Below are 72,089 nucleotides of genomic sequence, written 5' to 3'. Positions count from 1 at the left end.
TTGAGAAATTTTATTTATTCATAAGGATCATTTTTGGATTTGAAATCTTCAGTTTGTAGTTTCAAAAATATGCTGAGTTTTTTTTAAGAGACATATTTTATGATTTTCAGTTCACCTCATGGGATATTGTATTTGTCACGCATATTTTCTTCCTTACATCATTAGACTATTAAAATATTATAAACATATTTTGAACTAAAAAATAGTAATAAAATCGTTGAATTAATAAATTTTTATATTACTTAGTTGTTTTTAATATAAATTTATAATTTAATACTTATACTATACTTCTATTTCTACCGAGACTAAGACATGTAGACAACTTTTTTTAAAATATAATATATTGTGTAAAAAAATATAATATATTAATTACAATAATATATATGGATACATGTTAGAATATAATTAACGACATTAAATTTTTAAAGTAAGGCAAAATCATAATATTATGATTAAAAACTTTATATGCACGTTAAATAGGTGTTTTCTTCAAAATTTGTTAGTTAAGTATGGTATTTTTGTTGATATCTACACATTTATGTAAAATTATATGTAATAATTTGTGTATATCACATATTAATAAGTGAAAAATAATACAAAAATATTATCACAATTATTTGTTATAGATATATGACTAAGCATAAAAAATTACTTGATATAAATATACAAATAAGAGTTAGAAAAATATTAGTTAATAATATACATCTAAACAAGGAAAATATATTTGGCATTAACAATGTATCAAATATTTGTTACAAATTACTTAAATAAATGCATCAGACCAAACAAAAATAATCTTTACATACCATAAAAATCGTACTATGATCCAAATATTTTTTTACACAAAATTTATACAATTTAAATATTATTTATTAAATATGTGTTATTGATGTAAATACTGAAATATATATATATATATATATATATATATATATATATATAGATATATATATAAATATATATATATATATATATATATATATATATTATAAATAAAAATATTACTATTAATCCAAATAATTTTATAAATAATGATAAAACAACCATACTTTTTATATATGTAAAAAATGTATTATTCATCCAAATATTTTTATAAACAATTTTATTTTTATAAACGAAAAATGATTCACTATTGGTTTAAATACTTTTATAATAATACCAAAAACAAAAATAAAATTTATATACGGGACAATATCCGCTATTTTATTATAATGTTAATATACAAAAAAAAGGTTTACTATTGATCCAAATAAATGTTTTATAATGTTTATAACAAACATAATATATTTTATCATATAATAATTATTTTTGAGAAAATCGAATAAATTCATCATTTCACCTAATAAAAGACTCAACTTTAAACAACAATTCTATTTCCAATAAAAATTCTATTTTATGGTAACAAATTAATTGTTATAAATAATGGTTTCTCTAATTATTATATTGACAAATCTATTATTCTTAATTAATTGTCTTTTAAAATCAATTAATATATATGTTGAACATCTCCATTGATTTTATGATCACCAATATATGATTAATATGTATGTTGAACATCTAAAAATTCAAATTTAAATAAAATTACTTATTTATTTTAATTTAATTATTTATTACAATATTATACTATTAAAAATATTATAAATATATTTTGAACTAAAAAATAATAATAAACTTGCTGAACTAATATTTTTTATATTACTTAATTGTTTTAAATTTAAGTTTATAATTTAATACATATATTAGACTTCTATCTCTACCGGGACTAACACATGTTTACAGTTTAAAAAAATAAACTAATATATTGTATCAAAAAAATAAAATATATTAATTACCATATTAAAATTTAAATTTAAAAGAATGGCAATATTATAATATTATGATTAGAAGTTCTATATACACGTTAAATCGGTGTTTGCCTAAAACTTATATCAAATTGAAGTGTTAATGAAAGTGTAAAAAAAAAAAATCAATAAAATAGTAACATAAGAATAATAAAAGGAAAACAACAAAAAAAACAAATAATAGCGAACAAAATAAGCAATGGAGCAAAGGAGGTGCAGAATTGAAACAAGGGTGTGCAAAGCAATTGCCATGGGCCTAAATGTACATAAGCCCATCCAATACAAGATGGAATGTGATCCAACCATAACAAAAGTCAGCACATGTTAGCCTCACAATTCTCACGTGTTTAGATTCTTCCTCTCATGTTCAAAAGCATCCGCCAAAAATACAACAGCTCCTCCGCGGTCGAACTCATCTCTGGCAGCGGTGGAGCTCAAACCACAAACCCAAACCACCATTCTCTTCATCTCAACCTCAAGATTCTAAATCCATCAACACTTTTCTTAAAATCTCACTCTACGTCTCAAACCGAATTGAAATACACAAGAACCCTAACTACACAAACAAAAATTAAACGAAATTTATGTGTAATTAGGAGACCAAACCATGGTGGTTTGTCCATTGAATCATCAGACTAAATTGTTGCACTTCGGATTGGAAGAAAATAAACAAAAAGAATACCTACTAGAGCAAATCCCTTGTCGGGGACAATTAAAAAATTATGATCTTAGGTAATGTGTTATGCCGCGCCAGAGCTCATTGCTGGAAGCGGCGGAGCACAAACCACCATTCTCTCTTTCTCAACCTCCAGATTCTAAATCCATCAATAATTTTCTCAAATTCTCACTCTACATCTCAATCCAAATTCAAATACACAAGAACCCTAACTACACAAACCGAAATTAAATGACATTTATGTAGAGTTAGGAGTCCAAACCATGGGGGTTTGGCTCTTTAATCATCAAACTACATTGCTGCACTTCGGATTGGAATAAAAATGAGCAAAAAAACGGACCTACCAGAAAAAGTCCCTTGTTGGCGAGAAGAAAAAAACCAAATCTCAGGTAATATATTCTTCTTAGCTTCTTCCTCTTCTTACTCTGCCTCTAGTTGTAATTTATAGAATTTTAACAATAAATGAGGGTAAGAAATTATGGTGTGCGTAAAGTGGTGAAGGATTAGAAATTCGGAGTGATATGAGAAAACTCCAGTCCAAAGCAATTGGGATAGTTACTTTATTTATAGAGTGATGAATGAGAAGGTAGATTAGGTAATTTAATTGAAAGTCTGTTATGAACATTTGTAAGCTGTAAATGAATTTGAATTTGTGCGGCAGAACATGTCCTGCGATTGAACTCCTTGTGAATGTGACTGGTTTATGTTAACGGTTAAACTAATGTTGTTGTTATTGAACTTGCCGGTGCAGGCGTAACCGTTAACTGTAACCGGTTACCACCATGAAAGTTGGTTCTCTCGGATTCGAAATGAGGCCATGTGAAACAGGTGTAACCGATAACCACCACAAAAATAGGAATTCTGGAGTCATCTGATGCAGGTTATTGCAGCAGGCGTAACTAGTTACCTGCGCGAAAATTGGTGTTTCATGGAAGTTCAACAACTTTCTTCTACCATTTGATTTAAGCTATGTATGGTTAACATGTAGCATGCTATGGTGATGTAATATAATTAGGATCATGGATTGGCTCATGTAAAAATGAATTAGTGCTTATAATGAAATATGCTTATGTGTATTTATTTTTTCATTTCCAATCACTCATGTATGAATGCCTTTGTGAATGCAAGTTACGAAAATGAAAATGCAAAGGATTCTCTCACTTCAAGTTAAATTTCCAGTAAACTAAGTCAATGCAATGGAAAAGATTAACTTGAAGGCTCATGATTAAAGTAATGATATGGCATACAACAATGACAATTAACCATAAGTAACATGGGAAATGAAATTATATGAAATACAATTATGCTTAGGAGTCAAAACTTGGTGACTTGACTTTGGTCAACTGATTGACCAAAAGATCAATTTAGATAAAAAATTACTTTAGCCTTTTTGTCACTATTATTTAAGAAATTAAAATCAATATTTTTATTAATAAAAAAAGAAAATAGAAAACCTAACTATTAAAAACAAGAAATAAATATTTGCACATGATCAATTATGTTTTGAAATCTTAAAATAAATATAAAACTCAATTTTGTGATAGGTCATTTTCAATTTTTTTATAAAGGCAATAATATGTCATTTTCACGGTGTTGCAATGTATACATTTATTATCATCCTATATTAAAGCTTTACCAATGTTATATGCATGTTTCTAATTATATAAAGACATGATCGGAATACATGAACTACATTTTTATGCAAAGAAAGAATTGAAAAATATGACATCCTTGATTCCCTTTTCGATTTTCATTATTCTTTTTGAAATTGCAATGGTGGTTAATGTCATCAAAGGTGAGTCTCTAGTTCATGCATTATTTATATTTGGAGACTCCATTGTTGATGTTGGAAATAACAACTACTTAGCAACAGTTGTTAAAGCAAACTTATATCCTTATGGAAGAGACTTTGTGAATCACTCTCCAACCGAAAGATTTTCTAATGGAAAAGTTGCTTCAAATTATGCATGTAATTTTCTTTTCCTTCAAAATATCTAATTCATTGCATGCATATTTTAAATTATCACCATTCCAAAAACATTGCAGTTGAGCTCTTTGGATTTACCTCGTACCAACGGCACACCTTAACCTAATTACTAAAGGAGTCAACCTTTTGAATGGTGCGAACTTTGCGTCGTTAGCTACTGGTTACCACTACTCCACAGCAGCAAGATATGTAAATACATAAAGCCGCTCTCATTTTTCTTTACTTTGTGTTATATGAGATATATATAATGTTTTTGTGTATGTTTTTGGTGTGTAGAATGTACTTCCATTAAGCCAACAACTTGAAAACTACAAGAATTACCAGAAAGAACTGGCGAAAATAGTTGGACAATCAAATGCACTATCAATTATAGATGGTTCACTATATTTTGTTGTTGCCGGGTCTGGTGATTTTGTACTGAATTATTACACAAATGCATTTTTCCAAGCAATTTACACAACACCTTATCAATTCTCAAACAATCTTTTACAACTACTTTAATGTCATCCAGGTACGTCTCTCTTCAAATATATTGCCTTAGAATTTTTTTAAAGTTTTGTTTGGTACTTGAAGGAATAGGGAGGGGTTGTCTTTTAATCAAATAAGGGTGAAATGAATTTTTTTTAGGAATTTGAGAAAATTTTCTCATATGATGTTAAATCTCTCTAATTTGGAGGAACTCCAAATCTTTACTGCTACATAGTTTAGTGTTTCGATAAATTATTCAAAATCAACTAATTTATTGTTATTCAGTGTGATCCAATATCCTTTATGCTATTTATGGTGAAAGTACTGTTTGTACCATTTTGTTAATTGTTTCTGTTTTATAATTTTCACAGCTAATTGTGCCTAAGGAAAGAAATTAACATTGTTTCTCGATTATGATGAGACTCTTTCCCCGATTATTGACAATCCAGACAGTACTTACATGTCTGACAAAGTATCCTATATTTTTTGTAACCTTCTGCAATAGATGTTGCTACTATGGCATTCCTTTGGATTTGAAACCTTATGCGACAAATGTTGTTGCTGCTATTGTTTGAGAAATTTTATTTATTCATAAGGATCATTTTTGGATTTGAAATCTTCAGTTTATAGTTTCAAAAATATGCTGAGTTTTTTTTAAGAGACATATTTTATGATTTTCAGTTCACCTCATGGGATATTGTATTTGTCACGCATATTTTCTTCCTTACATCATTAGACTATTAAAATATTATAAACATATTTTGAACTAAAAAATAGTAATAAAATCGTTGAACTAATAAATTTTTATATTACTTAGTTGTTTTTAATATAAATTTATAATTTAATACTTATACTATACTTCTATTTCTACCGAGACTAAGACATGTAGACAACTTTTTTTAAAATATAATATATTGTGTAAAAAAATATAATATATTAATTACAATAATATATATGGATACATGTTAGAATATAATTAACGACATTAAATTTTTAAAGTAAGGCAAAATCATAATATTATGATTAAAAACTTTATATGCACGTTAAATCGGTGTTTTCTTCAAAATTTGTAAGTTAAGTATGGTATTTTTGTTGATATCTACACATTTATGTAAAATTATATGTAATAATTTGTGTATATCACATATTAATAAGTGAAAAATAATACAAAAATATTTATCACAATTATTTGTTATAGATATATGACTAAGCATAAAAAATTACTTGATATAAATATACAAATAAGAGTTAGAAAGATATTAGTTAATAATATACAACTAAACAAGGAAAATTTATTTGGCTTTAACAATGTATCAAATATTTGTTACAAATTACTTAAATAAATGCATCAGACCAAACAAAAATAATCTTTACATACCATAAAAATCGTACTATGATCCAAATATTTTTTTACATAAAATTTATACAATTTAAATATTAATTTATTAAATATGTGTTATTGATGTAAATACTGAATATATATATATATATATATATAATATATATATATATATATATATATATATATCTATATATATATATATAATATATATATATATATATATATATATATATATATATATATATATATATATATATATATATATATATATATATATATATATATATATAATATATATATATATATATATATATATATATATATATATATATATATATATGATTCAAATACGAGAAGATTATAAATAAAAATATTTACTATTAATCCAAATAATTTTATAAATAATGATAAAACAACCCTACTTTTTATATATGTAAAAATGTATTATTCATCCAAATATTTTTATAAACAATTTTATTTTTATAAACGAAAAATGATTCACTATTGGTTTAAATATTTTTATAATAATACCAAAAACAAAAATAAAATTTATATACGGGACAATATCCGCTATTTTATTATAATGTTAATATACAAAAAAAAGGTTTACTATTGATCCAAATAAATGTTTTATAATGTTTATAACAAACATAATATATTTTATCATATAATAATTATTTTTGAGAATATCGAATAAATTCATCATTTCACCTAATAATAGACTCAACTTTAAACAACAATTCTATTTCCAATAAAAATTCTATTTTATGGTAACAAATTAATTGTTATAAATAAAGGTTTCTTTAATTATTATATTGACAAATCTATTATTCTGAATTAATTGTCTTTTAAAATCAATTAATATATATGTTGAACATCTCCATTGATTTTATGATCACCAATATATGATTAATATGTATGTTGAACATCTAAAAATTCAAATTTAAATAAAATTACTTATTTATTTTAATTTAATTATTTATTACAATATTAGACTATTAAAAATATTATAAATATATTTTGAACTAAAAAATAATAATAAACTTGCTGAACTAATATTTTTTATATTACTTAATTGTTTTAAATTTAAGTTTATAATTTAATACATTTATTAGACCTCTATCTCTACCGGGACTAACACATGTTTACTGTTTAAAAAAATAAACTAATATATTGTATCAAAAAAATATAATATATTAATTACCATATTAAAATTTAAATTTAAAAGAATGGCAATATTATAATATTATGATTAGAAGTTCTATATACACGTTAAATCGGTGTTTGCCTAAAAATTATATCAAATTGAAGTGTTAATGAAAGTGTAAAAGAATAAAATCAATAAAATAGTAACATAAGAATAATAAAAGGAAAACAACAAAAAAACAAATAATTGCGAACAAAATAAGCAATGGAGCAAAGGAGGTGCAGAATTGAAACAAGGGTGTGCAAAGCAATTGCCATGGGCCTAAATGTACATAAGCCCATCCAATACAAGATGGAATGTGATCCAACCATAACAAAAGTCAGCACATATTAGCCTCACAATTCTCACGTGTTTAGATTCTTCCTCTCATGTTCAAAAGCATCCGCCAAAAATACAACAGCTCCTCCGCGGTCGAACTCATCTCTGGCAACGGTGGAGCTCAAACCACAAACCCAAACCACCATTCTCTTCATCTCAACCTCAAGATTCTAAATCCATCCACACTTTTCTTAAATTCTCACTCTACATCTCAAACCAAATTGAAATACACAAGAACCCTAACTACACAAACAAAAATTAAACGAAATTTATGTGTAATTAGGAGACCAAACCATGGTGGTTTGTCCATTGAATCATCAGACTAAATTGTTGCACTTCGGATTGGAAGAAAAAAAGCAAAAAGAATACCTACTAGAGCAAGTCCCTTGTCGGGGACAAGAAAAAAATTATGATCTCAGGTAATGTGTTATGCCGCGCCAGAGCTCATTGCTGGAAGCGGCGGAGCACAAACCACCATTCTCTCTTTCTCAACCTCCAGATTGTAAATCCATCAATAATTTTCTCAAATTCTCACTCTACATCTCAATCCAAATTCAAATACACAAGAACCCTAACTACACAAACCGAAATTAAATGACATTTATGTAGAGTTAGGAGTCCAAAACATGGGGGTTTGGCTCTTTAATCATCAAACTACATTGCTGCACTTCGGATTGGAATAAAAAGAGCAAAAAACGGACCTACCAGAAAAGTCCCTTGTTGGCGAGAAGAAAAAAATCAAATCTCAGGTATGTAAAGACAAAGAGTCAGACAACATACGATCTCAAGTTTCGATGATGACAAAAGACCATCATGCACGTCTACAAACAAATGCAACACATTACCCATCATATCCTTTTCTACGCTTGTCTAAACCTATTATAATGTTTAAGAACATATGTGGACAAAGTGTGATCATGACGAAATGCATGAATATCACAAAACACAGATTTATGCAGATTTGAAGGCCTTGAGTCGACCATAAGGGTCAGCTCAAAGCTCACGGGTCAACGCAAAACTCAGCCAAACTGGAGACTGGTCAGCGCATGCGTCTTTGAGTCGACCATAAGGGTCGGCGCATAACTCACGGGTTAGCGCATAAAACCCTTGAGTCGACCAGAGGTCGGCGCATGGCATAATAATGCTAACCTTGGGTCAGCGCATGAAACCTTGGGTCGACCATAGGGGTCGGCGCATTTCCCACGGCTCAGCGCACGCCGACCTATGGTCGACCGCTGTGTAAACTCAGTTTTCTGAGTATTTTCCACTGTTTGAAATACTGTTATTTTTGGTTGGTTTGCCAGTTACTATATATAGTTGTCAAAACATTATTATCAACTAACATTTGTCAATTTGAGTTCAAGTGTTCAAGGAAACAAGAAAGAGTGAAAAAGGTGTCCAAGACTCATCATCTTCATCTTCAACGTTTCACAACACATCAACTACACACAATCATTTTTGATGTGGTTCGTGATTGATTAAAGGTGATAAGGTTCGAAGCTGTGATCGAAGAATTCAGTTCGGGTTGAAGCTTGTGGCAGGTTCTTTCTTGAATAAAACCGTTAGGGTTTTGTCCTCCAATACCGGTTTGTGTTTGGGGTTTTTTGGACGAATTGCTTCATCAATATTCAGCTGAGCGAAGGTGATTGAGAAGAGGAAGTCCTCATCAGTCTAGTAGCGGATTCGGTGATATTGAAGGGAAGGATTCGGGTTCGGTTCGTTGTGTTTAAGATCAGCCGGGCCGAGGGTTTGAAGAAAGGAAGATTCTTCAATAAAGGGGATGGAATCGGAAGTCTAGCAACAACGATCGAAGGTCTTGATTCATCTTGAATCAAGGAACAAGGATAGGAAGCATCATTCAACACATTGGAAGTTCTGTTGTTTACTTGCTTTGCAATCCTTGTATAAACGGTTAAATTTCACAGGTGATATCTAATTAAATCATCTCAATTCTAAGTTTAGAATTGAGGGCAGACGTACCCCGAAGCGAGGACGGAGGGGGAACTGCCTCATCAAATCTCTGTCTTCTTTAATTTTCTGCATAATCGTTTTTCAGCTTAAAAATTAAGTGATTTTAGTTTAAGCAATTTTACCAAACGTTGATATAAGTTGAGTAAGAGATTAAAACTGCTGTTTGAATACAAAGTACAAATAGTGTATTGTACTAGATAAATTTGAATTACTTACTCAACTCAAATATCTCTTGGAGTGTATGCACACCAAGTGTTTGTTAATTTGCATAAGCCAAAGTTGTCTTAAGTTTGCATCCAGTTTAATTTGGTATTTTGGATCATTGGAACTAGGCTTGCTAGTTAGTGAAATATATCATTGAGTGTGCAAATAGTGTAGTGATTTGTATTTCACTTTATCTCTAATCCATTAGCTTAACGCATATCCGGTTTTCCAATAACGGTTCGTTTTAGACTAAAATTTTCCTCGGCCGCTTCCGCACTTAAAACAAATTTTCAAAACCAATTTTCTTTTAAAATTGGCAGCGCCGACTCAAGTTTTTAATTGGGATCTATTCAACCCCCCTTCTAGATCCGTGCCATAGTCTAACAAGGTAATATATTCTTCTTAGCTTCTTCCTCTTCTTACTCTGCTTTTAGTTGTAATTTATAGAATTTTAACAATAAATGAGGGTAAGAAATTCTGGTGTGAGTAAAGTGGTGAAGGATTAGAAATTCGGAGTGATATGAGAAAACTCTAGTCCCAAGCAATTGGGATATTTACTTTATTTATAGAGTGATGAATGAGAAGGTAGATTAGGTAATTTAATTGAAAGTCTGTTATGAACATCTGTAAGCTGTAAATGAATTTGAATTTGTGCGGCTGAAATGTCCTGCGATTGAACTCCTTGTGAATGTGACTGGTTTATGTTAACGGTTAAACTAATGTTGTTGTTGTTATTGAACTTGCAGGTGCAGGCGTAACCGCTAACTGTAACCGGTTACCACCATGAAAGTTGGTTCTCTGGGATTCGAAATGAGGCCACGTGAAACAGGTGTAACCGATAACCACCATTAAAATAGGAATTCTGGATTCATGTGATGCAGGTTATTGCAGCAGGCCTAACTAGTTACCTGCGCGAAAATTGGTGTTTAATGGAAGTTCAACAACTTCCTTCTGCCATTTGATTTAAGCTATGTATGGTTAACATGTAGCATGCTATGGTGATGTAATATAATTAGGATTATGGATTGGCTCATGTAAAAATGAATTAGTGCTTATAATGAAATATGCTTATGTGTATTTATTTTTCCATTTCCAAACACTCATGTATGAATGCCTTTGTGAATGCAAGTTACAAAAATGAAAATGCAAAGGATTCTCACACTTCAAGTTAAATTTCCAGTAAACTAAGTCAATGCAATGGAAAAGATTAACTTGAAGGCTCGTGATTAAAGTAATGATATGGCATACAACAATGACAATTAACCATAAGTAACATGGGAAATGAAATTATATGAAATACAATTATGCTTAGGAGTCAAAACTTAGTGACTTGATTTTGGTCAACTGGTTGACCAAAAAGTCAATTTAGGTAAAAATTACTTTAGCCTTTCTGTCACTAATATTTAAGAAATTAAAATCAATATTTTATTTAATAAAAAAAGAAAATAGAAAACCTAACTATTAAAAACAAGAAAATAAATATTTGCACATGATCAATTAAGTTTTGAAATCTTAAAATAAATATAAAAGTCAATTTTGTGATAGGTCATTTTCAATTTTTTTATAAAGGCAATAATATGTCATTTTCAGGGTGTTGCAATGTATACATTTATTATCATCCTATATTAAAGCTTTACCAATGTTATATGCATGTTTCTAATTATATAAAGACATGATCGGATTACATGAACTACATTTTTATGCAAAGAAAGAATTGAAAAATATGACATCCTTGATTCCCTTTTCGATTTTCATTATTCTTTTTGAAATTGCAATGGTGGTTAATGTCATCAAAGGTGAGTCTCTAGTTCATGCATTATTTATCTTTGGAGACTCCATTGTTGATGTTGGAAATAACAACTACATAGCAACAACTGTTAAAGCAAACTTATATCCTTATGGAAGAGACTTTGTGAATCACTCTCCAACGGAAAGATTTTCTAATGGAAAAGTTGCTTCAAATTATGCATGTAATTTTCTTTTCCTTCAAAATATCTAATTCATTGCATGCATTTTTTAAATTATCACCATTCCAAAAAAATTGCAGCTGAGCTCTTTGGATTTACCTCGTACCAACGGCACACCTTAACCTAATTACTAAAGGAGTCAACCTTTTGAATGGTGCGAACTTTGCGTCGTTAGCTATTGGTTTCCACTACTCCACAGCAGCAAGATATGTAAATACATAAAGCCGCTCTCATTTTTCTTTACTTTGTGTTATATGAGATATATATAATATTTTTGTGTATGTTTTTGGTGTGTAGAATGTACTTCCATTAAGCCAACAACTAGAAAACTACAAGAATTACCAGAAAGAACTGGCGAAAATAGCTGGACAATCAAATGCACTATCAATTATAGATGGTTCACTATATTTTGTTGTTGCCGGGTCTGGTGATTTTGTACTAAATTATTACACAAATGCATTTCTCCAAACAATTTACACAACACCTTATCAATTCTCAAACAGTCTTTTACAACTACTTTAATGTCATCCAGGTACGTCTCTCTCACATATATTGCCTTAGATTTTTTTTAAAGTTTTGTTTGATACTTGAAGGAATAGGGAGGGGTTGTCTTTTAAACAAATAAGGGCGAAATGAATTTTTTTTAGGAATTTGAGAAAATTTTCTCATATGATGTTAAATCTCTCTAATTTGGAGGAACTCCAGATCTTTACTCGTACATAGTTTAGAGTTTCGATAAATTGTTCAAAATAAACTAATTTATTGCTATTCAGTATGATCCAATATCCTTTATGCAATTTATGGTGAAAGTACTGATTGTACCATTTTGTTAATTGTTTCTGTTTTATAATTTTCACAGCTAATTGTGCCTAAGGGAAGAAAATAACATTGTTTCTCGATTATGATGAGACTCTTTCCCCGATTGTTGACAATTCAGACCGTACTTACATGTCTGACAAAGTATCCTATATTTTGGTAACCTTCAGCAATAGATGTTGCTACTATGGCATTCCTTTGGATTTGAAACCTTCTGCGACAAATGTTGTTGCTGCTATTGTTTGAGAAATTTTATTTATTCATAAGAATCATTTTTGGATTTGAAATCTTCAGTTTTTAGTTTCAAAAATATGCTGAGTTTTTTTTAACAGACACATTTTATGATTTTCAGTTCAGCTCATGGGATATTGTACTTGTCACACATATTTTTTTCCTTACATCATTAGACTATTAAAATATTATAAACATATTTTGAACTAAAAAATAGTAATAAAATCGTTGAACTAATAAATTTTTATATTACTTAGTTGTTTTTAATATAAATTTATAATTTAATACTTATACTATACTTCTATTTCTACCAAGACTAAGACATGTAGACAACTTTTTTAAAAATATAATATATTGTGTAAAAAAATATAATATATTAATTACAATAATATATATGGATACATGTTAGAATATAATTAACGACATTAAATTTTTAAAGTAAGGCAAAATCATAATATTATGATTAAAAACTTTATCACAATTATTTGTTATAGATATATGACTAAGCATAAAAAATTATTTGATATAAATATACAACTAAGAATTAGAAAAATATTAGTTAATAATATACAACTAAACAGGGAAAATTTATTTGGCTTTAACAATGTATCAAATATTTGTTACAAATTACTTAAATAAATGCATCAGACCAAACAAAAATAATCTTTACATACCATAAAAATCGTACTATGATCCAAATATTTTTTTTTCATAAAATTTATACAATTTAAATATTAATTTATTAAATATGTGTTATTGATGTAAATACTGAATATATATATATATAAATATATATATATATATATATACATATATATATATATATATATATATATATATATATATATATATATATATGATTCAAATACGAGAAAATTATAATTAAAAATATTTACTATTAATCCAAATATTTTTATAAATAATGATAAAACAACCATACTTTTTATATATATAAAAAATGTATTATTCATCCAAATATTTTTATAAACAATTTTATTTTTATAAACGAAAAAAGATTCACTATTGGTTTAAATATTTTTATAATAATACCAAATAAATGTTTTATAATGTTTATAACAAACATAATATATTTTATCATGTATTAATTATTTTTGAGAATATTGAATAAATTCATCATTTCACCTAATAAAAGACTCAACTTTAAACAACAATTCTATTTCCAATAAAAATTCTATTTTATGGTAACAAATTAATTGTTATAAATAATGGTTTCTTTAATTATGATATTGACAAATTTATTATTCTTAATTAATTGTCTTTTAAAATGAATTAATATATATGTTGAACATCTCCATTGATTTTATGATCACCAATATATGATTAATATGTATGTTGAACATCTAAAAATTCAAATTTAAATAAAATTACTTATTTATTTTAATTTAATTATTTATTACAATATTAGACTATTAAAAATATTATAAATATATCTTGAACTAAAAAATAATAATAAACTTGCTGAACTAATATTTTTTATATTGCTTAATTGTTTTAAATTTAAGTTTATAATTTAATACATATATTAGACTTCTATCTCTACCAGGACTAACACATGTTTACGGTTTAAAAAAATAAACTAATATATTGTATCAAAAAATATAATATATTAATTACCATAATAAAATTTAAATTTAAAAGAATGGCAATATTATAATATTATGATTAGAAGTTCTATATACACGTTAAATCGGTGTTTGCCTAAAAATTATATCAAATTGAAGTGTTAATGAAAGTGTAAAAAAATAAAATCAATAAAATGGTAACATAAGAATAATAAAAGGAAAACAAAAAAAAACAAATAATAGCAAATAAAATAAGCAATGGAGCAAAGGAGGTGCAGAATTGAAACATGGGTGTGCAAAGCAATTGCCATGGGCCTAAATGTACTTAAGCCCATCCAATACCAGATGGAATGTGATCCAACCATAACAAAAGTCAGCACATGTTAGCCTCACAATTCTCACGTGTTTAGATTCTTCCTCTCATGTTCAAAAGCATCCGCCAAAAATACAACAGCTCCTCCGCGGTCGAACTCATCTCTGGCAACGGTGGAGTTCAAACCACAAACCCAAACCACCATTCTCTTTATCTCAACCTCAAGATTCTAAATCCATCAACACTTTTCTTAAATTCTCACTCTACATCTCAAACCGAATTGAAATACACAAGAACCCTAACTACACAAACAAAAATTAAACGAAATTTATGTGTAATTAAGAGACCAAACCATGGTGGTTTGTCCATTGAATCATCAGACTAAATTGTTGCACTTCGGATTGGAAGAAAAAAAGCAAAAAAAATACCTACTAGAGCAAGTCCCTTGTCGGGGAGAAGAAAAAAACTATGATCTCAGGTAATGTGTTATGCCGCGCCAGAGCTCATTGCTGGAAGCGGCGGAGCACAAACCACCATTCTCTCTTTCTCAACCTCCAGATTCTAAATCCATCAATAATTTTCTCAAATTCGCACTCTACATCTCAATCCTAATTCAAATACACAAGAACCCTAACTACACAAACCGAAATTAAATGACATTTATGTAGAGTTAGGAGTCCAAACCATGGGGGTTGGCTCTTTAATCATCAAACTACATTGCTGCACTTCGGATTGGAATAAAAATGAGCAAAAAACGGACCTACCAGAAAAAGTCCCTTGTTGGCGAGAAGAAAAAAATCAAATCTCAGGTAATATATTCTTCTTAGCTTCTTCGTCTTCTTACTCTGCTTCTAGTTGTAATTTATAGAATTTTAACAATAAATGAGGGTAAGAAATTCTGGTGTGAGTATAGTGGGGAAGAATTAGAAATTCGGAGTGATATGAGAAAACTCTAGTTCCAAGCAATTGGGATATTTACTTTATTTATAGAGTGATGAATGAGAAGGTAGATTAGGTAATTTAATTGAAAGTCTGTTATGAACATTTGTAAGCTATAGATGAATTTGAATTATTTATGAGTTAAATCAATAAAATATGCTGCTGGAAAATTTGACTGGTTTATGTTAACTGTTAATCTAATGTTGTTGTTGTTATTGAACTTGCAGGTGCAGGCGTAACCGCTAACTGTAACCGGTTACCACCATGAAAGTTGGTTCTCTGGGATTTGAAATGAGGCCACGTGAAACAGGTGTAACCGATAACCACCACAAAAATAGGAATTCTAGATTCATCTGATGCAGGTTATTGCAGCAGACGTAACTAGTTACCTGCGCGAAAATTGGTGTTTCATGGAAGTTCAACAACTTTGTTCTACCATTTGATTTAAGCTACGTATGGTTAACATGTAGCATGCTATGGTGATGTAATATAATTAGGATTATGGATTGGCTCATGTAAAAATGAATTAGTGCTTATAATGAAATATGCTTATGTGTATTTATTTTTCCATTTCCAATCACTCATGTATGAATGCCTTTGTGAATGCAAGTTACAAAAATGAAAATGCAAAGGATTCTCTCACTTCAAGTTAAATTTCCAGTAAACTAAGTCAATGCAATGGAAAAGATTAACTTGAAGGCTCATGATTAAAGTAATGATATGGCATACAACAATGACAATTAACCATAAGTAACATGGGAAATGAAATTATATGAAATACAATTATGCTTAGGAGTCAAAGCTTAGTGACTTGACTTTGGTCAACTGGTTGACCAAAAAGTCAATTTAGGTAAAAATTACTTTAGCCTTTTTGTCACTAATATTTAAGAAATTAAAATCAATATTTTATTTAATAAAAAAAGAAAATAGAAAACCTAATTATTAAAAACAAGAAATAAATATTTGCACATGATCAATTATGTTTTTAAATCTTAAAATAAATATAAAAGTCAATTTTGTGATAGGTCATTTTCAATTTTTTTATAAAGGCAATAATATGTCATTTTCAGGGTGTTGCAATGTATACATTTTTTGTCATTCTATATTAAAACTTTACCAATGTTATATGCATGTTTCTAATTATATAAAGACATGATCGGAATACATGAACTACATTTTTATGCAAAGAAAGAATTGAAAAATGTTAGAAAATTGGGTATGATAATCCTGGATAACTTCGAAGAATCGTGTTCGTACACTTTCCGAACAAAGTATTTCGACCCTATTCTTGCCTGGGTTCACGAAATCTTTGTGGGGATAATTCTTGAAGAACAATTTGTTTCTGACAAAGAGAAATGTTCAGGAATGTAGAGAGAAAGTTTGGTTTCGTTATCTCTTTTTAAACTGAGGCCAAATGACTCCTTATATAGGAGATCAATAACAGAAACCGAAAAGACGCAACTGTTCAGAAACGGTTACGTCGGTTGGGAAAGGATTCGAAATTCAAAAGAAAATTTCGAACGTTGGAACCCCGTTTCAATTATTCGCATTCAATTATACGTTGGCTCGACGAGCGTGCACTCCGCACTACCCCTAACTCGTTTCCAAGCTTTAACGCATAATTGCATCGGCCTATAGTAAATCACATTACTACTAAAATACATTGATGATACTAAAATCACCAACAAATCCCCCCCATTTTAGTGTAATCCTTGATTTACTCAGTATATACAATAATATATACAAGGATATAACACACAGGTATAACGATCAAACAAATGCATAAATGAAAATGTCTTGCGATTGAATTTTCATCTTAGTACAAATACACATTCTAAATACTCGAAAATCGGGGTGTCATAGCGATTGAACCCGTCAATCCATTTGAGTGTCTGAAGATATAGTACACATATGTTTCTTACAATACTCTACTATTCATACTTGACACTTTACAAGCCATGTGTCCTTATCCATTAATAAGCATATAGGAAGCCAAGTCCAAGCTTCTTGAAGCGGCAAAACTTCATGCTCACATAGGTGATTCTTTTAATCTTGCACCTGCATTTGCAATTTTCCAAAAGAACCATTAAGAAGATATAATTCAACCTAGCCATCACTTGCAGGTCTGAGCACATACCTTGGGAAGATAAACACAATTGCTCCAATCTCTAACTATGATCTTTCCACATTGAATTCTGCTTCTAATGTTGTATTAGAAGGGAATTGGGTATACCATAGCTAATAGATTTAAATGGACTTTAATCCCATCCCAATTACCGACTTCTTCACTAAGTCTCTAGCTAACCCCTTCGTCAAGTGGTCAGCTAAGTTTTGTTGCGACCGAACAAACTCAATAGGTATCACCCCATTCATGATTAATTCCCTAATCATACTATGTCTAACACCCAAATGTCTAGACTTTCCATTGTATATTTGACTATAAGCTTTAGCCAATGTGGCAGTACTATCACAACGGATAGAAATTGGTGATATCGGTTTAGGCCATATCAGAATCTCATATACCAAATTCCTTAGCCATTCCGCTTCTTTACCAGCAGCAGCTAATGCTACAAACTCAGATTCCATTGTGGAACCAGTTATACATGTTTGCTTCTTGGAAGCCCATGAGATGGCACCTCCCCCAAGCAAGAACACCCATCCACTTGTAGAGGATGAATCTTCAGCATTATTTATCCAACTAGCATCCGAATAACCCTCTAACACCGAAGGAAATCCCATATATGACAATCCATAATTCATTGTACCCTTCAAGTACTTGAATACCCTAGTTATCGCATGCCAATGATGTCTACTAGGATTACTAGTAAATCTGCTCAACTTTCCAACCGCATAAGCAATATCCGGTCTAGTGCTAATCATAGCATACATCAAAGAGCCTATAGCTTTTGAATATTCGAGTTGATCCACAGGTTTACCTGTATTTGGCATAAGCTTTTCTCCCGGATCCATGGGAGTACTTACTGGAGAACAACTTTCATAATTGAACTTCTTGAGTATTTTCTCAATGTAATGAGATTGCGTAATTACAATCCCCTTATTCTCCCGTTTAATCTTAATGCCAAGAATAACGTCCGCTTCTCCCATATCCTTCATGGAGAACTTTGATGACAAGAAATTCTTTGTTTTATCAACTTGATTTTGGTCGGTGCCAAAGATCAACATGTCATCAACATATAAGCAAATGAAAAATCCTTTACCAGAAGTATCAAATTTGCTATATACACATTTGTCAGCTTGGTTTAGAATGAAACCATTAGACAAAACAACCTCATCAAACTTTTGATGCCACTGCTTCGGAGCTTGTTTCAGCCCATACAACGACTTAACTAGCTTACACACTTTATGCTCATTACCAGGCATTACAAATCCTTCAGGTTGCTTCATATACACTTCTTCCTCCAAATCACCATTCAGAAATGCTGTTTTGACATCCATTTGATGAATCACTAGATTATGAATAGCCGCCAAGGCAATCAACAATCTAATAGTAGTGATACGGGCAACAGGAGCATAGGTATCGAAATAATCAATCCCTTCCTTTTGTCTGAAGCCTTGGATAACTAATCTAGCTTTAAACTTGTCAATTGCACCATCGACTTTCATCTTCTTTTTGAAGATCCATTTGCAACCCAATGGTTTGCAACCTGGTGGTAAATCAGATAATACCCAAGTATTATTTTCCATGATAGAACCAATCTCTTCGTCAATTGCTTATTTCCAAAAAGCAGAATCTCGAGATTTCACAGCTTCATCATACGTTCTTGGATCCTCCTCTATACTATAGCAATAATAGTATTGAGTGTCAATCTGATCCTTTGATCCCTCAAATAAATATAGTTGAAAATCAGACCCATAAGATCTAGATTTTCTAGCTCTTTTGCTCCTACGGGGTTCAAGTGTCTCACTTGGCACATCATTTGAATGATCATCCCTTAGAGATTCATCTGAATTAGGTATAGAGTCCTTTGGTCTAGGTATAGAAGAGAAACAATTCTCATCAAATATGGCATCTCTCGATTCTATAATTATGTTAATAGAAATCGAGTCATTAGGTTCTATAACATAAAACCTATAGGCCTTGGAGTGCTCAGCATATCCAACAAAGATGCAAGCTACACCCTTTTCACCCAAAGGTTTCCTTTTTGGGTCCGGGAGTCTAACCACGGCCCTACAACCCCAAACACGTAGAAATGTTAAGTTGGGTTGTTTCTTATACCAAAGTTCATATGGGGTAGTCTTGTTCCTTTTATTAGGAACCCTATTTAACAAATAGCAAGCCGTTAACATAGCTTCTCCCCAAAACCCTTCACTCAAACCAGAGTAAGATAACATGGCATTCACCATTTCCTTAAGCACTCTATTTTTCCTTTCAGCCACACCATTTTGTTGAGGTGTATAAGGTGCCGTAGTCTCATGAATGATTCCTACGGATTGGAAAAATACAGGATCATAATATTCACCACCTCTATTTGTACGTAATGTTTTAATCAACACATTTTGTTGCACTTCAACTTCAGTTTTATAAATTTTGAATTTATCTAAGGATTCGTCCTTAGCGTGCAGCAAATAAACATAACAGAATCTAGATGCATCATCTATGAAAGTGACAAAATATTTTTTATGTCCTAATGATGGAGTAGCATGCAAATCACATAAATCACTATGTATCAACTCAAGAATGACAAATTTCCTTGTTATACTTTTAAAAGGTTGCCTAGTGATCTTTGTTAACATGCAAGTTTTACAATTTTCTACATTTTTATCAAAAACAGGAATTAAATCATCTTTAGACATTTCATGCATTCTTTTATAATGTACGTGTCCTAGACGAGCATGCCATAATGATGAATTGATAACATTCGAAGAGGACATAAATACATAATCAGAATCATTAGGAACTCCATTCAAATTCATCATAAACATACCATTATTATAATATCCAAATCCTACAAACACACCAGACTTCGATAAAACATATTTATCGGATTCACACACTTGCTTGTATCCAAGCTTATTTAATACAGGACCAAAAATTAAATTCTTACGTAGTTTAGGAACATACAAAACATTAAACAAAGTAATAGTCTTTCCAGAACTGAATTCTAGCACCACGTTTCCTTTGCCTTCAACGGGAGCGAAGTGATCATCTCCCATGTAGAGGACAGAACCATCTTCCACTGGAACAAGAGTCTTGAACCAGAAACGATCCTTGCAAACATGTGTTGTAGCGCCAGAATCAATCCACCACACGATAGCATCATCCTGCACACAGAATGCTTCAGAATTTAGTGAGACCAAATGTTTAATCAAACTATTCAAATCACGAATTGATTTCTGACCTTGGTTTTCAGATTGGTCCTTAGACCCATTTCCTGAACCACTTGCATTCGCGTTATCATGCTTTTTGCCGGAACGACAATCCTTCTTGAAGTGGCCTGTTTTGCCACACTTCCAGCATTCTAGTTTCGGTTTCTTGTTAGCACCGAAACTGCCCTTATTGTTCTTGAAAGCACGCTTCTTTCCTTTGTTTTTGTTGTTACCGTTCTTACCACCCTCTTCGACCATATTAACCGAGGGTCCAACAATTTCTTTGCCTTTTCCTTTGTCATCCTCCTGCGCTCTTAGAGATTCTTCTATGCGCAAGTGACTTCCAAGTTGGATCAAAGACAGTTCGTCTTTTCCATGCTTCAGATTGTGTTTGAAATCCTTCCACGAAGGAGGCAACTTGTCTATGATGCTTGAGACAGATATTGTTTCATCCATCTTCAATCCGTTTTGTGTGAACTGTCCAAGGATTCAGAGGAGTTCATTGAATTGTTCCATGACAGACCTCGATTCAACCATTTTGTAATTGTTGAAATCGGTTACCAGGAACTTTTTACTGGATGAGTCCTCTGCCATGTACTTGGATTCGAGACAATCCCACAATTCCTTTGCAGATTCTATGTTTTGATAAATATCAAATAAGGGATCAGACATACCGTTAAGAATGTGCCCTCTGCATATGTAGTCGTCGTTCTCCCATTTTGATCTACGTCTCAGATTTTCAACCGTGTCTTCCTCCAGAAGTTCTGGAATCGGTGTAGACAGGACGTGCACCACCTTCAACGTTGTCAACATGAAATGCATCTTCTTCTGCCAACGCCTGAAGTCTTGTCCTTGAAACTTGTCCAATTTTCCGAAGTTTGTAGTCATCTCCTTGACGGTGCTTCCTCCAGCCATGATTATCAGAAAATACTTTGTTCGTTTGTTAGAAAATTGGGTATGATAATCCTGGATAACTTCGAAGAATCGTGTTCGTACACTTTCCGAACAAAGTATTTCGACCCTATTCTTGCCTGGGTTCACGAAATCTTTGTGGGGATAATTCTTGAAGAACAATTTGTTTCTGACAAAGAGAAATGTTCAGGAATGTAGAGAGAAAGTTTGGTTTCGTTATCTCTTTTTAAACTGAGGCCAAATGACTCCTTATATAGGAGATCAATAACAGAAACCGAAAAGACGCAACTGTTCAGAAACGGTTACGTCGGTTGGGAAAGGATTCGAAATTCAAAAGAAAATTTCGAACGTTGGAACCCCGTTTCAATTATTCGCATTCAATTATACGTTGGCTCGACGAGCGTGCACTCCGCACTACCCCTAACTCGTTTCCAAGCTTTAACGCATAATTGCATCGGCCTATAGTAAATCACATTACTACTAAAATACATTGATGATACTAAAATCACCAACAAAAAATATGACATCCTTGATTCCCTTTTCGATTTTCATTATTCTTTTTGAAATTGCAATGGTGGTTAATGTCATCAAAGGTGAGTCTCTAGTTCATGCATTATTTATCTTTGGAGACTCCATTGTTGATGTTGGAAATAACAACTACTTAGCAACAACTATTAAAGCAAACTTATATCCTTATGGAAGAGACTTTGTGAATCACTCTCCAACCGAAAGATTTTCTAATGGAAAAGTTGCTTCAGATTATGCATGTAATTTTCTTTTCCTTCAAAATATCTAATTCATTGCATGCATATTTTAAATTATCACCATTCCAAAAACAATGCAGCTGAGCTCTTTGGATTTACCTCGTACCAACGGCACACCTTAACCTAATTACTAAAGGAGTCAACCTTTTGAATGGTACGAACTTTGCGTCGTTAGCTACTGGTTACCACTACTCCACAGCAGCAAGATATGTAAATACATAAAGCCGCTCTCATTTTTCTTTACTTTGTGTTATATGAGATATATATAATATTTTTGTGTATGTTTTTGGTGTGTAAAATATACTTCCATTAAGCCAACAACTAGAAAACTACAAGAACTGGCGAAAATAGTTGGACAATCAAATGCACTATCAATTATAGATGGTTCACTATATTTTGTTGTTGCCGGATCTGGTGATTTTGTACTAAATTATTACACAAATGCATTTCACCAAGCAATTTACACAACACCTTATGGTGAAAGTACTGTTTGTACCATTTTGTTAATTGTTTCTGTTTTATAATTTTCACAGCTAATTGTGCCTAAGGGAAGAAAATAACATTGTTTCTCGATTATGATGAGACTCTTTCCCCGATTGTTGACAATTCAGACCGTACTTACATGTCTGACAAAGTATCCTATATTTTGGTAACCTTCTGCAATAGATGTTGCTACTATGACATTCCTTTGGATTTGAAACCTTCTGCGACAAATGTTGTTGCTGCTATTGTTTGAGAAATTTTATTTATTCATAAGGATCATTTTTGGATTTGAAATCTTCAGTTTTTAGTTTCAAAAATATGCTGAGTTTTTTTTAACAGGCACATTTTATGATTTTCAGTTCAGCTCATGGGATATTGTATTTATCACGCATATTTTCTTCCTTACATCATTAGACTATTAAAATAGTATAAACATATTTTGAACTAAAAAAAAAGTAATAAAATCGTTGAACTAATAAATTTTTATATTACTTAGTTGTTTTTAATATAAATTTATAATTTAATACTTATACTATACTTCTATTTCTACCGAGACTAAGACATGTAGACAACTTTTTTTAAAATATAATATATTGTATAAAAAAATATAATATATTAATTACAATAATATATATGGATACATGTTAGAATATAATTAACGACATTAAATTTTTAAAGTAAGGCAAAATCATAATATTATAATTAAAAACTTTATATACACGTTAAATCAGTGTTTTCTTCAAAATTTGTTAGTTAAGTATGGTATTTTTGTTGATATCTACACATTTATGTATACTTATATGTAATAATTTGTGTATATCACATATTAATAAGTGAAAACTAATACAAAAATATTTATAACAATTATTTGTTATAGATATATGACTAAGCATAAAAAATTATTTGATATAAATATACAAATAAGAGTTAGAAAAATATTAGTTAATAATATACAACTAAACAAGGAAAATTTATTTGGCTTTAACAATTTATCAAATATTTGTTACAAATTTTTTAAATAAATGCATCAGACCAAACAAAAATAATCTTTACATACCATAAAAATCGTACTATGATCCAAATATTTTTTTACATAAAATTTATACAATTTATATATTAATTTATTAAATATGTGTTATTGATGTAAATATTGAATATATATATATATATATTTGATTCAAATACGAGAAAATTATAAATAAAAATATTTACTATTAATCCAAATATTTTTATAAATAATGATAAAACAACCCTACTTTTTATATATGTAAAAAATGTATTATTCATCCAAATATTTTTATAAACAATTTTATTTTTATAAACGAAAAATGATTCACTATTGGTTTAAATATTTTCATTATAATACCAAAAACAAAAATAAAATTTATATACGGGACAATATCCGCTATTTTATTATAATGTTAATATACAAAAAAAAGGTTTACTATTGATCCAAATAAATCTTTTATAATGTTTATAACAAACATAATATATTTTATCATATAATAATTATTTTTGAGAATATCGAATAAATTCATCATTTCACCTAATAATAGACTCAATTTTAACAACAATTCTATTTCCAATAAAAATTCTATTTTATGGTAACAAATTAATTGTTATAAATAATGGTTTCTTTAATTATTATATTGACAAATCTATTATTCTGAATTAATTGTCTTTTAAAATCAGTTAATATATATGTTGAACATCTCCATTGATTTTATGATCACCAATATATGATTAATATGTATGTTGAACATCTAAAAATTCAAATTTAAATAAAATTACTTATTTATTTTAATTTAATTATTTATTACAATATTAGACTATTAAAAATATTATAAATATATTTTGAACTAAAAAATAATAATAAACTTGCTGAACTAATATTTTTTATATTACTTAATTGTTTTAAATTTAAGTTTATAATTTAATACATTTATTAGACCTCTATCTCTACCGGGACTAACACATGTTTACTGTTTAAAAAAATAAACTAATATATTGTATCAAAAAAATATAATATATTAATTACCATATTAAAATTTAAATTTAAAAGAATGGCAATATTATAATATTATGATTAGAAGTTCTATATACACGTTAAATCGGTGTTTGTCTAAAAATTATATCAAATTGAAGTGTTAATGAAAGTGTAAAAGAATAAAATCAATAAAATAGTAACATAAGAATAATAAAAGGAAAACAACAAAAAAAACAAATAATTGCGAACAAAATAAGCAATGGAGCAAAGGAGGTGCAGAATTGAAACAAGGGTGTGCAAAGCAATTGCCATGGGCCTAAATGTACATAAGCCCATCCAATACAAGATGGAATGTGATCCAACCATAACAAAAGTCAGCACATATTAGCCTCACAATTCTCACGTGTTTAGATTCTTCCTCTCATGTTCAAAAGCATCCGCCAAAAATACAACAGCTCCTCCGCGGTCGAACTCATCTCTGGCAACGGTGGAGCTCAAACCACAAACCCAAACCACCATTCTCTTCATCTCAACCTCAAGATTCTAAATCCATCCACACTTTTCTTAAATTCTCACTCTACATCTCAAACCAAATTGAAATACACAAGAACCCTAACTACACAAACAAAAATTAAACGAAATTTATGTGTAATTAGGAGACCAAACCATGGTGGTTTGTCCATTGAATCATCAGACTAAATTGTTGCACTTCGGATTGGAAGAAAAAAAGCAAAAAGAATACCTACTAGAGCAAGTCCCTTGTCGGGGACAAGAAAAAAATTATGATCTCAGGTAATGTGTTATGCCGCGCCAGAGCTCATTGCTGGAAGCGGCGGAGCACAAACCACCATTCTCTCTTTCTCAACCTCCAGATTGTAAATCCATCAATAATTTTCTCAAATTCTCACTCTACATCTCAATCCAAATTCAAATACACAAGAACCCTAACTACACAAACCGAAATTAAATGACATTTATGTAGAGTTAGGAGTCCAAAACATGGGGGTTTGGCTCTTTAATCATCAAACTACATTGCTGCACTTCGGATTGGAATAAAAAGAGCAAAAAACGGACCTACCAGAAAAAGTCCCTTGTTGGCGAGAAGAAAAAAATCAAATCTCAGGTATGTAAAGACAAAGAGTCAGACAACATACGATCTCAAGTTTCGATGATGACAAAAGACCATCATGCACGTCTACAAACAAATGCAACACATTACCCATCATATCCTTTTCTACGCTTGTCTAAACCTATTATAATGTTTAAGAACATATGTGGACAAAGTGTGATCATGACGAAATGCATGAATATCACAAAACACAGATTTATGCAGATTTGAAGGCCTTGAGTCGACCATAAGGGTCAGCTCAAAGCTCACGGGTCAACGCAAAACTCAGCCAAACTGGAGACTGGTCAGCGCATGCGTCTTTGAGTCGACCATAAGGGTCGGCGCATAACTCACGGGTTAGCGCATAAAACCCTTGAGTCGACCAGAGGTCGGCGCATGGCATAATAATGCTAACCTTGGGTCAGCGCATGAAACCTTGGGTCGACCATAGGGGTCGGCGCATTTCCCACGGCTCAGCGCACGCCGACCTATGGTCGACCGCTGTGTAAACTCAGTTTTCTGAGTATTTTCCACTGTTTGAAATACTGTTATTTTTGGTTGGTTTGCCAGTTACTATATATAGTTGTCAAAACATTATTATCAACTAACATTTGTCAATTTGAGTTCAAGTGTTCAAGGAAACAAGAAAGAGTGAAAAAGGTGTCCAAGACTCATCATCTTCATCTTCAACGTTTCACAACACATCAACTACACACAATCATTTTTGATGTGGTTCGTGATTGATTAAAGGTGATAAGGTTCGAAGCTGTGATCGAAGAATTCAGTTCGGGTTGAAGCTTGTGGCAGGTTCTTTCTTGAATAAAACCGTTAGGGTTTTGTCCTCCAATACCGGTTTGTGTTTGGGGTTTTTTGGACGAATTGCTTCATCAATATTCAGCTGAGCGAAGGTGATTGAGAAGAGGAAGTCCTCATCAGTCTAGTAGCGGATTCGGTGATATTGAAGGGAAGGATTCGGGTTCGGTTCGTTGTGTTTAAGATCAGCCGGGCCGAGGGTTTGAAGAAAGGAAGATTCTTCAATAAAGGGGCTGGAATCGGAAGTCTAGCAACAACGATCGAAGGTCTTGATTCATCTTGAATCAAGGAACAAGGATAGGAAGCATCATTCAACACATTGGAAGTTCTGTTGTTTACTTGCTTTGCAATCCTTGTATAAACGGTTAAATTTCACAGGTGATATCTAATTAAATCATCTCAATTCTAAGTTTAGAATTGAGGGCAGACGTACCCCGAAGCGAGGACGGAGGGGGAACTGCCTCATCAAATCTCTGTCTTCTTTAATTTTCTGCATAATCGTTTTTCAGCTTAAAAATTAAGTGATTTTAGTTTAAGCAATTTTACCAAACGTTGATATAAGTTGAGTAAGAGATTAAAACTGCTGTTTGAATACAAAGTACAAATAGTGTATTGTACTAGATAAATTTGAATTACTTACTCAACTCAAATATCTCTTGGAGTGTATGCACACCAAGTGTTTGTTAATTTGCATAAGCCAAAGTTGTCTTAAGTTTGCATCCAGTTTAATTTGGTATTTTGGATCATTGGAACTAGGCTTGCTAGTTAGTGAAATATATCATTGAGTGTGCAAATAGTGTAGTGATTTGTATTTCACTTTATCTCTAATCCATTAGCTTAACGCATATCCGGTTTTCCAATAACGGTTCGTTTTAGACTAAAATTTTCCTCGGCCGCTTCCGCACTTAAAACAAATTTTCAAAACCAATTTTCTTTTAAAATTGGCAGCGCCGACTCAAGTTTTTAATTGGGATCTATTCAACCCCCCTTCTAGATCCGTGCCATAGTCTAACAAGGTAATATATTCTTCTTAGCTTCTTCCTCTTCTTACTCTGCTTTTAGTTGTAATTTATAGAATTTTAACAATAAATGAGGGTAAGAAATTCTGGTGTGAGTAAAGTGGTGAAGGATTAGAAATTCGGAGTGATATGAGAAAACTCTAGTCCCAAGCAATTGGGATATTTACTTTATTTATAGAGTGATGAATGAGAAGGTAGATTAGGTAATTTAATTGAAAGTCTGTTATGAACATCTGTAAGCTGTAAATGAATTTGAATTTGTGCGGCTGAAATGTCCTGCGATTGAACTCCTTGTGAATGTGACTGGTTTATGTTAACGGTTAAACTAATGTTGTTGTTGTTATTGAACTTGCAGGTGCAGGCGTAACCGCTAACTGTAACCGGTTACCACCATGAAAGTTGGTTCTCTGGGATTCGAAATGAGGCCACGTGAAACAGGTGTAACCGATAACCACCATTAAAATAGGAATTCTGGATTCATGTGATGCAGGTTATTGCAGCAGGCCTAACTAGTTACCTGCGCGAAAATTGGTGTTTAATGGAAGTTCAACAACTTCCTTCTGCCATTTGATTTAAGCTATGTATGGTTAACATGTAGCATGCTATGGTGATGTAATATAATTAGGATTATGGATTGGCTCATGTAAAAATGAATTAGTGCTTATAATGAAATATGCTTATGTGTATTTATTTTTCCATTTCCAAACACTCATGTATGAATGCCTTTGTGAATGCAAGTTACAAAAATGAAAATGCAAAGGATTCTCACACTTCAAGTTAAATTTCCAGTAAACTAAGTCAATGCAATGGAAAAGATTAACTTGAAGGCTCGTGATTAAAGTAATGATATGGCATACAACAATGACAATTAACCATAAGTAACATGGGAAATGAAATTATATGAAATACAATTATGCTTAGGAGTCAAAACTTAGTGACTTGATTTTGGTCAACTGGTTGACCAAAAAGTCAATTTAGGTAAAAATTACTTTAGCCTTTCTGTCACTAATATTTAAGAAATTAAAATCAATATTTTATTTAATAAAAAAAGAAAATAGAAAACCTAACTATTAAAAACAAGAAAATAAATATTTGCACATGATCAATTAAGTTTTGAAATCTTAAAATAAATATAAAAGTCAATTTTGTGATAGGTCATTTTCAATTTTTTTATAAAGGCAATAATATGTCATTTTCAGGGTGTTGCAATGTATACATTTATTATCATCCTATATTAAAGCTTTACCAATGTTATATGCATGTTTCTAATTATATAAAGACATGATCGGATTACATGAACTACATTTTTATGCAAAGAAAGAATTGAAAAATATGACATCCTTGATTCCCTTTTCGATTTTCATTATTCTTTTTGAAATTGCAATGGTGGTTAATGTCATCAAAGGTGAGTCTCTAGTTCATGCATTATTTATCTTTGGAGACTCCATTGTTGATGTTGGAAATAACAACTACTTAGCAACAACTGTTAAAGCAAACTTATATCCTTATGGAAGAGACTTTGTGAATCACTCTCCAACGGAAAGATTTTCTAATGGAAAAGTTGCTTCAAATTATGCATGTAATTTTCTTTTCCTTCAAAATATCTAATTCATTGCATGCATTTTTTAAATTATCACCATTCCAAAAAAATTGCAGCTGAGCTCTTTGGATTTACCTCGTACCAACGGCACACCTTAACCTAATTACTAAAGGAGTCAACCTTTTGAATGGTGCGAACTTTGCGTCGTTAGCTATTGGTTTCCACTACTCCACAGCAGCAAGATATGTAAATACATAAAGCCGCTCTCATTTTTCTTTACTTTGTGTTATATGAGATATATATAATATTTTTGTGTATGTTTTTGGTGTGTAGAATGTACTTCCATTAAGCCAACAACTAGAAAACTACAAGAATTACCAGAAAGAACTGGCGAAAATAGCTGGACAATCAAATGCACTATCAATTATAGATGGTTCACTATATTTTGTTGTTGCCGGGTCTGGTGATTTTGTACTAAATTATTACACAAATGCATTTCTCCAAACAATTTACACAACACCTTATCAATTCTCAAACAGTCTTTTACAACTACTTTAATGTCATCCAGGTACGTCTCTCTCACATATATTGCCTTAGATTTTTTTTAAAGTTTTGTTTGATACTTGAAGGAATAGGGAGGGGTTGTCTTTTAAACAAATAAGGGCGAAATGAATTTTTTTTAGGAATTTGAGAAAATTTTCTCATATGATGTTAAATCTCTCTAATTTGGAGGAACTCCAGATCTTTACTCGTACATAGTTTAGAGTTTCGATAAATTGTTCAAAATAAACTAATTTATTGCTATTCAGTATGATCCAATATCCTTTATGCAATTTATGGTGAAAGTACTGATTGTACCATTTTGTTAATTGTTTCTGTTTTATAATTTTCACAGCTAATTGTGCCTAAGGGAAGAAAATAACATTGTTTCTCGATTATGATGAGACTCTTTCCCCGATTGTTGACAATTCAGACCGTACTTACATGTCTGACAAAGTATCCTATATTTTGGTAACCTTCAGCAATAGATGTTGCTACTATGGCATTCCTTTGGATTTGAAACCTTCTGCGACAAATGTTGTTGCTGCTATTGTTTGAGAAATTTTATTTATTCATAAGAATCATTTTTGGATTTGAAATCTTCAGTTTTTAGTTTCAAAAATATGCTGAGTTTTTTTTAACAGACACATTTTATGATTTTCAGTTCAGCTCATGGGATATTGTACTTGTCACACATATTTTTTTCCTTACATCATTAGACTATTAAAATATTATAAACATATTTTGAACTAAAAAATAGTAATAAAATCGTTGAACTAATAAATTTTTATATTACTTAGTTGTTTTTAATATAAATTTATAATTTAATACTTATACTATACTTCTATTTCTACCAAGACTAAGACATGTAGACAACTTTTTTAAAAATATAATATATTGTGTAAAAAAATATAATATATTAATTACAATAATATATATGGATACATGTTAGAATATAATTAACGACATTAAATTTTTAAAGTAAGGCAAAATCATAATATTATGATTAAAAACTTTATCACAATTATTTGTTAAAGATATATGACTAAGCATAAAAAATTATTTGATATAAATATACAACTAAGAATTAGAAAAATATTAGTTAATAATATACAACTAAACAGGGAAAATTTATTTGGCTTTAACAATGTATCAAATATTTGTTACAAATTACTTAAATAAATGCATCAGACCAAACAAAAATAATCTTTACATACCATAAAAATCGTACTATGATCCAAATATTTTTTTTTCATAAAATTTATACAATTTAAATATTAATTTATTAAATATGTGTTATTGATGTAAATACTGAATATATATATATATATAAATATATATATATATATATATACATATATATATATATATATATATATATATATATATATATATATATGATTCAAATACGAGAAAATTATAATTAAAAATATTTACTATTAATCCAAATATTTTATAAATAATGATAAAACAACCATACTTTTTATATATAAAAAAATGTATTATTCATCCAAATATTTTTATAAACAATTTTATTTTTATAAACGAAAAAAGATTCACTATTGGTTTAAATATTTTTATAATAATACCAAATAAATGTTTTATAATGTTTATAACAAACATAATATATTTTATCATGTATTAATTATTTTTGAGAATATTGAATAAATTCATCATTTCACCTAATAAAAGACTCAACTTTAAACAACAATTCTATTTCCAATAAAAATTCTATTTTATGGTAACAAATTAATTGTTATAAATAATGGTTTCTTTAATTATGATATTGACAAATTATTATTCTTAATTAATTGTCTTTTAAAATGAATTAATATATATGTTGAACATCTCCATTGATTTTATGATCACCAATATATGATTAATATGTATGTTGAACATCTAAAAATTCAAATTTAAATAAAATTACTTATTTATTTTAATTTAATTATTTATTACAATATTAGACTATTAAAATATTATAAATATATCTTGAACTAAAAATAATAATAAACTTGCTGAACTAATATTTTTTATATTGCTTAATTGTTTTAAATTTAAGTTTATAATTTAATACATATATTAGACTTCTATCTCTACCGGGACTAACACATGTTTACGGTTTAAAAAAATAAACTAATATATTGTATCAAAAAAATATAATATATTAATTACCATAATAAAATTTAAATTTAAAAGAATGGCAATATTATAATATTATGATTAGAAGTTCTATATACACGTTAAATCGGTGTTTGCCTAAAAATTATATCAAATTGAAGTGTTAATGAAAGTGTAAAAAAATAAAATCAATAAAATGGTAACATAAGAATAATAAAAGGAAAACAAAAAAAAACAAATAATAGCAAATAAAATAAGCAATGGAGCAAAGGAGGTGCAGAATTGAAACATGGGTGTGCAAAGCAATTGCCATGGGCCTAAATGTACTTAAGCCCATCCAATACCAGATGGAATGTGATCCAACCATAACAAAAGTCAGCACATGTTAGCCTCACAATTCTCACGTGTTTAGATTCTTCCTCTCATGTTCAAAAGCATCCGCCAAAAATACAACAGCTCCTCCGCGGTCGAACTCATCTCTGGCAACGGTGGAGTTCAAACCACAAACCCAAACCACCATTCTCTTTATCTCAACCTCAAGATTCTAAATCCATCAACACTTTTCTTAAATTCTCACTCTACATCTCAAACCGAATTGAAATACACAAGAACCCTAACTACACAAACAAAAATTAAACGAAATTTATGTGTAATTAAGAGACCAAACCATGGTGGTTTGTCCATTGAATCATCAGACTAAATTGTTGCACTTCGGATTGGAAGAAAAAAAGCAAAAAAATACCTACTAGAGCAAGTCCCTTGTCGGGGAGAAGAAAAAAACTATGATCTCAGGTAATGTGTTATGCCGCGCCAGAGCTCATTGCTGGAAGCGGCGGAGCACAAACCACCATTCTCTCTTTCTCAACCTCCAGATTCTAAATCCATCAATAATTTTCTCAAATTCGCACTCTACATCTCAATCCTAATTCAAATACACAAGAACCCTAACTACACAAACCGAAATTAAATGACATTTATGTAGAGTTAGGAGTCCAAACCATGGGGGTTTGGCTCTTTAATCATCAAACTACATTGCTGCACTTCGGATTGGAATAAAAATGAGCAAAAAAACGGACCTACCAGAAAAAGTCCCTTGTTGGCGAGAAGAAAAAAATCAAATCTCAGGTAATATATTCTTCTTAGCTTCTTCGTCTTCTTACTCTGCTTCTAGTTGTAATTTATAGAATTTTAACAATAAATGAGGGTAAGAAATTCTGGTGTGAGTATAGTGGGGAAGAATTAGAAATCGGAGTGATATGAGAAAACTCTAGTTCCAAGCAATTGGGATATTTACTTTATTTATAGAGTGATGAATGAGAAGGTAGATTAGGTAATTTAATTGAAAGTCTGTTATGAACATTTGTAAGCTATAGATGAATTTGAATTATTTATGAGTTAAATCAATAAAATATGCTGCTGGAAAATTGACTGGTTTATGTTAACTGTTAATCTAATGTTGTTGTTGTTATTGAACTTGCAGGTGCAGGCGTAACCGCTAACTGTAACCGGTTACCACCATGAAAGTTGGTTCTCTGGGATTTGAAATGAGGCCACGTGAAACAGGTGTAACCGATAACCACCACAAAAATAGGAATTCTAGATTCATCTGATGCAGGTTATTGCAGCAGACGTAACTAGTTACCTGCGCGAAAATTGGTGTTTCATGGAAGTTCAACAACTTTGTTCTACCATTTGATTTAAGCTACGTATGGTTAACATGTAGCATGCTATGGTGATGTAATATAATTAGGATTATGGATTGGCTCATGTAAAAATGAATTAGTGCTTATAATGAAATATGCTTATGTGTATTTATTTTTCCATTTCCAATCACTCATGTATGAATGCCTTTGTGAATGCAAGTTACAAAAATGAAAATGCAAAGGATTCTCTCACTTCAAGTTAAATTTCCAGTAAACTAAGTCAATGCAATGGAAAAGATTAACTTGAAGGCTCATGATTAAAGTAATGATATGGCATACAACAATGACAATTAACCATAAGTAACATGGGAAATGAAATTATATGAAATACAATTATGCTTAGGAGTCAAAGCTTAGTGACTTGACTTTGGTCAACTGGTTGACCAAAAAGTCAATTTAGGTAAAAATTACTTTAGCCTTTTTGTCACTAATATTTAAGAAATTAAAATCAATATTTTATTTAATAAAAAAAGAAAATAGAAAACCTAATTATTAAAAACAAGAAATAAATATTTGCACATGATCAATTATGTTTTTAAATCTTAAAATAAATATAAAAGTCAATTTTGTGATAGGTCATTTTCAATTTTTTTATAAAGGCAATAATATGTCATTTTCAGGGTGTTGCAATGTATACATTTTTTGTCATTCTATATTAAAACTTTACCAATGTTATATGCATGTTTCTAATTATATAAAGACATGATCGGAATACATGAACTACATTTTTATGCAAAGAAAGAATTGAAAAATATGACATCCTTGATTCCCTTTTCGATTTTCATTATTCTTTTTGAAATTGCAATGGTGGTTAATGTCATCAAAGGTGAGTCTCTAGTTCATGCATTATTTATCTTTGGAGACTCCATTGTTGATGTTGGAAATAACAACTACTTAGCAACAACTATTAAAGCAAACTTATATCCTTATGGAAGAGACTTTGTGAATCACTCTCCAACCGAAAGATTTTCTAATGGAAAAGTTGCTTCAGATTATGCATGTAATTTTCTTTTCCTTCAAAATATCTAATTCATTGCATGCATATTTTAAATTATCACCATTCCAAAAACAATGCAGCTGAGCTCTTTGGATTTACCTCGTACCAACGGCACACCTTAACCTAATTACTAAAGGAGTCAACCTTTTGAATGGTGCGAACTTTGCGTCGTTAGCTACTGGTTACCACTACTCCACAGCAGCAAGATATGTAAATACATAAAGCCGCTCTCATTTTTCTTTACTTTGTGTTATATGAGATATATATAATATTTTTGTGTATGTTTTTGGTGTGTAAAATATACTTCCATTAAGCCAACAACTAGAAAACTACAAGAACTGGCGAAAATAGTTGGACAATCAAATGCACTATCAATTATAGATGGTTCACTATATTTTGTTGTTGCCGGATCTGGTGATTTTGTACTAAATTATTACACAAATGCATTTCACCAAGCAATTTACACAACACCTTATGGTGAAAGTACTGTTTGTACCATTTTGTTAATTGTTTCTGTTTTATAATTTTCACAGCTAATTGTGCCTAAGGGAAGAAAATAACATTGTTTCTCGATTATGATGAGACTCTTTCCCCGATTGTTGACAATTCAGACCGTACTTACATGTCTGACAAAGTATCCTATATTTTGGTAACCTTCTGCAATAGATGTTGCTACTATGACATTCCTTTGGATTTGAAACCTTCTGCGACAAATGTTGTTGCTGCTATTGTTTGAGAAATTTTATTTATTCATAAGGATCATTTTTGGATTTGAAATCTTCAGTTTTTAGTTTCAAAAATATGCTGAGTTTTTTTTAACAGGCACATTTTATGATTTTCAGTTCAGCTCATGGGATATTGTATTTATCACGCATATTTTCTTCCTTACATCATTAGACTATTAAAATAGTATAAACATATTTTGAACTAAAAAAAAAGTAATAAAATCGTTGAACTAATAAATTTTTATATTACTTAGTTGTTTTTAATATAAATTTATAATTTAATACTTATACTATACTTCTATTTCTACCGAGACTAAGACATGTAGACAACTTTTTTTAAAATATAATATATTGTATAAAAAAATATAATATATTAATTACAATAATATATATGGATACATGTTAGAATATAATTAACGACATTAAATTTTTAAAGTAAGGCAAAATCATAATATTATAATTAAAAATTTTATATACACGTTAAATCAGTGTTTTCTTCAAAATTTGTTAGTTAAGTATGGTATTTTTGTTGATATCTACACATTTATGTATACTTATATGTAATAATTTGTGTATATCACATATTAATAAGTGAAAACTAATACAAAAATATTTATAACAATTATTTGTTATAGATATATGACTAAGCATAAAAAATTATTTGATATAAATATACAAATAAGAGTTAGAAAAATATTAGTTAATAATATACAACTAAACAAGGAAAATTTATTTGGCTTTAACAATTTATCAAATATTTGTTACAAATTTTTTAAATAAATGCATCAGACCAAACAAAAATAATCTTTACATACCATAAAAATCGTACTATGATCCAAATATTTTTTTTACATAAAATTTATACAATTTATATATTAATTTATTAAATATGTGTTATTGATGTAAATATTGAATATATATATATATATATATTTGATTCAAATACGAGAAAATTATAAATAAAAATATTTACTATTAATCCAAATATTTTTATAAATAATGATAAAACAACCCTACTTTTTATATATGTAAAAAATGTATTATTCATCCAAATATTTTTATAAACAATTTTATTTTTATAAACGAAAAATGATTCACTATTGGTTTAAATATTTTCATTATAATACCAAAAACAAAAATAAAATTTATATACGGGACAATATCCGCTATTTTATTATAATGTTAATATACAAAAAAAAGGTTTACTATTGATCCAAATAAATCTTTTATAATGTTTATAACAAACATAATATATTTTATCATATAATAATTATTTTTGAGAATATCGAATAAATTCATCATTTCACCTAATAATAGACTCAATTTTAAACAACAATTCTATTTCCAATAAAAATTCTATTTTATGGTAACAAATTAATTGTTATAAATAATGGTTTCTTTAATTATTATATTGACAAATCTATTATTCTGAATTAATTGTCTTTTAAAATCAATTAATATATATGTTGAACATCTCCATTGATTTTATGATCACCAATATATGATTAATATGTATGTTGAACATCTAAAAATTCAAATTTAAATAAAATTACTTATTTATTTTAATTTAATTATTTATTACAATATTAGACTATTAAAAATATTATAAATATATTTTAAACTAAAAAATAATAATAAACTTGCTGAACTAATATTTTTTATATTACTTAATTGTTTTAAATTTAAGTTTATAATTTAATACATTTATTAGACCTCTATCTCTACCGGGACTAACACATGTTTACTGTTTAAAAAAATAAACTAATATATTGTATCAAAAAAATATAATATATTAATTACCATATTAAAATTTAAATTTAAAAGAATGGCAATATTATAATATTATGATTAGAAGTTCTATATACACGTTAAATCGGTGTTTGCCTAAAAATTATATCAAATTGAAGTGTTAATGAAAGTGTAAAAGAATAAAATCAATAAAATAGTAACATAAGAATAATAAAAGGAAAACAACAAAAAAAACAAATAATAGCGAACAAAATAAGCAAGGGAGCAAAGGAGGTGCAGAATTGAAACAAGGGTGTGCAAAGCAATTGCCATGGGCCTAAATGTACATAAGCCCATCCAATACAAGATGGAATGTGATCCAACCATAACAAAAGTCAGCACATATTAGCCTCACAATTCTCACGTGTTTAGATTCTTCCTCTCATGTTCAAAAGCATCCGCCAAAAATACAACAGCTCCTGTGCGGTCGAACTCATCTCTGGCAACGGTGGAGCTCAAACCACAAACCCAAACCACCATTCTCTTCATCTCAACCTCAAGATTCTAAATCCATCCACACTTTTCTTAAATTCTCACTCTACATCTCAAACCAAATTGAAATACACAAGAACCCTAACTACACAAACAAAAATTAAACGAAATTTATGTGTAATTAGGAGACCAAACCATGGTGGTTTATCCATTGAATCATCAGACTAAATTTTTGCACTTCGGATGGAAGAAAAAAATCAAAAAGAATACCTACTAGAGCAAGTCCCTTGTCGGGGACAAGAAAAAAATTATGATCTCAGGTAATGTGTTATGCCGCGCCAGAGCTCATTGCTGGAAGCGGCGGAGCACAAACCACCATTCTCTCTTTCTCAACCTCCAGATTCTAAATCCATCAATAATTTTCTCAAATTCTCACTCTATATCTCAATCCAAATTCAAATACACAAGAACCCTAACTACACAAACCGAAATTAAATGACATTTATGTAGAGTTAGGAGTCCAAAACATGGGGGTTTGGCTCTTTAATCATCAAACTACATTGCTGCACTTCGGATTGGAATAAAAAGAGCAAAAAACGGACCTACCAGAAAAAGTCCCTTGTTGGCGAGAAGAAAAAAATCAAATCTCAGGTATGTAAAGACAAAGAGTCAGACAACATACGATCTCAAGTTTCGATGATGACAAAAGACCATCATGCACGTCTACAAACAAATGCAACACATTACCCATCATATCCTTTTCTACGCTTGTCTAAACCTATTATAATGTTTAAGAACATATGTGGACAAAGTGTGATCATGACGAAATGCATGAATATCACAAAACACATATTTATGCAGATTTGAAGGCCTTGAGTCGACCATAAGGGTCAGCTCAAAGCTCACGGGTCAACGCAAAACTCAGCCAAACTGGAGACTGGTCAGCGCATGCGTCTTTGAGTCGACCATAAGGGTCGGCGCATAACTCACGGGTTAGCGCATAAAACCCTTGAGTCGACCAGAGGTCGGCGCATGGCATAATAATGCTAACCTTGGGTCAGCGCATGAAACCTTGGGTCGACCATAGGGGTCGGCGCATTTCCCACGGCTCAGCGCACGCCGACCTATGGTCGACCGCTCGTGTGTAAACTCAGTTTTCTGAGTATTTTCCACTGTTTGAAATACTGTTATTTTTGGTTGGTTTGCCAGTTACTATATATAGTTGTCAAAACATTATTATCAACTAACATTTGTCAATTTGAGTTCAAGTGTTCAAGGAAACAAGAAAGAGTGAAAAAGGTGTCCAAGACTCATCATCTTCATCTTCAACGTTTCACAACACATCAACTACACACAATCATTTTTGATGTGGTTCGTGATCAATTAAAGGTGATAAGGTTCGAAGCTGTGATCGAAGAATTCAGTTCGGGTTGAAGCTTGTGGCAGGTTCTTTCTTGAATAAAACCGTTAGGGTTTTGTCCTCCAATACCGGTTTGTGTTTGGGGTTTTTTGGACGAATTGCTTCATCAATATTCAGCTGAGCGAAGGTGATTGAGAAGAGGAAGTCCTCATCAGTCTAGTAGCGGATTCGGTGATATTGAAGGGAAGGATTCGGGTTCGGTTCGTTGTGTTTGAGATCAGCCGGGCCAAGGGTTTGAAGAAAGGAAGATTCTTCAATAAAGGGGCTGGAATCGGAAGTCTAGCAACAACGATCGAAGGTCTTGATTCATCTTGAATCAAGGAACAAGGATAGGAAGCATCATTCAACACATTGGAAGTTCTGTTGTTTACTTGCTTTGCAATCCTTGTATAAACGGTTAAATTTCACAGGTGATATCTAATTAAATCATCTCAATTCTAAGTTTAGAATTGAGGGCAGACGTACCCCGAAGCGAGGACGGAGGGGGAACTGCCTCATCAAATCTCTGTCTTCTTTAATTTTCTGCATAATCGTTTTTCAGCTTAAAAATTAAGTGATTTTAGTTTAAGCAATTTTACCAAACGTTGATATAAGTTGAGTAAGAGATTAAAACTGCTGTTTGAATACAAAGTACAAATAGTGTATTGTACTAGATAAATTTGAATTACTTACTCAACTCAAATATCTCTTGGAGTGTATGCACACCAAGTGTTTGTTAATTTGCATAAGCCAAAGTTGTCTTAAGTTTGCATCCAGTTTAATTTGGTATTTTGGATCATTGGAACTAGGCTTGCTAGTTAGTGAAATATATCATTGAGTGTGCAAATAGTGTAGTGCTTTGTATTTCACTTTATCTCTAATCCATTAGCTTAACGCATATCCGGTTTTCCAATAACGGTTCGTTTTAGACTAAAATTTTCCTCGGCCGCTTCCGCACTTAAAACAAATTTTCAAAACCAATTTTCTTTTAAAATTGGCAGCGCCGACTCAAGTTTTTAATTGGGATCTATTCAACCCCCCCTTCTAGATCCGTGCCATAGTCTAACAAGGTAATATATTCTTCTTAGCTTCTTCCTCTTCTTACTCTGCTTTTAGTTGTAATTTATAGAATTTTAACAATAAATGAGGGTAAGAAATTCTGGTGTGAGTAAAGTGGTGAAGGATTAGAAATTCGGAGTGATATGAGAAAACTCTAGTCCCAAGCAATTGGGATATTTACTTTATTTATAGAGTGATGAATGAGAAGGTAGATTAGGTAATTTAATTGAAAGTCTGTTATGAACATCTGTAAGCTGTAAATAAATTTGAATTTGTGCGGCTGAAATGTCCTGCAATTGAACTCTTTGTGAATGTGACTGGTTTATGTTAACGGTTAAACTAATGTTGTTGTTGTTATTGAACTTGCAGGTGCAGGCGTAACCGCTAACTGTAACCGGTTACCACCATGAAAGTTGGTTCTCTGGGATTCGAAATGAGGCCACGTGAAACAGGTGTAACCGATAACCACCATTAAAATAGGAATTCTGGATTCATCTGATGCAGGTTATTGCAGCAGGCATAACTAGTTACCTGCGCGAAAATTGGTGTTTAATGGAAGTTCAACAACTTCCTTCTGCCATTTGATTTAAGCTATGTATGGTTAACATGTAGCATGCTATGGTGATGTAATATAATTAGGATAATGGATTGGCTCATGTAAAAATGAATTAGTGCTTATAATGAAATATGCTTATGTGTATTTATTTTTCCATTTCCAAACACTCATGTATGAATGCCTTTGTGAATGCAAGTTACAAAAATGAAAATGCAAAGGATTCTCACACTTCAAGTTAAATTTCCAGTAAACTAAGTCAATGCAATGGAAAAGATTAACTTGAAGGCTCGTGATTAAAGTAATGATATGGCATACAACAATGACAATTAACCATAAGTAACATGGGAAATGAAATTATATGAAATACAATTATGCTTAGGAGTCAAAACTTAGTGACTTGATTTTGGTCAACTGGTTGACCAAAAAGTCAATTTAGGTAAAAATTACTTTAGCCTTTCTATCACTAATATTTAAGAAATTAAAATCAATATTTTATTTAATAAAAAAAGAAAATAGAAAACCTAACTATTAAAAACAAGAAAATAAATATTTGCACATGATCAATTAAGTTTTGAAATCTTAAAATAAATATAAAAGTCAATTTTGTGATAGGTCATTTTCAATTTTTTTATAAAGGCAATAATATGTCATTTTCAGGGTGTTGCAATGTATACATTTATTATCATCCTATATTAAAGCTTTACCAATGTTATATGCATGTTTCTAATTATATAAAGACATGATCGGATTACATGAACTACATTTTTATGCAAAGAAAGAATTGAAAAATATGACATCCTTGATTCCCTTTTCGATTTTCATTATTCTTTTTGAAATTGCAATGGTGGTTAATGTCATCAAAGGTGAGTCTCTAGTTCATGCATTATTTATCTTTGGAGACTCCATTGTTGATGTTGGAAATAACAACTACTTAGCAACAGCTGTTAAAGCAAACTTATATCCTTATGGAAGAGACTTTGTGAATCACTCTCCAACGGAAAGATTTTCTAATGGAAAAGTTGCTTCAAATTATGCATGTAATTTTCTTTTCCTTCAAAATATCTAATTCATTGCATGCATTTTTTAAATTATCACCATTCCAAAAAAATTGCAGCTGAGCTCTTTGGATTTACCTCGTACCAACGGCACACCTTAACCTAATTACTAAAGGAGTCAACCTTTTGAATGGTGCGAACTTTGCGTCGTTAGCTATTGGTTTCCACTACTCCACAGCAGCAAGATATGTAAATACATAAAGCCGCTCTCATTTTTCTTTACTTTGTGTTATATGAGATATATATAATATTTTTGTGTATGTTTTTGGTGTGTAGAATGTACTTCCATTAAGCCAACAACTAGAAAACTACAAGAATTACCAGAAAGAACTGGCGAAAATAGCTGGACAATCAAATGCACTATCAATTATAGATGGTTCACTATATTTTGTTGTTGCCGGGTCTGGTGATTTTGTACTAAATTATTACACAAATGCATTTCTCCAAACAATTTACACAACACCTTATCAATTCTCAAACAGTCTTTTACAACTACTTTAATGTCATCCAGGTACGTCTCTCTCACATATATTGCCTTAGATTTTTTTTAAAGTTTTGTTTGATACTTGAAGGAATAGGGAGGGGTTGTCTTTTAAACAAATAAGGGCGAAATGAATTTTTTTTAGGAATTTGAGAAAATTTTCTCATATGATGTTAAATCTCTCTAATTTGGAGGAACTCCAGATCTTTACTCGTACATAGTTTAGAGTTTCGATAAATTGTTCAAAATAAACTAATTTATTGCTATTCAGTATGATCCAATATCCTTTATGCAATTTATGGTGAAAGTACTGTTTGTACCATTTTGTTAATTGTTTCTGTTTTATAATTTTCATAGCTAATTGTGCCTAAGGGAAGAAAATAACATTGTTTCTCGATTATGATGAGACTCTTTCCCCGATTGTTGACAATTCAGACCGTACTTACATGTCTGACAAAGTATCCTATATTTTGGTAACCTTCAGCAATAGATGTTGCTACTATGGCATTCCTTTGGATTTGAAACCTTCTGCGACAAATGTTGTTGCTGCTATTGTTTGAGAAATTTTATTTATTCATAAGAATCATTTTTGGATTTGAAATCTTCAGTTTTTAGTTTCAAAAATATGCTGAGTTTTTTTTAACAGACACATTTTATGATTTTCAGTTCAGCTCATGGGATATTGTACTTGTCACACATATTTTTTTCCTTACATCATTAGACTATTAAAATATTATAAACATATTTTGAACTAAAAAATAGTAATAAAATCGTTGAACTAATAAATTTTTATATTACTTAGTTGTTTTTAATATAAATTTATAATTTAATACTTATACTATACTTCTATTTCTACCAAGACTAAGACATGTAGACAACTTTTTTAAAATATAATATATTGTGTAAAAAATATATATATTAATTACAATAATATATATGGATACATGTTAGAATATAATTAACGACATTAAATTTTTAAAGTAAGGCAAAATCATAATATTATGATTAAAAACTTTATATACACGTTAAATCGGTGTTTTCTTCAAAATTTGTTAGTTAAGTATGGTATTTTTGTTGATATCAACACATTTATGTAAAATTATATGTAATAATTTGTGTATATCACATATTAATAAGTGAAAAATAATACAAAAATATTTATCACAATTATTTGTTATAGATATATGACTAAGCATAAAAAATTATTTGATATAAATATACAACTAAGAATTAGAAAAATATTAGTTAATAATATACAACTAAACAGGGAAAACTTATTTGGCTTTAACAATGTATCAAATATTTGTTACAAATTACTTAAATAAATGCATCAGACCAAACAAAAATAATCTTTACATACCATAAAAATCGTACTATGATCCAAATATTTTTTTTTCATAAAATTTATACAATTTAAATATTAATTTATTAAATATGTGTTATTGATGTAAATACTGAATATATATATATATTATATATATATATATATATATAATAAAATATATATATATATATATATATATATATATATATATATATATATATATATATATATATATATATATATATATATATATATATATGATTCAAATACGAGAAAATTATAATTAAAATATTTACTATTAATCCAAATATTTTTATAAATAATGATAAAACAACCATACTTTTTATATATATAAAAAATGTATTATTCATCCAAATATTTTTATAAACAATTTTATTTTTATAACGAAAAAAGATTCACTATTGGTTTAAATATTTTTATAATAATACCAAATAAATGTTTTTATAATGTTTATAACAAACATAATATATTTTATCATGTATTAATTATTTTGAGAATATTGAATAAATTCATCATTTCACCTAATAAAAGACTCAACTTTAAACAACAATTCTATTTCCAATAAAAATTCTATTTTATGGTAACAAATTAATTGTTATAAATAATGGTTTCTTTAATTATGATATTGACAAATTTATTATTCTTAATTAATTGTCTTTTAAAATGAATTAATATATATGTTGAACATCTCCATTGATTTTATGATCACCAATATATGATTAATATGTATGTTGAACATCTAAAAATTCAAATTTAAATAAAATTACTTATTTATTTTAATTTAATTATTTATTACAATATTAGACTATTAAAAATATTATAAATATATCTTGAACTAAAAATAATAATAAACTTGCTGAACTAATATTTTTTATATTGCTTAATTGTTTTAAATTTAAGTTTATAATTTAATACATATATTAGACTTCTATCTCTACCGGGACTAACACATGTTTACGGTTAAAAAAATAAACTAATATATTGTATCAAAAAATATAATATATTAATTACCATAATAAAATTTAAATTTAAAAGAATGGCAATATTATAATATTATGATTAGAAGTTCTATATACACGTTAAATCGGTGTTTGCCTAAAAATTATATCAAATTGAAGTGTTAATGAAAGTGTAAAAAAATAAAATCAATAAAATGGTAACATAAGAATAATAAAAGGAAAACAAAAAAAAAACAAATAATAGCAAATAAAATAAGCAATGCAGCAAAGGAGGTGCAGAATTGAAACATGGGTGTGCAAAGCAATTGCCATGGGCCTAAATGTACTTAAGCCCATCCAATACCAGATGGAATGTGATCCAACCATAACAAAAGTCAGCACATGTTAGCCTCACAATTCTCACGTGTTTAGATTCTTCCTCTCATGTTCAAAAGCATCCGCCAAAAATACAACAGCTCCTCCGCGGTCGAACTCATCTCTGGCAACGGTGGAGTTCAAACCACAAACCCAAACCACCATTCTCTTCATCTCAACCTCAAGATTCTAAATCCATCAACACTTTTCTTAAATTCTCACTCTACATCTCAAACCGAATTGAAATACACAAGAACCCTAACTACACAAACAAAAATTAAACGAAATTTATGTGTAATTAAGAGACCAAACCATGGTGGTTTGTCCATTGAATCATCAGACTAAATTGTTGCACTTCGGATTGGAAGAAAAAAAGCAAAAAGAATACCTACTAGAGCAAGTCCCTTGTCGGGGAGAAGAAAAAAACTATGATCTCAGGTAATGTGTTATGCCGCGCCAGAGCTCATTGCTGGAAGCGGCGGAGCACAAACCACCATTCTCTCTTTCTCAACCTCCAGATTCTAAATCCATCAATAATTTTCTCAAATTCGCACTCTACATCTCAATCCTAATTCAAATACACAAGAACCCTAACTACACAAACCGAAATTAAATGACATTTATGTAGAGTTAGGAGTCCAAACCATGGGGGTTTGGCTCTTTAATCATCAAACTACATTGCTGCACTTCGGATTGGAATAAAAATGAGCAAAAAACGGACCTACCAGAAAAAGTCCCTTGTTGGCGAGAAGAAAAAAATCAAATCTCAGGTAATATATTCTTCTTAGCTTCTTCGTCTTCTTACTCTGCTTCTAGTTGTAATTTATAGAATTTTAACAATAAATGAGGGTAAGAAATTCTGGTGTGAGTATAGTGGGGAAGAATTAGAAATTCGGAGTGATATGAGAAAACTCTAGTTCCAAGCAATTGGGATATTTACTTTATTTATAGAGTGATGAATGAGAAGGTAGATTAGGTAATTTAATTGAAAGTCTGTTATGAACATTTGTAAGCTATAGATGAATTTGAATTATTTATGAGTTAAATCAATAAAATATGCTGCTGGAAAATTTGACTGGTTTATGTTAACGGTTAAACTAATGTTGTTGTTGTTATTGAACTTGCAGGTGCAGGCGTGGCGTAACCGCTAACTGTAACCGGTTACCACCATGAAAGTTGGTTCTCTCGGATTCGAAATGAGGCCACGTGAAACAGGTGTAACCGATAACCACCACAAAAATAGGAATTCTGGATTCATCTGATGAAGGTTATTGCAGCAGGCGTAACTAGTTACCTGCGCGAAAATTGGTGTTTCATGGAAGTTCAACAACTTTCTTCTACCATTTGATTTAAGCTATGTATGGTTAACATGTAGCATGCTATGGTGATGTAATATAATTAGGATCATGGATTGGCTCATGTAAAAATGAATTAGTGCTTATAATGAAATATGCTTATGTGTATTTATTTTTCCATTTCCAATCACTCATGTATGAATGCCTTTGTGAATGCAAGTTACAAAAATGAAAATGCAAAGGATTCTCTCACTTCAAGTTAAATTTCCAGTAAACTAAGTCAATGCAATGGAAAAGATTAACTTGAAGGCTCATGATTAAAGTAATGATATGGCATACAACAATGACAATTAACCATAAGTAACATGGGAAATGAAATTATATGAAATACAATTATGCTTAGGAGTCAAAACTTGGTGACTTGACTTTGGTCAACTGGTTGACCAAAAGATCAATTTAGGTAAAAATTACTTTAGCCTTTTTGTCACTAATATTTAAGAAATTAAAAGCAATATTTTATTTAATAAAAAAAGAAAATAGAAAACCTAACTATTAAAAACAAGAAATAAATATTTGCACATGATCAATTATGTTTTGAAATCTTAAAATAAATATAAAAGTCAATTTTGTGATAGGTCATTTTCAATTTTTTTATAAAGGCAATAATATGTCATTTTAAGGGTGTTGCAATGTATACATTTATTATCATCCTATATTAAAGTTTTACCAATGTTATATGCATGTTTCTAATTATATAAAGACATGATCGGAATACATGAACTACAATTTTATGCAAAGAAAGAATTGAAAAATATGACATCCTTGATTCCCTTTTCGATTTTCATTATTCTTTTTGAAATTGCAATGGTGGTTAATGTCATCAAAGGTGAGTCTCTAGTTCATGCATTATTTATCTTTGGAGACTCCATTGTTGATGTTGGAAATAACAACTACTTAGCAACAACTGTTAAAGCAAACTTATATCCTTATGGAAGAGACTTTGTGAATCACTCTCCAACCGAAAGATTTTCTAATGGAAAAGTTGCTTCAGATTATGCATGTAATTTTCTTTTCCTTCAAAATATCCAATTCATTGCATGAATTTTTAAATTATCACCATTCCAAAAAAAATTGCAGCTGAGCTCTTTGGTTTAACCTCGTACCAACGGCTCACCTTAACCTAATTACTAAAGGAGTCAACCTTTTGAATGGTGCGAACTTTGCGTCGTTAGCTACTGGTTACCACTACTCCACAGCAGCAAGATATGTAAATACATAAAGCCGCTCTCATTTTTCTTTACTTTGTGTTATATGAGATATATATAATATTTTTGTGTATGGTTTTGTTGTGTAGAATGTACTTCCATTAAGCCAACAACTTGAAAACTACAAGAATTACCAGAAAGAACTGGCGAAAATAGTTGGACAATCAAATGCACTATCAATTATAGATGGTTCACTATATTTTGTTGTTGCCGGGTCTGGTGATTTTGTACTGAATTATTACACAAATGCATTTCTCCAAGCAATTTACACAACACCTTATGGTTAAAGTACTGTTTGTACCATTTTGTTAATTGTTTATGTTTTATAATTTTCACAGCTAATTGTGCCTAAGGGAAGAAAATAACATTGTTTCTCGATTATGATGAGACTCTTTCCCCGATTGTTGACAATTCAGACCGTACTTACATGTCTGACAAAGTATCCTATATTTTGGTAACCTTCTGCAATAGATGTTGCTACTATGACATTCCTTTGGATTTGAAACCTTCTGCGACAAATGTTGTTGCTGCTATTGTTTGAGAAATTTTATTTATTCATAAGGGTCATTTTTGGATTTGAAATCTTCAGTTTTTAGTTTCAAAAATATGCTGAGTTTTTTTTAACAGACACATTTTATGATTTTCAGTTCAGCTCATGGGATATTATATTTATCACGCATATTTTCTTCCTTACATCATTAGACTATTAAAATAGTATAAACATATTTTGAACTAAAAAAAAAGTAATAAAATCGTTGAACTAATAAATTTTTATATTACTTAGTTGTTTTTAATATAAATTTATAATTTAATACTTATACTATACTTCTATTTCTACCGAGACTAAGACATGTAGACAACTTTTTTTAAAATATAATATATTGTGTAAAAAAATATAATATATTAATTACAATAATATATATGGATACATGTTAGAATATAATTAACGACATTAAATTTTTAAAGTAAGGCAAAATCATAATATTATAATTAAAAACTTTATATACACGTTAAATCAGTGTTTTCTTCAAAATTTGTTAGTTAAGTATGGTATTTTTGTTGATATCTACACATTTATGTATACTTATATGTAATAATTTGTGTATATCACATATTAATAAGTGAAAACTAATACAAAAATATTTATAACAATTATTTGTTATAGATATATGACTAAGCATAAAAAATTATTTGATATAAATATACAAATAAGAGTTAGAAAAATATTAGTTAATAATATACAACTAAACAAGGAAAATTTATTTGGCTTTAACAATGTATCAAATATTTGTTACAAATTACTTAAATAAATGCATCAGACCAAACAAAAATAATCTTTACATACCATAAAAATCGTACTATGATCCAAATATTTTTTTTACATAAAATTTATACAATTTATATATTAATTTATTAAATATGTGTTATTGATGTAAATATTGAATATATATATATATATATATATATATATATATATATATATATATATATATATATATATATATATATATATATATATATATATATATATATATATATTATTCAAATACGAGAAAATTATAAATAAAATATTTACTATTAATCCAAATATTTTATAAATAATGATAAAACAACCCTACTTTTTATATATGTAAAAAATGTATTATTCATCCAAATATTTTTATAAACAATTTTATTTTTATAAACGAAAATGATTCACTATTGGTTTAAATATTTTCATTATAATACCAAAACAAAAATAAATTTATATACGGGACAATATCCGCTATTTTATTATAATGTTAATATACAAAAAAGGTTTACTATTGATCCAAATAAATGTTTTATAATGTTTATAACAAACATAATATATTTTATCATATAATAATTATTTTTGAGAATATCGAATAAATTCATCATTTCACCTAATAAAAGACTCAACTTTAAACAACAATTCTATTTCCAATAAAAATTCTATTTTATGGTAACAAATTAATTGTTATAAATAATGGTTTCTTTAATTATTATATTGACAAATCTATTATTCCGAATTAATTGTCTTTTAAAATCAATTAATATATATGTTGAACATCTCCATTGATTTTATGATCACCAATATATGATTAATATGTATGTTGAACATCTAAAAATTCAAATTTAAATAAAATTACTTATTTATTTTAATTTAATTATTTATTACAATATTAGACTATTAAAAATATTATAAATATATTTTGAACTAAAAAATAATAATAAACTTGCTGAACTAATATTTTTTATATTACTTAATTGTTTTAAATTTAAGTTTATAATTTAATACATTTATTAGACTTCTATCTCTACCGGGACTAACACATGTTTACAGTTTAAAAAAATAAACTAATATATTGTATCAAAAAAATATAATATATTAATTACCATATTAAAATTTAAATTTAAAAGAATGGCAATATTATAATATTATGATTAGAAGTTCTATATACACGTTAAATCGGTGTTTGCCTAAAAATTATATCAAATTGAAGTGTTAATGAAAGTGTAAAAAAATAAAATCAATAAAATAGTAACATAAGAATAATAAAAGGAAAACAACAAAAGAAAAAATAATAGCGAACAAAATAAGTAATGGAGCAAAGGAGGTGCAGAATTGAAACAAGGGAGTGCAAAGCAATTGCCATGGGCCTAAATGTACATAAGCCCATCCAATACAAGATGGAATGTGATCCAACCATAACAAAAGTCAGCACATGTTAGCCTCACAATTCTCACGTGTATAGATTCTTCCTCTCATGTTCAAAAGCATCCGCCAAAAATACAACAGCTTCTCCGCGGTCGAACTCATCTCTGGTAGCGGTGGAGCTCAAACCACAAACCCAAACCACCATTCTCTTCATCTCAACCTCAAGATTCTAAATCCATCAACACTTTTCTTAAAATCTCACTCTACATCTCAAACCGAATTGAAACACACAAGAACCCTAACTACACAAACAAAAATTAAACGAAATTTATGTGTAATTAGGAGACCAAACCATGGTGGTTTGTCCATTGAATCATCAGACTAAATTGTTGCACTTCGGATTGGAAGAAAATAAACAAAAAGAATACCTACTAGAGCAAATCCCTTGTCGGGGACAATTAAAAAATTATGATCTTAGGTAATGTGTTATGCCGCGCCAGAGCTCATTGCTGGAAGCAGCGGAGCACAAACCACCATTCTCTCTTTCTCAACCTCCAGATTCTAAATCCATCAATAATTTTCTCAAATTCTCACTCTACATCTCAATCCAAATTCAAATACACAAGAACCCTAACTACACAAACCGAAATTAAATGACATTTATGTAGAGTTAGGAGTCCAAACCATGGGGGTTTGGCTCTTTAATCATCAAACTACATTGCTGCACTTCGGATTGGAATAAAAAAGAGCAAAAACGGACCTACCAGAAAAAGTCCCTTGTTGGCGAGAAGAAAAAAACCAAATCTCAGGTAATATATTCTTCTTAGCTTCTTCCTCTTCTTACTCTGCTTCTAGTTGTAATTTATAGAATTTTAACAATAAATGAGGGTAAGAAATTATGGTGTGCGTAAAGTGGTGAAGGATTAGAAATTCGGAGTGATATGAGAAAACTCCAGTCCAAAGCAATTGGGATATTTACTTTATTTATAGAGTGATGAATGAGAAGGTAGATTAGGTAATTTAATTGAAAGTCTGTTATGAACATTTGTAAGTTGTAAATGAATTTGAATTTGTGCGGCAGAACATGTCCTGCGATTGAACTCCTTGTGAATGTGACTGGTTCTTGCAGGTGCAGGCGTAACCGCTAACTGTAACCGGTTACCACCATGAAAGTTGGTTCTCTCGGATTCGAAATGAGGCCACGTGAAACAGGTGTAACCGATAACCACCACAAAAATAGGAATTCTGGATTCATCTGATGCAGGTTATTGCAGCAGGCGTAACTAGTTACCTGCGCGAAAATTGGTGTTTCATGGAAGTTCAACAACTTTCTTCTACCATTTGATTTAAGCTATGTATGGTTAACATGTAGCATGCTATGGTGATGTAATATAATTAGGATCATGGATTGGCTCATGTAAAAATGAATTAGTGCTTATAATGAAATATGCTTATGTGTATTTATTTTTCCATTTCCAATCACTCATGTATGAATGCCTTTGTGAATGCAAGTTACAAAAATGAAAATGCAAAGGATTCTCTCACTTCAAGTTAAATTTCCAGTAAACTAAGTCAATGCAATGGAAAAGATTAACTTGAAGGCTCATGATTAAAGTAATGATATGGCATACAACAATGACAATTAACCATAAGTAACATGGGAAATGAAATTATATGAAATACAATTATGCTTAGGAGTCAAAACTTGGTGACTTGACTTTGGTCAACTGGTTGACCAAAAGATCAATTTAGGTAAAAATTACTTTAGCCTTTTTGTCACTAATATTTAAGAAATTAAAAGCAATATTTTATTTAATAAAAAAAGAAAATAGAAAACCTAACTATTAAAAACAAGAAATAAATATTTGCACATGATCAATTATGTTTTGAAATCTTAAAATAAATAAAAAGTCAATTTTGTGATAGGTCATTTTCAATTTTTTTATAAAGGCAATAATATGTCATTTTAAGGGTGTTGCAATGTATACATTTATTATCATCCTATATTAAAGTTTTACCAATGTTATATGCATGTTTCTAATTATATAAAGACATGATCGGAATACATGAACTACAATTTTATGCAAAGAAAGAATTGAAAAATATGACATCCTTGATTCCCTTTTCGATTTTCATTATTCTTTTTGAAATTGCAATGGTGGTTAATGTCATCAAAGGTGAGTCTCTAGTTCATGCATTATTTATCTTTGGAGACTCCATTGTTGATGTTGGAAATAACAACTACTTAGCAACAACTGTTAAAGCAAACTTATATCCTTATGGAAGAGACTTTGTGAATCACTCTCCAACCGAAAGATTTTCTAATGGAAAAGTTGCTTCAGATTATGCATGTAATTTTCTTTTCCTTCAAAATATCCAATTCATTGCATGAATTTTTAAATTATCACCATTCCAAAAAAAATTGCAGCTGAGCTCTTTGGATTTACCTCGTACCAACGGCTCACCTTAACCTAATTACTAAAGGAGTCAACCTTTTGAATGGTGCGAACTTTGCGTCGTTAGCTACTGGTTACCACTACTCCACAGCAGCAAGATATGTAAATACATAAAGCCGCTCTCATTTTTCTTTACTTTGTGTTATATGAGATATATATAATATTTTTGTGTATGGTTTTGGTGTGTAGAATGTACTTCCATTAAGCCAACAACTTGAAAACTACAAGAATTACCAGAAAGAACTGGCGAAAATAGTTGGACAATCAAATGCACTATCAATTATAGATGGTTCACTATATTTTGTTGTTGCCGGGTCTGGTGATTTTGTACTGAATTATTACACAAATGCATTTCTCCAAGCAATTTACACAACACCTTATGGTGAAAGTACTGTTTGTACCATTTTGTTAATTGTTTATGTTTTATAATTTTCACAGCTAATTGTGCCTAAGGGAAGAAAATAACATTGTTTCTCGATTATGATGAGACTCTTTCCCCGATTGTTGACAATTCAGACCGTACTTACATGTCTGACAAAGTATCCTATATTTTGGTAACCTTCTGCAATAGATGTTGCTACTATGACATTCCTTTGGATTTGAAACCTTCTGCGACAAATGTTGTTGCTGCTATTGTTTGAGAAATTTTATTTATTCATAAGGATCATTTTTGAATTTGAAATCTTCAGTTTTTAGTTTCAAAAATATGCTGAGTTTTTTTTTTAACAGACACATTTTATGATTTTCAGTTCAGCTCATGGGATATTGTATTTGTCACGCATATTTTCTTCCTACATCATTAGACTATTAAAATATTATAAACATATTTTGAACTAAAAAATAGTAATAAAATCGTTGAACTAATAAATTTTTATATTACTTAGTTGTTTTTAATATAAATTTATAATTTAATACTTATACTATACTTCTATTTCTACCGAGACTAAGACATGTAGACAACTTTTTTTAAAATATAATATATTGTGTAAAAAAATATAATATATTAATTACAATAATATATATGAATACATGTTAGAATATAATTAACGACATTAAATTTTTAAAGTAAGGCAAAATCATAATATTATGATTAAAAACTTTATATACACGTTAAATCGGTGTTTTCTTCAAAATTTGTTAGTTAAGTATGGCATTTTTGTTGATATCTACACATTTATGTAAAATTATATGTAATAATTTGTGTATATCACATATTAATAAGTGAAAACTAATACAAAAATATTTATCACAATTATTTGTTATAGATATATGACTAAGCATAAAAAATTACTTGATATAAATATACAAATAAGAGTTAGAAAAATATTAGTTAATAATATACAACTAAACAAGGAAAATTTATTTGGCTTTAACAATGTATCAAATATTTGTAACAAATTACTTAAATAAATGCATCAGACCAAACAAAAATAATCTTTACATACCATAAAAATCGTACTATGATCCAAATATTTTTTTTACATAAAATTTATACAATTTAAGTATTAATTTATTAAATATGTGTTATTGATGTAAATACTGAATATATATATATATATATATATATATATATATATATATATATATATTTGATTCAAATACGAGAAAATTATAAATAAAAATATTTACTATTAATCCAAATATTTTTATAAATAATGATAAAACAACCCTACTTTTTATATATGTAAAAAATGTATTATTCATCTAAATATTTTTATAAACAACGGTACAAGGGATCATAAAACTGCACCAATACACTCATCAATCCTTCGTCCACTTGAGTAGTCAGAAGAGAAAGAAGTTTCCCAAAACGAGCCTTGAAACCCAAGGGATCTAGTACATAGGATGTCAAATTCCTTAACTCTTTCAAGTCGGGTTGTCTGAAACTGTACTTCTTTGTATTCCTTCTTTGTCTTTCCATGTCTGAAAATTTGCAAATAGACCTCTTAAGTTCCTTGAAAATTTTCTTATTATTGATGATATGGATGCAAATGAGTGCATGAATGCATGGATGCAACAATCACACTCAAGGATCAAGCAAAGCACACCAAACAAAGGTCGTGGGATGGATCATGTCATCCTTAATATCAATCATCCATTTTGGTGGATTATGGTTTACACCTTATCAACACCCAAGTTCTATTGATATTAAGGATATATGACCGGATCAACCATGAATCAAAGGTTTGTTGCAAGTCACGAGCATGGAGTCTCGGTTAAGAACCACCCAAAGGGAGTGTACTAGGGTTTAAACCTACCAAACATGTTCTACAGGAGGTTCCCATAGTCATCATCCCATCTTTCAAATATTATCGGAGAAACGACTACTCATATGAGTGTAGTATCGCGTAACAATCGTATCAAATCTTACACTTGAACGACTTTCGCACTACATCCTAAGAATAGGCTAAGATGGGCTTAGTAGACTAAGGTCCTTGGCCTCTAAGGTCTATATTGGAAAGAGTAATGTCTAACCACAACTACTTGTGTAACATTATTGATCCCAACATGACCTCCACCAAGTGAATGGACTTGCAAGTCAACTTGCTAAGGAATAACTCCACACAAGTCAACAAGACTATGCCATTCTCCTATCCTAAGTGCACTCGAGTTCGGGTATAGAACTCATCTCACAAAGATCACCAAGCATACAAAGAATTAATATTCAAGCAATTCAATCATTACATACAATACAATAATCCCAAATTGCACAAAAATATGTCACAAAACAATATACAATACAATACAACAAATATGAAAAGTAGGCAAAACCCACTAGGCAAATGTATTCTCCCCAGCAGAGTCGCCACTTTTCTGTAGCGGGGTATTCGTTACCATTAGATATATTGACTAAATCCAAGGTAAACCATACAAGTCGAGTCACCACCGCACTTCTATTTCTAGAAAGCGAACAAAAATCTAAAAGTTTTATCGAATCAAAAACTAGTAAAAATGTTAGAGATCTGGGTAAGGGGGTTGGTTATGCAATGGGAAGGTTTTAAGCACCCAAAACATCCTAGGTACTCCTAGGGAGCCCTTTTCATACTTGTTGTAAGGTTAGTATTTTGTGAAAATTTATTTGTGCAAACATGATTGAAGAGATGAGAAGAGAATATACAAGTTTATTTACATTTTTTTGTTTGGATGGATAAACCCATTGCCTACGTACCATCTTAAAAAAGATTAGGATCAAAACCTCGTAGTTCGGGGTAACAATCTCAAAATGAGTTGGTGAATTGATTGGTCCAAAAGCCTTAAGGTCTTTTGTTATCCAAAGGAGAAAACTCAACCTAAAACCACAAATCCACCATGTGAGGATAGCTTCAACATGCTAGCGAGGGGTTAACCCTATAATAAGCATGGAAGACTCATTGTCCATCACTAAGGATATAGGTGAGTATTACATCTACCTCAAGGATAACTCAAACCTAATAGCTAAAGGTTATGAAAGATTTGATTAAGAAAGTGGCCATTGAAACCAAAAAAAAGACAGTTGAATGGGTTATATTTATCAATGAAAAGTATGTACAAAATATGGTCGAAGTTGATTTAAGGATTCAATTCAAAATAAGTGTTATGAAAAGAGTTTGAAAATCAAAAGCATAAGGCTTAGGTTTCTAATGTTTGAAAACAAATGTTAAATGTTTGCACAAAAGTTTTGGCTTGGGTTAGAGTGGAGGGAAGAAGAAGAATGGCTAAATTCCTAGACATACAAGAGATAAGGGATAAGAGAACAAGACCACAAATGGAGTTCCTCTCTTGAGATCATATTGATGATCCAAGTAGCTCCCATCCTTTGGAATATGCAAGCAAAATAATAGTAAGCTCAAGCAATCAACAATCAATTTAGCTCTTGGAAAGTTCTTCAATGGCTCTTAGATCTCTCTCTCTTGGAAGCTCATGGCAATGGTTCCTCACTTAGGCTCAATGTTGGAATCCCTAGCACAAGAACACACACATTAAAAAGTTCCATCAAACAATCAAGAATGAACAAGAAGGAGTTTTAGAGATTGGTCCTTTCAAAGTTCTCTTCAATATTTATAGCATTCTAAAGGCCCAATGCCTAGTTGCTCTTTGACTTTTATAGCACTCTAAAGGCTCAATGCCTAGTTGCTCTTTGACTCCATATTTGCATAGGGAAAGTCCTAAAGTATAAGTCCATTTTGTCCATTCCTTTGCATTTGGTCCACAACAATCAAAACAAAACACAAGCACAATAGTATATACACAATTATGTGCTCAAGTGAGCAAAAGGCAAATTGCATTAACATAAACATGTGCTCAAGTGAGCAAAGGGGAAAAAACAAATGAATAATATGTACAAGAATAATAAATTGCATAAAAGTAAAGTGCAAGAAGTAAAGGTTAATGGTTAATGGTTGATGTTAGTAGTTAGTGTGCCATAAGGCAAATTTAGTGCTATGTTAAGCAATCGTAATTGGACTTATGTAGAAGTCACAACTATCTGAGGTCGGTCAATAATAATGTAGGCAACAACACAAGTTAGAAGTCTTGATTAGTGAACCAAGTTCCAACAACTTGCCATGCCAAAAAGAGGAAGAGAAATGATCTTGTATTGGTTTAAGTCCTTTGCATGATTTAAGAAGCAATCTATCCTTAATGCAAAGCCATTCACTTGATCATTTGATCAAGATGAATTAGATTTGAATCAAGGAAGATTAAACCTCCCTAATCAATGCTAACTTATCAACCTTTAACTCATTGATCAAAAAAAAGGAAAAGAAGAAGAAGAAGAAGAAGATGGATAATGGAAATGAAGAAAATAAAGTGCATTAAGTAAAATGGAATGTACCAATCCATAAATGTTGACCAAAGATAGGGAAGATCAAGGTCAAACCCTCAAAATCAGAAATGAGATGAAGATTGGAAATCAAGAAATAAACAAAGTATTTTTGGCATTTTTAATATTTGAAAATAAACTTGAATTAAAATATTAAAGAAATGTCAAACTTCAAATTCACTTCAAATCAACTTTAAAAAGTCCAAGTGAATTATCCCAAGTTCAACATGGTCAAACAAAGTTTGACAAAAAATTTCAGCATTTTTAAAGGTTAGAAACTATTTTTAATCAATTAAAAATGAATAAAAATAACCTAATTGAACTAAAATCTCAAATAAATCTCAAATCAATTAATAAATTGATGAGAATATTTTTCATAGATTCATCATCATTCAAATAGGTTAAGAAAATATTTTTGTATTTTTTGGATATCAAAAACTATTTAAAATGAATTAAAAATAACCAGAAAAGAGAAAATTCACAAAAATATCAAATGATGAAATAAAAAAATTAAAAATCATTTTTAGAAACTAGAATTAAAAAGAGAAATAATGCAATTGGTCCCATATTTTTTGGAATTAAAATGAGAGAGTTATGAATTTTTGAAATAAAATGAAATAAAAGAAATAAAATGGAAATTAGAAAAATTAGAAAAATCAGAAAAAAGGAAAGGCGTTGGATCCAGTTCATTAATTGACCTGGCAGATCAGATGGATCTCAAGCGCGTGCCTACCAAATGTCTTAGTCAAACACGCCACACAATGCATTTAAAAAAGTCATAACAATCAAAGGCCATGATTCAATCTGGGAAAGAGATCAAACGGTCCACATGCAATCTGGCAATGAGACGGTGGCCAGCGCCACCGTCTTCTCCGGTGAACTCCGGCGAAGCTCAAAAATTGCAGAGATTCAAATGTTCATTAAAATGGACGATCCAGGCACCGTTCGAAAGGTGAAGTGATGTACATCACTCTTATATCACTCACTTCCACTCTAGATTCCTATTACGAGAGAAATCAAAGATGGAAGTTTGGTGATGTCCAACTGGACTTGCTCGATTTCAACAATTAAGCATACAATAATGATGCCTCTATAGAGAGGACTTTAGACAACACAATATCAAGGCCAATGGATCAAAGAATAAGGAGATTCGAAGCAAAAACCAGTTGATCCAAACCTTTGGATTATGAAGATTTGAGTCCCTTTCCTTGGTTCCTTTTGCAAAACAGAACTTCAATGGATCAAATGATGAAGGTTTAAGAATTTTAGATCTGAGAATTCAACCAAATGCAATTGAATTTCAGATCTGAGTTTTTGAAGAAAAATGAACTTAGTTCCTTTGGTATGGTCAGGGATTCACTCTTGCAGCATTTCAGACGCCTTCAAGTTGGAGAATTATGAAGCATAGCACATGTATTTATAGCTGGAAATGGCTGAGTGCATGAGTTTACTCATGTGCATGGCAAATGGATTTCTCATTGCATGGGCTTGTGTGATCATGTGAAAAGCCCAATGAAGACTGAAACAAGCTGCTGAGTTCATGTGAATTGCAAATGGACGTGTACATTAAGTATAAACAGCTCATGCATGGCAATTTGAATGGAATTTCACAAAATGCATTCAATCTTCATGTCTTCGAAAATGGTGCTTCCAAACTCCAAATGCTACCTCATGAGTAATGGTTAGAAAGCTTATTGCATAAGGAACAAATGATATGTTGATCAAAATTTCAATTGGGCCTTGGAAATTAGTGAATTTTGAGTTTAAAGTATAGGGTGCAAAACATGCAAAAGTGAAGTTTCCAAATTTGGCCAATGTTCAAGCCCTTCTGTCTCAATGATGCAAGCTCCAAATGATAAAACCTTCAACATCAAAGTTGTAGATATTTTCAAGAAAATCAATTTGGACTTCAATTTTACATCATTTGGATTTTTGATGAAGAAGTTATGGGCACTTGAAGTTGGACTTTTTTCCTTTTCAATGCATTTGGCCCAAAGTGACCTATAATGTTTTGCATTATCACATGTATTTATTTTGAGATTTTGAAATTTTGTTCAACATAAATTTTGAATTAGACACAATAATCTTTCCAATGCATTTAATTCCACCTCAAAATCATAAAAAATGAATGAGTTATGTTCTTGGGAAGTTGAAAAATATGACATCCTTGATTCCCTTTTCGATTTTCATTATTCTTTTTGAAATTGCAATGGTGGTTAATGTCATCAAAGGTGAGTCTCTAGTAGATGCATTATTTACCTTTGGAGACTCCATTGTTGATGTTGGAAATAACAACTACTTAGCAACAGTTGTTAAAGCAAACTTATATCCTTATGGAAGAGACTTTGTGAATCACTCTCCAACGGAAAGATTTTCTAATGGAAAAGTTGCTTCAAATTATGCATGTAATTTTCTTTTCCTTCAAAATATCTAATTCATTGCATGCATTTTTTAAATTATCACCATTCCAAAAAAATTGCAGCTGAGCTCTTTGGATTTACCTCGTACCAACGACACACCTTAACCTAATTACTAAAGGAGTCAACCTTTTGAATGGTGCGAACTTTACGTCGTTAGCTATTGGTTACCACTACTCCACAGCAGCAAGATATGTAAATACATAAAGCCGCTCTCATTTTTCTTTACTTTGTGTTATATGAGATATATATAATATTTTTGTGTATGTTTTTGGTGTGTAAAATGTACTTCCATTAAGCCAACAACTAGAAAACTACAAGAACTGGCGAAAATAGTTGTACAATCAAATGCACTATCAATTATAGATGGTTCACTATATTTTGTTGTTGCCGGGTCTGGTGATTTTGTACTAAATTATTACACAAATGCATTTCTCCAAGCAATTTACACAACACCTTATCAATTCTCAAACAGTCTTTTACAACTACTTTAATGTCATCCAGGTACGTCTCTCTTCACATATATTGCCTTAGAATTTTTTTAAAGTTTTGTTTGGTACTTGAAGGAATAGGGAGGGGTTTGTCTTTCAAACAAATAAGGGCGAAATGATTTTTTTTTAGGAATTTGAGAAAAATTTCTCATATGATGTTAAATCTCTCTAATTTGGAGGAACTCCAAATCTTTACTGCTACATAGTTTAGAGTTTCAATAAATTGTTCAAAATAAACTAATTTATTGCTATTCAGTATGATCCAATATCCTTTATGCAATTTATGGTGAAAGTACTGTTTGTACCATTTTGTTAATTGTTTCTGTTTTATAATTTTCACAGCTAATTGTGCCTAAGGGAAGAAAATAACATTGTTTCTCGATTATGATGAGACTCTTTCCCCGATTATGGACAATTCAGATCGTACTTACATGTCTGACAAAGTATCCTATATTTTGGTAACCTTCTGCAATAGATGTTGCTACTATGGCATTCCTTTGGATTTGAAACCTTCTGCGACAAATGTTGTTGCTGCTATTGTTTGAGAAATTTTATTTATTCATAAGAATCATTTTTGGATTTGAAATCTTCAGTTTTTAGTTTCAAAAATATGCTGAGTCATTTTTAACAGACACATTTTATAACAAAAGTCAGCACATGTTAGCCTCACAATTCTCACGTGTTTAGATTCTTCCGCTCATGTTCAAAAGCATCCGCCAAAAATACAACAGCTCCTCCGCGGTCGAACTCATCTCTGGCAACGGTGGAGTTCAAACCACAAACCCAAACCACCCTTCTCTTCATCTCAACCTCAAGATTTTAAATCCATCAACACTTTTCTTAAATTCTCACTCTACATCTCAAACCGAATTGAAATACAGAAGAACCCTAACTACACAAACAAAAATTAAACGAAATTTATGTGTAATTAAGAGACCAAACCATGGTGGTTTGTCCATTGAATCATCAGACTAAATTGTTGCACTTCGGATTGGAAGAAAAAAAGCAAAAAGAATACCTACTAGAGTAAGTCCCTTGTCGGGGACAAGAAAAAAATTATGATCTCAGGTAATGTGTTATGCCGCGCCAGAGCTCATTGCTGGAAGCGGCGGAGCACAAACCACCATTCTCTCTTTCTCAACCTCCAGATTCTAAATCCATCAATAATTTTCTCAAATTCGCACTCTACATCTCAATCCTAATTCAAATACACAAGAACCCTAACTACACAAACCGAAATTAAATGACATTTATGTAGAGTTAGGAGTCCAAACCATGGGGGTTTGGCTCTTTAATCATCAAACTACATTGCTGCACTTCGGATTGGAATAAAAATGAGCAAAAAACGGACCTACCAGAAAAAGTCCCTTGTTGGCGAGAAGAAAAAAATCAAATCTCAGGTAATATATTCTTCTTAGCTTCTTCCTCTTCTTACTCTGCTTCTAGTTGTAATTTATAGAATTTTAACAATAAATGAGGGTAAGAAATTCTGGTGTGAGTAAAGTGGGGAAGGATTAGAAATTCGGAGTGATATGAGAAAACTCTAGTCCCAAGCAATTGGGATATTTACCTTATTTATAGAGTGATGAATGAGAAGGTAGATTAGGTAATTTAATTGAAAGTCTGTTATGAACATCTGTAAGCTATAAATGAATTTGAATTATTTATGAGTTAAATCAATAAAATATGCTGCTGGAAAATTTGTTGATTTTAGATTAAATTGCTGAGTTGGAAATTGAAATGTTGTTGTGTGAATTTGTTTGAGTTCAGATTAAATGATTTGGGACTGGTATATGAATTGACTGCATTTGTGGTAATAATTTTGTGCGGCTGAACATGTCCGGAGATTGAACTCCATGTGAATGTGACTGGTTTATGTTAACTGTTAAACTAATGTTGCTGTTGTTATTGAACTTGCAAGTGCAGGCGTAACCGCTAACTGTAACCGGTTACCACCATGAAAGTTGGTTCTCTGGGATTTGAAATGAGGCCACGTGAAACAGGTGTAACCGATAACAAGCACAAAAATAGGAATTCTAGATTCATCTGATGCAGGTTATTGCAGCAGACGTAACTAGTTACCTGCGCGAAAATTGGTGTTTCATGGAAGTTCAACAACTTTCTTCTACCATTTGATTTAAGCTACGTATGGTTAACATGTAGCATGCTATGGTGATGTAATATAATTAGGATTATGGATTGGCTCATGTAAAAATGAATTAGTCCTTATAATGAAATATGCTTATGTGTATTTATTTTTCCATTTCTAATCACTCATATGAATGCCTCTGTGAATGCAAGTTACAAAAATGAAAATGCAAAGGATTCTCACACTTCAAGTTAAATTTCCAGTAAACTAAGTCAATGCAATGGAAAAGATTAACTTGAAGGCTCATGATTAAAGTAATGATATGGCATACAACAATGACAATTAACCATAAGTAACATGGGAAATGAAATTATATGAAATACAATTATGCTTAGGAGTCAAAGCTTAGTGACTTGACTTTGGTCAACTGGTTGACCAAAAAGTCAATTTAGGTAAAAATTACTTTAGCCTTTTTGTCACTAATATTTAAGAAATTAAAATCAATATTTTATTTAATAAAAAAAGAAAATAGAAAACCTAACTATTAAAAACAAGAAATAAATATTTGCACATGATCAATTATGTTTTTAAATCTTAAAATAAATATAAAAGTCAATTTTGTGATAGGTCATTTTCAATTTTTTTATAAAGGCAATAATATGTCATTTTCAGGGTGTTGCAATGTATACATTTTTTATCATTCTATATTAAAACTTTACCAATGTTATATGCATGTTTCTAATTATATAAAGACATGATCGGAATACATGAACTACATTTTTATGCAAAGAAAGAATTGAAAAATATGACATCCTTGATTCCCTTTTCGATTTTCATTATTCTTTTTGAAATTGCAATGGTGGTTAATGTCATCAAAGGTGAGTCTCTAGTTCATGCATTATTTATCTTTGGAGACTCCATTGTTGATGTTGAAAATTAAAACTACTTAGCAACAACTGTTAAAGCAAACTTATATCCTTATGGAAGAGACTTTGTGAATCACTCTCCAACCGAAAGATTTTCTAATGGAAAAGTTGCTTCAGATTATGCATGTAATTTTCTTTTCCTTCAAAATATCTAATTCATTGCATGCATATTTTAAATTATCACCATTCCAAAAACATTGCAGCTGAGCTCTTTGGATTTACTTCGTACCAACGACACACCTTAACCTAATTACTAAAGGAGTCAACCTTTTGAATGGTGCGAACTTTGCGTCGTTAGCTACTGGTTACCACTACTCCACAGCAGCAAGATATGTAAATACATAAAGCCGCTCTCATTTTACTTTACTTTGTGTTATATGAGATATATATAATATTTTTGTGTATGTTTTTGGTGTGTAGAATGTACTTCCATTAAGCCAACAACTAGAAAACTACAAGAATTACCAGAAAGAACTGGCGAAAATAGCTGGACAATCAAATGCACTATCAATTATAGATGGTTCACTATATTTTGTTGTTGCCGGGTCTGGTGATTTTGTACTAAATTATTACACAAATGCATTTCTCCAAACAATTTACACAACACCTTATCAATTCTCAAACAGTCTTTTACAGTACTACTTTAATGTCATCCAGGTACGTCGCTCTCACATATATTGCCTTAGAATTTTTTTAAAGTTTTGTTTGATACTTGAAGGAATAGGGAGGGGTTGTCTTTTAAACAAATAAGGGCTAAATGAATTTTTTTAGGAATTTGAGAAAATTTTCTCATATGATGTTAAATCTCTCTAATTTGGAGGAACTCCAAATCTTTACTCCTACATAGTTTAGAGTTTCGATAAATTGTTCAAAACAAACTAATTTATTGCTATTCAGTATGATCCAATATCCTTTATGCAATTTATGGTGAAAGTACTGTTTGTACCATTTTGTTAATTGTTTCTGTTTTATAATTTTCACAGCTAATTGTGCCTAAGGGAAGAAAATAACATTGTTTCTCGATTATGAATAGACTCTTTCCCCGATTGTTGACAATTCAGACCGTACTTACACGTCTGACAAAGTATCCTATATTTTGGTAACCTTCAGCAATAGATGTTGCTACTATGGCATTCCTTTGGATTTGAAACCTTCTGCGACAAATGTTGTTGCTGCTATTGTTTGAGAAATTTTATATATTCATAAGAATCATTTTTGGATTTGAAATCTTCAGTTTTTAGTTTCAAAAATATGCTAAGTTTTTTTTAACAGACACATTTTATGATTTTCAGTTCAGCTCATGGGATATTGTATTTGTCACACATATTTTCTTCCTTACATCATTAGACTATTAAAATATTATAAACATATTTTGAACTAAAAAATAGTAATAAAATCGTTGAACTAATAAATTTTTATATTACTTAGTTGTTTTTAATATAAACTTATAATTTAATACTTATACTATACTTCTATTTCTACCGAGACTAAGACATATAGACAACTTTTTTAAAAATATAATATATTGTGTAAAAAAATATAATATATTAATTACAATAATATATATGGATACATGTTAGAATATAATTAACGACATTAAATTTTTAAAGTAAGGCAAAATCATAATATTATGATTAAAAACTTTATATACACGTTAAATCGGTGTTTTCTTCAAAATTTGTTAGTTAAGTATGGTATTTTTGTTGATATCTACACATTTATGTAAAATTATATGTAATAATTTGTGTATATCACATATTAATAAGTGAAAAATAATACAAAAATATTTATCACAATTATTTGTTATAGATATATGATTAAGCATAAAAAATTATTTGATATAAATATACAACTAAGAATTAGAAAAATATTAGTTAATAATATACAACTAAACAAGGAAAATTTATTTGGCTTTAACAATGTATCAAATATTTGTTACAAATTACTTAAATAAATGCATCAGACCAAACAAAAATAATCTTTACATACCATAAAAATCGTACTATGATCCAAATATTTTTTTTCATAAAATTTATACAATTTAAATATTAATTTATTAAATATGTGTTATTGATGTAAATACTGAATATATATATATATATATATATATGATTCAAATACGAGCAAATTATAATTAAAAATATTTACTATTAATCCAAATATTTTTATAAATAATGATAAAACAACCATACTTTTTATATATGTAAAAAATGTATTATTCATCCAAATATTTTTATAAACAATTTTATTTTTATAAACGAAAAAAGATTCACTATTGGTTTAAATATTTTTATAATAATACCAAAAACAAAAATAAAATTTATATACGGGACAATATCCGCTATTTTATTATAATGTTAATATAGGAAAAAAAGACTTACTATTGATCCAAATAAATGTTTTATAATGTTTATAACAAACATAATATATTTTATCATGTATTAATTATTTTTGAGAATATTGAATAAATTCATCATTTCACCTAATAAAAGACTCAACTTTAAACAACAATTCTATTTCCAATAAAAATTCTATTTTATGGTAACAAATTAATTGTTATAAATAATGGTTTCTTTAATTATGATATTGACAAATTTATTATTCTTAATTAATTGTCTTTTAAAATGAATTAATATATATGTTGAACATCTCCATTGATTTTATGATCACCAATATATGATTAATATGTATGTTGAACATCTAAAATTTCAAATTTAAATAAAATTACTTATTTATTTTAATTTAATTATTTATTACAATATTAGACTATTAAAAATATTATAAATATATCTTGAACTAAAAAATAATAATAAACTTGCTGAACTAATATTTTTTATATTGCTTAATTGTTTTAAATTTAAGTTTATAATTTAATACATATATTAGACTTCTATCTCTACCGGGACTAACACATGTTTACAGTTTAAAAAAATAAACTAATATATTGTATCAAAAAAATATAATATATTAATTACCATAATAAAATTTAAATTTAAAAGAATGGCAATATTATAATATTATGATTAGAAGTTCTATATACACGTTAAATCGGTGTTTGCCTAAAAATTATATCAAATTGAAGTGTTAATGAAAGTGTAAAAAAATAAAATCAATAAAATGGTAACATAAGAATAATAAAAGGAAAACAAAAAAAAAACAAATAATAGCAAATAAAATAAGCAATGGAGCAAAGGAGGTGCAGAATTGAAACATGGGGGTGCAAAGCAATTGCCATGGGCCTAAATGTACTTAAGACCATCCAATACAAGATGGAATGTGATCCAACCATAACAAAAGTCAGCACATGTTAGCCTCACAATTCTCACGTGTTTAGATTCTTCCTCTCATGTTCAAAAGCATCCACCAAAAATACAACAGCTCCTCCGCGGTCGAACTCATGTCTGGCAACGGTGGAGTTCAAACCACAAACCCAAACCACCATTCTCTTCATCTCAACCTCAAGATTCTAAATTCATCAACAATTTTCTTAAATTCTCTCTCTACATCTCAAACCGAATTGAAATACACAAGAACCCTAACTACACAAACAAAAATTAAACGAAATTTATGTGTAATTAAGAGACCAAACCATGGTGGTTTGTGCATTCAATCATCAGACTAAATTGTTGCACTTCGGATTGGAAGAAAAAAAGCAAAAAGAATACCTACTAGAGCAAGTCCCTTGTTGGGGACAAGAAAAAAATTATGATCTCACGTAATGTGTTATGCCGCGCCAGAGCTCATTGCTGGAAGCGGCGGAGCACAAACCACCATTCTCTCTTTCTCAACCTCCAGATTCTAAATCCATCAATAATTTTCTCAAATTAGCACTCTACATCTCAATCCTAATTCAAATACACAAGAACCCTAACTACACAAACCGAAATTAAATGACATTTATGTAGAGTTAGGAGTCCAAACCATGGGGGTTTGGCTCTTTAATCATAACACTACATTGCTGCACTTCGGATTGGAATAAAAATGAGCAAAAAACGGACCTACCAGAAAAAGTCCCTTGTTGGCGAGAAGAAAAAAATCAAATCTCAGGTAATATATTCTTCTTAGCTTCTTCCTCTTCTTACTCTGCTTCTAGTTGTAATTTATAGAATTTTAACAATAAATGAGGGTAAGAAATTCTGGTGTGAGTAAAGTGGGGAAGGATTAGAAATTCGGAGTGATATGAGAAAACTCTAGTCCCAAGCAATTGGGATATTTACCTTATTTATAGAGTGATGAATGAGAAGGTAGATTAGGTAATTTAATTGAAAGTCTGTTATGAACATTTGTAAGCTATAAATGAATTTGAATTATTTATGAGTTAAATCAATAAAATATGCTGCTGGAAAATTTGTTGATTTTAGATTAAATTGCTGAGTTGGAAGTTGAAATGTTGTTGTCTGAATTTGTTTGAGTTCAGATTAAATGATTTGGGACTGGTATATGAATTGACTGCATTTGTGCTAATAATTTTGTGCGGCTGAACATGTCCGGAGATTGAACTCCATGTGAATGTGACTGGTTTATGTTAACCGTTAAACTAATGTTGTTGTTGTTATTGAACTTGCAGGTGCAGGCGTAACCGCTAACTGTAACCGGTTACCACCATGAAAGTTGGTTCTCTGGGATTTGAAATGAGACCACGTAAAACGTGTAACCGATAACCACCACAAAAATAGGAATTCTAGATTCATCTGATGCAGGTTATTGCAGCAGACGTAAGTAGTTACCTGCACGAAAATTGGTGTTTCATGGAAGTTCAACAACTTTCTTCTACCATTTGATTTAAGCTACGTATGGTTAACATGTAGCATGCTATGGTAATGTAATATAATAAGGATTATGGATTGGCTCATGTAAAAATGAATTAGTACTTATAATGAAATATGCTTATGTGTATTTATTTTTCCATTTCCAATCACTCATGTATGAATGCCTTTGTGAATGCAAGTTACAAAAATGAAAATGCAAAGGATTCTCACACTTCAAGTTAAATTTCCAGTAAACTAAGTCAATGCAATGGAAAAGATTAACTTGAAGGCTCATGATTAAAGTAATGATATGACATACAACAATGACAATTAACCATAAGTAACATGGGAAATGAAATTATATGAAATACAATTATGCTTAGGAGTCAAAGCTTAGTGACTTGACTTTGGTCAACTGGTTGACCAAAAAGTCAATTTAGGTAAAAATTACTTTAGCCTTTTTGTCACTAATATTTAAGAAATTAAAATCAATATTTTATTTAATAAAAAAAGAAAATAGAAAACCTAACTATTAAAAACAAGAAATAAATATTTGCACATGATCAATTATGTTTTTAAATCTTAAAATAAATATAAAAGTCAATTTTGTGATAGGTCATTTTCAATTTTTTTATAAAGGCAATAATATGTCATTTTCAGGGTGTTGCAATGTATACATTTTTTATCATTCTATATTAAAACTTTACCAATGTTATATGCATGTTTCTAATTATATAAAGACATGGTCGGAATACATGAACTACATTTTTATGCAAAGAAAGAATTGAAAAATATGACATCCTTGATTCCCTTTTCGATATTCATTATTCTTTTTGAAATTGCAATGGTGGTTAATGTCATCAAAGGTGAGTCTCTAGTTCATGCATTATTTATCTTTGGAGACTCCATTGTTGATGTTGGAAATAACAACTACTTAGCAACAACTATTAAAGCAAACTTATATCCTTATGGAAGAGACTTTGTGAATCACTCTCCAACCGAAAGATTTTCTAATGGAAAAGTTGCTTCAGATTATGCATGTAATTTTCTTTTCCTTCAAAATATCTAATTCATTGCATGCATAAAAATCGTACTATGATCCAAATATTTTTTTTACATAAAATTTATACAATTTATATATTAATTTATTAAATATGTGTTATTGATGTAAATATTGAATATATATATAAAAATACGAGAAAATTATAAATAAAAATATTTACTATTAATCCAAATATTTTTATAAATAATGATAAAACAACCCTACTTTTTATATATGTAAAAAATGTATTATTCATCCAAATATTTTTATAAACAATTTTATTTTTATAAACGAAAAATGATTCACTATTGGTTTAAATATTTTCATTATAATACCAAAAACAAAAATAAAATTTATATACGGGACAATATCCGCTATTTTATTATAATGTTAATATACAAAAAAAAGGTTTACTATTGATCCAAATAAATGTTTTATAATGTTTATAACAAACATAATATATTTTATCATATAATAATTATTTTTGAGAATATCGAATAAATTCATCATTTCACCTAATAAAAGACTCAACTTTAAACAACAATTCTATTGCCAATAAAAATTCTATTTTATGGTAACAAATTAATTGTTATAAATAATGGTTTCTTTAATTATTATATTGACAAATCTATTATTCTGAATTAATTGTCTTTTAAAATCAATTAATATATATGTTGAACATCTCCATTGATTTTATGATCACCAATATATGATTAATATGTATGTTGAACATCTAAAAATTCAAATTTAAATAAAATTATTTATTTATTTTAATTTAATTATTTATTACAATATTAGACTAATAAAAATATTATAAATATATTTTGAACTAAAAAATAATAATAAACTTGCTGAAATAATATTTTTTATATTACTTAATTGTTTTAAATTTAAGTTTATAATTTAATACATTTATTAGACTTCTATCTCTACCGGGACTAACACATGTTTACAGTTTAAAAAAATAAACTAATATATTGTATCAAAAAAATATAATATATTAATTACCATATTAAAATTTAAATTTAAAAGAATGGAAATATTATAATATTATGATTAGAAGTTCTATATACACGTTAAATCGGTGTTTGCCTAAAAATTATATCAAATTGAAGTGTTAATGAAAGTGTAAAAAAATAAAATCAATAAAATAGTAACATAAGAATAATAAAAGGAAAACAACAAAAAAAAAACAAATAATAGCGAACAAAATAAGTAATGGAGCAAAGGAGGTGCAGAATTGAAACAAGGGTGTGCAAAGCAATTGCCATGGGCCTAAATGTACATAAGCCCATCCAATACAAGATGGAATGTGATCCAACCATAACAAAAGTCAGCACATGTTAGCCTCACAATTCTCACGTGTTTAGATTCTTCCTCTCATGTTCAAAAGCATCCGCCAAAAATACAACAGCTCCTCCGCGGTCGAACTCATCTCTGGTAGCGGTGGAGCTCAAACCACAAACCCAAACCCCCATTCTCTTCATCTCAACCTCAAGATTCTAAATCCATCAACACTTTTCTTAAAATCTCACTCTACATCTCAAACCGAATTGAAACACACAAGAACCCTAACTACACAAACAAAAATTAAACGAAATTTATGTGTAATTAGGAGACCAAACCATGGTGGTTTGTCCATTGAATCATCAGACTAAATTGTTGCACTTCGGATTGGAAGAAAATAAACAAAAAGAATACCTACTAGAGCAAATCCCTTGTCGGGGACAATTAAAAAATTATGATCTTAGGTAATGTGTTATGCCGCGCCAGAGCTCATTGCTGGAAGCAGCGGAGCACAAACCACCATTCTCTCTTTCTCAACCTCCAGATTCTAAATCCATCAATAATTTTCTCAAATTCTCACTCTACGTCTCAATCCAAATTCAAATACACAAGAACCCTAACTACACAAACCGAAATTAAATGACATTTATGTAGAGTTAGGAGTCCAAACCATGGGGGTTTGGCTCTTTAATCATCAAACTACATTGCTGCACTTCGGATTGGAATAAAAAAGAGCAAAAAACGGACCTACCAGAAAAAGTCCCTTGTTGGCGAGAAGAAAAAAATCAAATCTCAGGTATGTAAAGACAAAGAGTCAGACAACATACGATCTCAAGTTTCGATGATGACAAAAGACCATCATGCACGTCTACAAACAAATGCAACACATTACCCATCATATCCTTTTCTACGCTTGTCTAAACCTATTATAATGTTTAAGAACATATGTGGGCAAAGTGTGATCATGACGAAATGCATGAATATCACAAAACACAGATTTATGCAGATTTGAAGGCCTTGAGTCGACCATAAGGGTCAGCTCAAAGCTCACGGGTCAGCGCAAAACTCAGCCAAACTGGAGACTGGTCAGCGCATGCGTCTTTGGTCGACCATAAGGGTCGGCGCATAACTCACGGGTTAGCGCATTTGAGTCGACCAGAGGTCGGCGCATGGCATAATAATGCTAACCTTGGGTCAGCGCATGAAACCTTGGGTCGACCATAGGGGTCGGCGCATTTCCCACGGCTCAGCGCACGCCGACCTATGGTCGACCGCTCGTGTGTAA

At 29.9% G+C, this 72,089-nt stretch overlaps 1 pseudogene; it reads left to right on the top strand.

Moving 5' to 3' along the window:
* The first annotated feature begins 34,982 nt into the window (after positions 1-34,982).
* On the top strand, positions 34,983-42,690 carry LOC127104336 (GDSL esterase/lipase At5g03810-like; annotated as a pseudogene).
* The last annotated feature ends 29,399 nt before the right edge of the window (positions 42,691-72,089 follow it).

The sequence above is a fragment of the Lathyrus oleraceus genome, chromosome 7 (assembly GCF_024323335.1).
Source record: "Lathyrus oleraceus cultivar Zhongwan6 chromosome 7, CAAS_Psat_ZW6_1.0, whole genome shotgun sequence".
Taxonomy (NCBI): Eukaryota; Viridiplantae; Streptophyta; class Magnoliopsida; order Fabales; family Fabaceae; genus Lathyrus; species Lathyrus oleraceus.
This window is presented reverse-complemented; position numbering and strand designations above follow the sequence as displayed.